This window comes from Falco peregrinus, chromosome 9, assembly GCF_023634155.1.
Source record: "Falco peregrinus isolate bFalPer1 chromosome 9, bFalPer1.pri, whole genome shotgun sequence".
Taxonomy (NCBI): Eukaryota; Metazoa; Chordata; class Aves; order Falconiformes; family Falconidae; genus Falco; species Falco peregrinus.
Window position 1 is genome coordinate 2,313,652 of NC_073729.1, and position 69,521 is coordinate 2,383,172.

The 69,521-nt window shown below is 52.2% G+C and overlaps 2 protein-coding genes across 7 annotated transcripts; one reads left to right on the plus strand and one right to left on the minus strand.

The window, feature by feature from the left end:
• Positions 1 to 4,735: 4,735 nt before the first annotated feature.
• On the minus strand, positions 4,736 to 41,508 carry TSPAN32 (tetraspanin 32). Of its 4 annotated transcripts, XR_008748800.1 has the most exons (11): positions 41,226 to 41,508; positions 38,459 to 38,747; positions 36,295 to 36,409; positions 34,871 to 34,968; positions 27,892 to 27,966; positions 15,715 to 15,816; positions 13,390 to 13,482; positions 11,710 to 11,793; positions 9,330 to 9,453; positions 5,570 to 5,651; positions 4,736 to 4,835 (listed from the first exon to the last, which is right to left on the minus strand). XR_008748800.1 is itself a non-coding variant. In XM_055814249.1 (10 exons), exons 2-9 carry the CDS (start codon positions 38,522 to 38,524, stop codon positions 9,358 to 9,360), a joined length of 729 nt encoding a protein of 242 aa, XP_055670224.1. In that variant the 5' UTR covers positions 38,525 to 38,747; positions 41,226 to 41,504; the 3' UTR covers positions 7,541 to 8,584; positions 9,330 to 9,357. The 4 variants fall into 4 exon arrangements, 3 of the variants coding, with proteins under 3 accessions (XP_055670224.1, XP_013154520.1, XP_055670223.1); XM_055814249.1 differs by lacking the exons at positions 4,736 to 4,835; positions 5,570 to 5,651 and adding an exon at positions 7,541 to 8,584 and having other exon boundaries at positions 41,226 to 41,504; XM_013299066.3 differs by lacking the exons at positions 4,736 to 4,835; positions 5,570 to 5,651 and having other exon boundaries at positions 7,541 to 9,453; positions 41,226 to 41,498.
• A 4,923-nt stretch (positions 41,509 to 46,431) lies between these two features.
• ASCL2 (achaete-scute family bHLH transcription factor 2) lies at positions 46,432 to 47,877 on the plus strand. 3 transcript variants are annotated; one of them, XM_055814083.1, is made up of 2 exons: positions 46,432 to 47,082; positions 47,192 to 47,877. In XM_055814083.1, exon 1 carries the CDS (start codon positions 46,556 to 46,558, stop codon positions 47,069 to 47,071), a length of 516 nt encoding a protein of 171 aa, XP_055670058.1. In that variant the 5' UTR covers positions 46,432 to 46,555; the 3' UTR covers positions 47,072 to 47,082; positions 47,192 to 47,877. The 3 variants fall into 3 exon arrangements, with proteins under 3 accessions (XP_055670058.1, XP_055670057.1, XP_055670059.1); XM_055814082.1 differs by having other exon boundaries at positions 47,202 to 47,877; XM_055814084.1 differs by having other exon boundaries at positions 47,220 to 47,877.
• Positions 47,878 to 69,521: the final 21,644 nt, after the last annotated feature.

Below are 69,521 nucleotides of genomic sequence, written 5' to 3' on the forward strand. Positions count from 1 at the left end.
AAGCTGTGCAACAGAAGCACAATGAAATTTCCCAGTCTTTTTGGCCGAAACCCTCTTTGCCCCACTTGCTCAGCCCTAAAATACAACTTGCTCTCTCCCCATGCTTCCAGCACGCCCGGCCGCTTCTTGCCGGGGTAGGACAGCAAGCCACGGCACCGGTGCGCAGGAGGACTGCTGGTGAAGGATGGGGCCTTGCTGTGCTGCTACGAACGAGGCGCCTGCCTGCAGCGCTGTGTGCGGTGATCGGCCCCGGCACCCCCTCTGGCCACAGCGTTTCGAGGAGCAGCTCCTGTGCCAAACACTGTCACGCTCGATGGCCAGCCCCACCACGCATCCCCTAAGCAGGAAGGTGCTGTTAGCTAAGCACACATTTCCTGCATGCGTACGCTGAAAATGAGTCAACTTGCTCCAAAATCATCCCGGGGTCCTCGGGGATGAGTGGGTCCAGGGCTCCGTTGTGTTCATCCAACGCTCCTTCGCCCCTCGGGAGCAGCCCATGGCTCTGCAGCGGGCGCCAGGCACAAATAGGGCTTGGCCCCGTTCCCCAATTACTTATGCTGAGTATGCCCTCAATTGCAGGCTCGCCATGGATGCATAAGCCCTTTGTCTCTAAGCCACGTTTGCTCACCCAGCCTTACCAAGGAAGCCGGAGGTTCACCAGGCTGCTCATGCCTGTAAGCACTGTCCCAAATTGCCAGTAGGACCCATCTGGTTGCAGCAATAGCTGTAATCCTTGTGGCTCCTGCTCACCAGTCCAGGGGATAACGGCAGGATCACGAAGCTACTCACTTGCTGCATTGTAGCATCCCACATCACCTTTATTTTTGCACCTTCATCCTTTCCAGCAATAAATATTAAAATAAAAATTCTGCTTCCCCCCGCCCACAACCCAATGGAGAGGTTGAAGACAGGAGGGTACATGAAGCAAGGAGCCTCCCGCACGCTTTGGTGGCTGTCTCCAGAAAACCTCTCGGAAAACCTCTCAGGCACCGCTTGGAGAGCCTGCGCGAGGGAGAGGAAGGAACCAGCTGCAAACCTGCGGCAGCAGCAGCCCCGCCGGCTGCGGAAGAAAATGACTCTCAAATCAACTTTTGTGCGCTGCAGAGCAGGCAACCCCAGCTGCAGCCACTGCACAAAGTTGGCATTGAAACTGCTTCTAGTGAGCTCAGGGTCGCTTTTTGGTTTTGTCACTGTCGCTTTTCTTCTCTTGCTTTCTGCCTTTTTTTTTCTTGCATTGGGAAGGGAAGGAAAATGGAAAAAGAGAAATAAACCTTTCCATATCCTCCAAAAATTATATTAGCAAACTATTTAGTTTGGAGCTAACAGAGTCCCGTTTATGGGACGTTCCTTCAGGTTGTGTCAGAGCACATGCTGCCCCGGGCTTGGGTACAGGTGCGGCTCTGGCGGGGGAGCAGGGGCACAGCCCCACCACCTACATCAAGAAGCTTCCAGTTACAGGCTAAAGCCTACTGGGTCTAAGCTGGGTTCACCCATCTGGCCACACCAACAAAGTCCACTTGGAAGTGGACTTGGAAGTGGAAAAGGATTATTTTGTTCCAATATTTTTCTTCAGCATTTGTTTTTGTTTGTTTTGTTGGGTTTTTTTCCCCTTAAGAAGCTCAGCTGAGTACATTTGAAAACTTTGACCTTAACATACAGGAAGAAAAAAGCCCAGCACTGTGGCACAGCGTCAAGATAATAACGTATACAGTTTGCCAAGGTTACGTGTGATTTCAGACGTTGTCTGTTCATTTGCCGTGCTGTACTACTTGCTGTACAGCCCATAAAGTACCAGAACTGCATTTCAAAGACTCTCAGCGGCTTTAGCAGCTCTTTATAAAATGCTGCTGTATAAATAAGTAAAACTAATTTGCAGAAATTCAGTTTGTGTATTGGTGTCACATGCGGGTATCGAGTGTGAGCGCTATGAATAGGGCTGATGATTTCCCTCTCCAGGAGGACGGGCTCAGGCTGAGTGCTCAGCACTTGCCATGCTAATGCGTCGTGGTTTACAGAGCACCGAGCTGCAGGCAGGTCGGTGAAGCAGCTACCTATCTCCCAAGCCTTGCACCACTGGAATAAAAAAGTAAACTCTAAAAAAGTTTTAAAAAGTAGCCTTAAAATCCCAACTAATAAAATCCCTGTTCCCCTGCACGGCTGTTTGAATTTGCGTTTGCAACTGGATTTTGCAGGCGGAGAGCAGAGGTGCTTGCAGTGTTTTCCCTCTCTCTGCTGGGCTTGGGTTGTTGAGGGTTTTTTTTGTGAATCTGTTTATAAAAATCAGTGTCGAGCTTGTGGGTTTTGGCAGAGCTGGCATCTACGGCTATGACTCACCAGGGTCCATCAGGGCAGGTGCGGCTCGGGCTGCCTCCCAGCCCTGGGTTCAGCAGGCAGCCCCTAACCAGCAGGACTCGGCAAACCCAGTCCCCGGGACTTCGAGCTGCTTCTCCCAGGGAGATGCCTGCCAGCCTTCCAGCAGCTCCGGCTTAAAAAACCCTTGTGTTTTATAAAAAGCAATGGAGGGGAATGAGGGGAGAAGACAGACCCATGCCCTCCCCACCTGTATGCACACCTAGAGAGCTGGCACCAAGGTGTGTAACAATTAGCATCAAGGCAGGCATTAAACTCCTAAGACCCAGGGTCTCCAGGAGACTTGGGAGAGCAAGTGGGAGTCCCTGCTCTGCTGGGGACTGCGGGGTGGCTGTGGTGCTCCTGCTGCACGGCTTGGGTCTGTGTACCAGCGCCCCTGCCCTCCCCACAGCCAGTGCAAAACCAGTGGGAAAACCGTGGGAATAAAATGCACATCACTTTGTGGGTAAGGTCCCAGTTAGCTTTTAACTACCACCACCACATCTTACTTTCTCTGGAAAATGGGACAGAAGCAGCCTGGATTTCCAATTTACCTGTGGTGGTAAAAAATAAAACCAAACAACAGCAGCACCACCAAAGAATCTTTAAGTAGGACATTTTGGAGATGCATGAAAAGCTCAGAAAGTCATCCTGTGGGAGGCTGATAGTCCCAGAGCACATAAGAATAACTTCCTAGGCCAGCAACACCTGCAATACTGTTTTTTCAAGGCAGGGACCTGAGCAAGTGCAACCTGCAGGGCATGGACCTGTGGCAGCGGGAAGGTGGAGCTCCATCATCTCATGAGAGGCTCGCTTGCACCCCTGGGAGCCAGCCAAAACCTTCAGTCTGAGTAGAAAAACTAATATTAAGAATCTCATCCATGTATGTAAGGAGGTATCTCCAGAATATCTTTTCTGTGCCCCGGCAGGGGTGGCTGGCGCCTGTTCACCTGAAAATCCCCATGCCCAGCTCTGCAGCCTCAGTGGAAGCAGCGTGGCAGCCGGGGGGTTGTGTTTGCCTTGCAGTCTTTGGGGGTGGGGTGGGGGGTGGGGAGTGGGGGGGGGGGATGCGGCACACTGAGACCTGTAGCTGAGCCTGAAGTTTCTGTTTCTAATAAACTCAACAAATGGTTCTCGTCTGCATGGTCTGTCTCTCTGCCATCTTTAAATATTTATGTCAACGTATCTATGGTGATGGGTCAGGTTGTATAAAGAGGAGGAGGAAGGGGGGGGGTGGGGGGTGGGACAGCATCAGCTCCCGCCAGAGCTACAGCAGAGGAAGAACAAATCCAAGCGGGTTTCCCTATCCTGCGCAGATGCTCCCTCTTCTCAGCTCATGAGCCCAGAAAGTGAATGTTCATTTTTCTCAGGGCATCGGAGGGGGCTGAGCCGCAGCTGGGCTGAGCCGCTGCGAGATGCCATGTGGGAGAGGAAGAGCCCAGCCCACCGATGCAGAGAGCTTCTATTGTATAATCAATGTATAATTCATTAGTAGGTGAATAAAGACTGGAATAGCTTATTGCTGATGTAACAAGGCTAAAAAGAAACCGAGCACATCGATGAGCAAGCTGGTGCACACGGGGGTTAAACAATAGCACTTAGTGATGCTGAGGGGGGAGAGGGAGGATTTTGCCTTGGGATAATGTAAACAACTGGCCAGCGAGAGCAGGCAGGGGTGTGCATCTTCCCAGCAAAAAATGCTGGGAGGGACCTTTCCTTTTTGCTTGCTGGAGTCTAGGGGAACAGCATCTGGTGGAGAGGGGGAGATGAGCTGTGGGTGGGCCCCACCGGCCTCAGGGGAAAGTTTTCTCTCAAGATGTGCCCATCCTCGCCAGCCGAGTGACTGCTTTGTATCTTTCCCAGATAGAGACGTGGAGGTTTTTCCCCCTCATGACCCTCCTGGGAGGGGTAGATATGCAGGCTGCCTGCAGGCACTGATTTCTTTGAGGGACCCCCAAAACGCTGGGTGACCCCAGGTAGGGCTGGGTTTGTGCTGGGGGCGAGCAGGCGGCAGCGGGGAGCGGGGCAGCCTCGTGGGCAGGGGGGTGGCAGCTCCAGCCGAAGGCCATGGAACACGGAACACACGCTGCCTGTGCTTTTCCAGAACAGGCTCCAAGGCTGTGCCGGGGCTCCCCCGCACGCTCCCCGCCCTGGCACCCGGCATCACGGCTCCCAGCAGACAGGGTCGATGCCCACTGCTGGCTACTCAGCCTCCCAGAAAAGCAACTACACAGTTAAGAAAAAAATTCCTTTCTCTCCCCCCCCCCCCCCCCCCCCCCCCCATAGCATTTTACTAAGAGAGACCTGCAATGACACTTCAGATGAAGTTGCAGGGCTCGTGTGACCCAGCCATGTACTCAGAGCAGCTCCTGACCTTACCCACCTTCAGCTGTGCCGGCAGAGCTCTGCATACAGCATCCACCACCTCTGGCTGCTCTTCTACAGAATTACAGCCAGCTCCTTTTGGGAATGCATTGCTTCTGCACCTGGTAAAAAAAGAAAATAAATATGTCTGTCAACTGTTTCTTCAAAAAACATTTTGTGTGTCTGCAGCTCGGAAATGCAGCTTTATCTTGGCAGGAGATGGCTTCCTTACCACTCCAGTGCTACAAAGGTCCACCTAAATTTGCCAACTTATAAGGCTTTGGAAGGACATGCTCAGCAGTATCTCCTTTAGGAGCTTGCTGCAGGCATGAATGAGAGCTGCACAGCAAAGGGGCTGTTGCATGAGGAAGCATTTTGATGGCGGTAGAAATTGGCAGACACACAGTCACCAAGGTAGGAAATAGCAAAATATTTTGGAGCCAAGCCAGCGTGCCACAAAGCTGAAAGATTCCCAGTCCCCTCACCACCAAATCCCCCTAGAGTCAGTAAAATGCTTAACCTGTGCTTTTCACAAGTGCTCTGAGCTCCTCAGTTTTTACTGGGTACTGAAAAACCCGATTTGCAGAAACCCTGAGCATCCTCAGCTGCAGTGCAAAGCTGTGGCCCGCTCACCTGCAATTCTGCAGGAGCAGGACCTTGGAAACGCAGCATCTGCTGCCATCAGAACAGGCACTGGGAAAGCACCCAAGGCTCATAAGCAAGCTGTGGCCGGGCCACCCACAGGCAAGCAGTGAGCCCCATGTAAAGCCTCAGGGGAAAGTAATGCTCATGCAGGCAGAGCAGGACGTGGTGGGTGGGCAGCAGAGGATGGAGTGCAGCACAAAAGGCTTCTTACCGCTGCTCACCGGCCCCGCAGGTGCTGCCTGGCCACAGGCTGCTCCCTCTTCCCGCACCCTCAGGTAGAGCTGGGGGCTTGTCTAAAATAAAAGGAAAATGGTGACTCATGAGCACAAGCGACTGCCTACCCATAGAGAGGCCAAACTGCAATTACTCAGGGAACCTTAGTGGAACTAATTGATCATTGCTGGAGCTTAATTGACAATTAGTTGGAGCCAATTCACAATTAAATATTTAACTTTCCACCTTTGGCTCTTTAACTTTTTTTTTTTTCCCCTTCTGCGTATGCCTACATAAATAGGGATATCTTTCCAACCTGAGCTGGAGTGTTGACATGCTTATAACTACACGGTTCCGCTTGTGCGAGCCCTGGGAAGGCTCTCTGGCTCTGCAGGTGTTTCCCAGCCTGCTGCCAGCTTTGCATCCCTGCTGCTCAGCTCCGTGCTATTATCCCAACAAAATCTCTGTCTTGCCCTTTTCAACACCAGGTAAATCTCAGCGGCACTTACGAATAAGTTCCTGGGGTTTTGCTCTGGTTGCACAAGAGCTGTAATTTACACGTAGCAAGCAGCAAATTAGGGGACCAGTAAGTGCAAGCACATTGACTGCAGGAGAAGGGGTTTTTGTTGGCACAGGTGTAAAAAACCCCTACTTAACATGCGCCTGCCTCGCAGCTTCCATCCAGCCACCCCTGGGTGCTGCCGTTTCTAGGACTGCAAACAAAATGGTTAATGCTGCATTTTTCTGCAACAGGTTTCTAAAAACTGAGGAGTCGAAGGTATCTGCTTTCCTGCTCCTGAAGGTGACAGCGAGATGCCATGGCAGGAGCCCCTGCTGCTGCCCGGGGCACAGCTCTGGGAGAAGAGTCTGTCCAGCTGGGTGCTGCTCTGCCACCCGCTCGCTAAAGGTGCTGCTCCTTGCAGGGGAACTTCAGCAGCAGGTGAAATAGGAATAAAGATCACGAGATTGTCAGCACATACATAGCACTTCTTTAATTTTATTATAGTTTGTTGGAGTATTTTGTACCAAAAAAGATTACCTAAACCTTATGGCTGGCTATCAGAGGAAGAAAGGGAACTTGAGCTCCCTGGGATGAGAAATTGCACGCTGCCAGTCCACTGCTTATTGGGAAGGAGAAACAGCTCTCCAGGTGTGTTATCCCTGTGTGCAATGGTCTGGTGTGGGTCATGGTCTCATCCCTGCCACAAGCAGGAGAAAGCATTACAGAGGTGTGAGAAGAGCAGCTAAGCACACACACACCTACGCGGCCAGTGCTGGAAAGGTGCCTGCTGCTTCTGATGGAGTTACAAGCGATCCAAGGAAACAAGAGCTGGGGGAGGGGGATACAGTAGCCTTTCAGGTTTCTTTACCATATGTATGCTACTTCTGTCCGTAGCTGACCCTTTAACATTAAAAATTTGCCTGGGAAGAACCTAAAGCTTTAGCAGTCCTGGTGGTGAAGCTGTAACAGAGATCTTTTCTATCAGTTCTATTAGCAGGTAATCCACACCGATAACACAGGCTCCACTGATTTGCTCGATCACCAATGTTTTTTGACATTGCAGAACATCACTGGTTGTCCAGCAGAGTGGTGGGCAAGACCCAACTGCCTAGTGTTTGAAAAAAGTGAAACCGTAGCAATTTTTCATATAAATACTGCGGTAGTTATGGCTTCAATGCATCCTTAAGCTTTTTTCCTGCCCCTGCTTGCATTACTCCTCATGAGGTACCTGGCTGCTGCCCCAGCAGCTGGCTGAGGGTGGGATGGGGCCGATGAGCAGCTCCTTTTCCTCTAAAGGCCCAACACCACCCTCCCCTCTGGGGGGTGAAGGCAGGCTGCTGGGGCAGGTGAGCACCGGCTGTGGAGGAACAGCTCTTCCCAGCACGGAGAGAATTACTGAGGGCTCTCCACGACGCAACCCCCCAAACAATGCAGCCAGCCTCATGCACGGCACAAAAAGAGAAGGAATGATGGCTTTTTGCAAGAAATTAATCTTTATTGAAGCAACCATGAGTCACACGAGCTGCCAGCTGGCCTGAGGAATAACAATAGCAGTGGCCTGGACAACAGCAGCTGAAGCTCCCAAGGGAGAGCATCTCTCTCCAGAGAGCGATATACTTAATAGCACGTATATACGTATAAGTGAACCTTTCCTCACCACTAGAAGGTGGGTATGTTGGCAAATGCATATCACCACCCAATCCCTGCTAGATCAAGGCATGCTGGTGACTGCCAGGAGGTAGCTTGATTAATACCCTGGAGCAGTTTGAACTTGATCCTGCTTCCAGTGAAGGCAATGCTGAAGCTCCACTGGTTCCAAGGGAGCAGGATGGGGACAGATAGCCCTTCCCCCCACCCCCTCAAAGCAGTTATTTCCAACACAAGGTATTTGCAGGCATGTTGACATGCTAACCGGGTGCTGGAGTCTGTACTGCTGTCCCTGCACGTGTAGCAGCCCTTGCCTGAGGGCCAGGACCTGTCCTGAAAACGAGCACTGGGGTTACCACCTTTATCTCAATCACCAGTTGCTACTTACTGTATTTCATGGCTAAAAGCCACAACGAAGGAGGTGGGTGAAAGTAGCTGTTGGTTCAACAGACATTTCACACAGCCATGTAGCTTACAGCAGGTTTTCCAGCAAGTGCTAAATCTGGGTTTCAGCTCAGAAGCGGCTCTGCTTCCTTGCAACGAGGGCAAAGCACGCCAGGGAGCCGTTGTTTGAGCTAGACTGAGAGCCAATCGAGGCTTTTAAAATTTCTGTTTATTATTAATAAGGTGATGTAAAGAGGACATGAGCTGGACATTGTATTGTTTGACCTGGCTGGAGATCAGTCCTGTTCCCTTACAAATTTAAACTTCAGTCCCGCGTGTATGTGTAATATCAAAGTCCTTTTGCATTGCACAGCAGTGTGGTGGGCTCATGAAGCTGGATAAACACAGAGCTGAGGCTGGAAGTCGAACAGGGCCCTGTGAAATCAGTGTGGCTTCAAGCTCTAGGAGATTGCTTAAATCCTAAGAATTAAAAAATAATGGCACATTGCATTAGCAAGAAAGAATAATAGAGGGATATGTCCTTATGCTGGTCATTCGTTTCAAAGCTCCTGCACTGCTTTCTGATTCTTTTTCCTGATCTCTACCAAAAGCTCTGTAAGTCTGGCAATAATTGGAAACAGGGAAAAAACAGCTGGTGGCCGTGGGACGCCTACATGCTTGAGCATGATCAGAAACATGCCCAAAGTCAGTCACTGCAAGTGTCCAGGCTAGGAGAGCACATTTCCTATCAGCAAGGACACACTTTGTGTCCATGTATTTGCTGATAGCACAAGACCAGTCCTGGGCTGTGCTCCAAAGCCATCTTCCAAGAAACACTGCATCTTTGGGGGTCACAGGGAGCTGCTCAGAGAGCAGCACGAGAGACGTTTGGTTTTAATGCCGTGATTTTTGCTGGACTTTTCTCTCCATTTTTGTCCTAAGGGGCTCTGTGCATCCTGCTTGCGAAGCTACAGCCCGTACGTCCTCCGGTGAGGCGATCTGCATCTCTGAGCACGGGTGCACGTCTCAGTCCTTGCCCTCTTCCAGCAGAGGTGTGGGCCTGCTCCTCCCCAGAGCATCCTCTGCTCTGACGGGCTCGCAAGTGCGCTAATGGTGCAGGAAGGGGAGACACGTGACATGTCCCCCGCCTGACCCCGCGCGATGCCTTCCCATGGGATATTGTGGGTGTCTCCAAACATCTCCCGGCGCCAAAAGCTGGCTCTACCTGGTAGGGATGCCCGAGTGGTGGGTTTCTACCTCTCCCGCAGGATGTATTTGCCTTTCCGGTCCAGGTTGCTGCTGAAGTGGATGGAGAACCAGAGGAATGAGGTCAGGATCATCCCATAAACCTAGAAGGAAATAGATGAGACAGGCACGTGATTAAATACCAAACTGGTTATGATGCTCCATCTGTGCAAATAAGCAGTTGTAAATGTTGCCTATTAGTCCATTTGGCACTTCTGACTTTGTGTGTCAGGATGTCACATTTTTCTTGAGAATGCTGTTTTCCAGTAAAACGGTGAACCAGTCCGACATGGGAGGAAGAAAACAACCCTAACATGTGGTTAAAGCATCTGACTGGAATCAGCACAGTACGGCTCAAACCAGGTCCTAAAAATACCAAGAAATGAGACGAAACCAGGAAATGCAGATTTCAAATGGCTGCCACAAAACCTTCCTTTATGCTAACAAACATGTCTCTCTCATAATAGCCTTCTGTAAAGATAACGTAGGGAGAAACCCCGCAAGCCTTATATATTGTTTGGAGTAAAAAAACCCCAACAAAACAAACACCACCCACCACCACCCCATGCACATGGACGCTGCATGCAGAGGACAGCATGCTTCCCCTGTATCTGATACTCTGCCCGGTACATCACACGTCAGGATTTACACCGGCAATGGATCACAGGTACGGCTGCTGTGGGAAGGATACCGAGGGCTGTAGCAACCTGCTCTTTCCTAAAAGTCTGCCTTAGTGTGCAAGCAGCTTTGCTCACGGCTTGATCTGGGGACACATGAGCCTTGGTGGCTGGGGGACAGTGACACCAGAGCAGCTATAGCTCTCATCACATGCTTCCTTTGCATCCTGCCATCACAGTAGTGAACTGTGCAGCGAGATTTCCTCTAGCAGACGCTTCAAAGTCAGCCGCCTTCTCTGGCTGTAGCATCAAGCTGTGAAAAAAACCCCACATATATATACTAAAAATAGTCCCAACTTTTGCCTGAATATAGCTACAATGAAACTCATCTTATACCTTAGAAAAATTTAAAAGTGACACCAAATATTCACACATGACTACATTCATAGCTCCGCAGCAATACCTGATGGTTTTCCTATTTTACTACTAGCAGTATAAAAACATGTAAGTGTTTGTTCCTCTGGGTTTTATCTAGATGGAGAAAAAAAGTCTTCTAACCCATGATCTTGCCAAAGCAGACACAAACAGTGCAATAATCTCCAAATACACACTGCGTCAGGAAAGGTCACCCCAGCTGGGGAGGGACATGGAGATATCACAGCAGCCCGAAGCTCCCTTCAGGGGAAGAAAGGAGTCTCCTGGCGTGGATTCTTTTCTGCTGTGCTTCATCACACGCACAGGGCCCTTGTGTAGAGGTAATTACAGTGATACACCTTTGCCAAGCAGTGGGGGAGCATACAAGCAGGTTTGTTTTAATTAGCGGCACCCTCCAGCTCCGAAGGGACCATCCCCACGCAGCCACCAAGCCCCCTCACCGCTGAAGGACACACTCCTCTCACAACATTTCCTTTTTTCTTCTTTTGTCCCTCCCCAAACAAGACTCACAAATTCAGTACAGAGCCTTTCTACCCGAGCCATCCACTGAAGATGATCCTACCCCTCCGCTGCAAGATCCTCCTTCAGAGATGGTGCCTGGGAGCCCCAGCAACATGCTCTGCTCCTCTCCTTTGCAGCCTGCTCCCTGTGAGCCTGTGCTTCACCCACCCACCACCTAACACGTGCTTTATGGGGTTCATTAGTGATCATTAATCTGATGAGACCTTCCCTTTCTGCACAGCTCTCCAGCTCCAAGGCTGGTGCTCAGAAGCTTTCAAGATCTTCCAGCTCCGGCTGCACAAAGCGACATCCCAGGCTGAGCTGGGAGGCAGCCAGCGAGCACTGAGCAAGGAGAAGCAGCAAGTTTCCCAAGATACAGAACTTTTACTGCATCTCCTTTTCCACAATTGCTGCTGGCTTCCTACCTGCTCCGCGAGCCCCGTGCCAGGCAACACGGCCTCTCGCTTGCAGGAGAGGATGTGCTGGAGCCAGAGCAGATGAAATGTAAATGCTGCTACAGCCTGCTCCCGCTGCTCCCCCCGCTCCCAGCTGCCGTGCCTAAGTTTGGGCAGAAAAACTGTGCCGCGAGCCTATTCCTGCAGGAAAACCCCTCCATCCATCAGCCTGGCCGAGACAGATTTTGGCCCTTTCCCAGTTTCCACAGTTGGAGTCCACTGCTGCTTGTTTCTCTGCTGCTGGTCTCCAAAATCACCCAAAACCCTATTTTTGGGGGGACTAATTTAAGATACACCTTCCCCACGGGACTCTGCCTCTGGGGCCAAAATGCAAAGGAACAGACATAGCTACCGTGAAGGCGATGGTGATGGCCAAGAGTGTGGAGACAAAGTCCATATGCTTCTTCAGGAAGTCCTGGATCTCCTGCAGGCAGTCCTGGGAGGAGAGACACACACCTTGCAGCATGGAAACAGCTCAGCAGGGGGCTTCAGCCCGCGCCACCCCCCACCCCCCCCACCCCCCCCCAGCACTCGCCACAGCCCCCGATAAAAAGGGAGGCAAGAGGGGGATGCAGCATTGCACAGTTGGGCTGCTCTGTGGCCAGCTCTCTTTTTTTTCGGCTGCTTGCTGCAACTTGGGAAGGCAAATACGTGCGGTGTATTTTCTATTACTCTGAGCCTATGATTTTCTTAATGTGATGTGTTTTGGACTGGGTGGGAAGTGCATGCACACAGGTAAGCGTGGTCACACAAAAGCTTTTTTCTTTCCACCCACTAGAAAATGGAAAGAGGGAAACGTAAAAACGGAAAAGCAGAGCACACTATAATGCTAAATATGTTCCTTAAAAATGTTAATAAACAGCTCAGTTATGCAAGGTGTTGCGTGCATTAACATACATTGGCCTTATGTGTGCCAGTGGCCCCGTGAAAATCCAGGTGGTGTTAACCGGGAGAGCCATTTCAGCATTGCAAGAGCATGCCCTTGATGAAGTGACTTGCAGAGTGAGGTCAGAGCACTCAAAGCCAGGAGTGAACGTAGTGCAACTACCAAACTGCTGCAAAATGCATCCTCCCACCACCTCCCCTGAACACAACCGGAGGAAACACAAACCACTAGCGAGGGGGAAAGCGGAGTCACGGTGCCCGGCTTTGCTCCGCTCTCCCTTCCTTGCCCTGACCCGAGATCGGAGGCAGCGCTTCGAACCACTGCCCCGTGGGCTGACGCGTGCCTGCGCATCACCGCGTCCCGTCAGCGCTCCACATCTTTGCCTAACAACAATGGTTTTGTACAGCTGTAGCAACACAGCTTTGTTTTGCCTAGGGACAACGTACATATTGGTGCTGGCAGCTTTAGCTGCTTCAGCTGATTTGGCTAATCCAGTGGAAGAAAAATAATCATGCAATAGATTTGCTTAGAGAGTATGAAGTCTGCGCTGCAGCTTCAGAGGCAGTCTGATACCGGTGGCTTCTCTGTCAGCCTCACTGAGATACTACAAAGAGGAGGAACAAAGGGTACTTGATGAAGCTGCTGCTGGGCATTATCATCCTGCTTCATGAGTTTCTCATTTTAATACCCATTTAATGCCCTGGGAAAAGGGAATTGCAGCAGATTCCACATTTGCTGTTAGTGGGATGCTTCTTAAGCCTCAGCAACTAGCATCATGTGGACAAGTCCAACAGGTTTTTTTGAGCTCATACACACGCCTGTGATACCTCGCACTCTCTGCCCACGCCGGAGGTGAGGAGGAAGCTGGAGGGAAGCGACAGACTGCAAACACAAAGATTTTGAAAGCTGTCTAGAGCTGCAAAGGCAACTGCATCCACAGGTCTGAGACCTGCTAACCCACGGGGGCTCCTCCAGCGGGCGAGACACCTCCTTACTGAAACAACACAACCCCAGCAGAACAAACCCCAACCCATAGCAACCCCAAACCACGAAAAAACCACAATTCTCATTAACACTTGAACATCAGTGAGGTTTTAACAGTTAACTAGTAGAGGCACTGTGGAGTGGAAGAAACCTTTCCCTTACCTGCCCCGCAATGTGCACCTGGCCAGGTGGGCACGTCTTGTGCTCGACATTGGTCGTGTCCCCAAACGGAGAGTGCTTCCCACAGCACCGGTACTGGAAGAGAGGGAGAGGTCTGCCAGCCACCCGCCACGGCTCCCCCCGCCACCCGCTGCTGCGGCAGGAGGTGCCGGCAATGGGCCACTGCGCTGGGCTTGCATGGCAAGGTTTTGGTAGCAGCGGGCTACAGTCGTGGCTTCTGTGAGAAGCTGCCAGAAACTTCCCCCGTGTCCAATGGAGCCAATACCAGCCAGATCCAAGACAGACCCACTGCTGGCTGAGCCCATCAGCGATGGCAGTAGCACCTCTGGGATAGCATGTTAAGAAAGGGGGGAAAAAATATCTGTGCCAGCAGAAGAGGAGTGAGACTGTGTGAGAGCAACAGCCCTGCAGAGACCCAGGTCCGTGCAGAAGGAGGGCAGGAGGAGCTCCAGGCACCGGAGCAGAGATTCCTCTGGTGATGAAGACCCTGGTGAGGCAGGCTGTCCCATCAGCACATGGAGGTCCAGGGGGAGCCGATCCCCACCTGCAGCCTGGGCAGGACCCCACGCCGGGGCAGGGGGATGCCTGAAGGAGGCTGTGACCCGTGGGCAGCCCCAGGCGGAGCAGCTCCTGGCCTGTGGCCCTGTGGGGAGAGGGGCCCAGGCTGGGGCAGAGCTTCAGGCAGGGTTTGGGACCCCCAGGGACCCACACTGGGGCAGGCTGTGCCTGAGGGGCTGCACGCTGTGGGAGGGACCCCACGCTGGAACAGCAGAGATAAGGTGTAATGGACTGACCACAGCCCCATCCCCCTCCCCCTGCACCACTCAGGGGCAGGAGAGAAAGAGAAGTTGGGAATTGTTAAGCCCAGGAACAGGGGAGAGGTGAGAGGAGGGTGGGTTTTTTTCTGATTTGAACCCCAGACAGGACTGCAAGGAGCAAAGCACAGAGATACACAATTGCCAACTGCAGCGACGGAGGTTAAATCTGGAGGAGGTGGAGGGATCTAGCCCCAGACTTGCTTGTGCTCCTCCAGGAGTGCTGCCTAGGGCCAGGCCCTCCCTCCGTGGGAGCTTCCACAGCGGCTGCTCTGGAAAACCCAGGGATGCACAGACTGATATTTCCAGTGCTTGCTATGGGCTGCGGGGGATCCCCAGCAACACCCGCTGTGGAGGTGGTTTCCTACAGCCAGGGTGAGCTGGCCAGCTTGGAGCTTTAGCAAAAGGGAGGGGAAAGGAAAAGAAAAAAAGATAGTAGAAGGACTTTCTGTTTCTGCGTCAGTTAAAGAGGCCAAAATAAGCAACTGGTGAAGCTGGGTATTGTGCCTGGTTGTCCTGGCCGAGCAGGACTCTGGGTGTGCTGCTCAACTGTCCTGCAGACAAGCAGCTCTGTGCCCAGTCTCGGCTCTGCGGGCCACCACCACCGCTGCAATGAGAAACGTTTGCTCTTTTCTCGGTTTTGAGAAGCACAGATGAAAGCAGCTTCAGCAAGTACTTGTTAGGATGATTTAAGAAAACACAGAAGGATAACGGGAGTTGTGTGGGAGGTGTGTGAAAACAGGCGAGCAGAGCTGACCTTCCCGTCCAGCCCTGCCGTGTGCCATCAGCTCCCTGGACCCAACCAGGTCCTGCTGCACGAGGAGACAGCGGCATCTCCTTTACTCAGCGGGGACTCAGGAGTTTCTCACCGTGGTGGACATCCTCACTCATCTCTGGTGGCTTTGAGGGCAAGCATCCTCCCTCTGGGCAGCCACCCTTGCCCACTTACTGGGTGACAGAGAAGTGCCCTGTGCCAACAGCATCCCAAGTGGTGGATCTGGGGGGCTTGCCAGCAGTGTCCAGTATTGCCATGGAGCCTCCAGGACTCCTCAGTCATAGCTCAAGGGTAAAGAGAAACAACCAAGTCCAAATACTTCTGCTGGATGATGTGGAATTCCCCCCTCTCTCTGCCTGACCTGGGACTCCAGGGTGTATATCCACTGTCTCGTACTACAGACAGGGAGCACGGCGCAGGGCCTGCTGAGACAGACAATGTATACCAGCTGCAGCGTGGAAGCTTTGAAGACCTTGCACCAGAGCGATGCTCAGGTAGGTGGCCTTTTCCTCCTGCTGATAATATGGCTCGTCAAGCCCAGCAAAGGAAGAGTAGGAAGGAGGAACAGACTTCACAGCAGCTGGAGGACTTGGCTCCCAAGAGAAAAGGGCATCGCAGCACCCAGGAGGCAGAGCACGGGCAGCAGCCCCAGCCTGCAAAACCATCAGGAATATACCCCAGGGCAGGGTTTTCTGCTAAGGCTGAAAGACAACTTACTGCTTCGTGGATGGCGGTCAGCTCATGCCTCCTGAAGCTGGAAGCATTCCTCCTCACCTCCTCGTACACAAGATCGTACACATCCATCATGCTGTCTTCCACCTGTGATGAAAGCAGAGATCTGTACGTGACACTGACCACAGCGAACCTCTCGCACCCCCCCAGAAGCTCTCCCAGGTGGGGCAAGCCAAGTAGTGCAGCTATGAAGCGACCCCCATGCAGCAGCAGGAGCTTGTGTACAACCTGCCACGTCCCACGAGAGAGGCTGCAACATGGCACGTGTACCACCACCTGCTACCACGCACCCTTTGCCATCATTCCTGGGTCTCACCAGCTGGAGCTTTTTGCCACTTTTGGATTTGGCCCAGAGAAGAACTCGGGTGCCCCTGAGACCCTCTGCCAGGCAGGGACGGCACCGTCTCCCCATCCTGACGGGGCCTGCGGGGGCAGGCGCGGGTGGCTATGAGATGCTGAAATACAAAGGTGAAAGGACCTCAGAGGACTGGTGTTCTCCTAGTGGTGGAGCAGTTCCTCTGAGCAGAGCCAAAAAAATAACGGAGTGATTCAGTGGTGAATCAGACCCTAAATATTTACCAAATGTGTGAGAACGCGCAGCCTGACAGATCCCAGCCAACTCCCACTCGGGTTTCGCAGGGAAAAAATATGACAATTGCCTTCAGTGCCTGGAGTCAAAACCTTATTTCTTCCTTTCATTTTCCCTCGCTTCCTCAGCGGCATCAATCCGAGCGGGCCTGCAGGCAGCGCTTGGCTTTCAGGAGGGAAAAAAATCAATTGGTGAGAGAGAGCCTGAGTGGGTGGCCGTGGTGGGGGCAGCACCGCCGGAGCGCAGCATCCCCCGGTGGGGCTTCTTGGCTCTGTCCTGAGGGGACATGCTTGGAAGTTAGGGGAAGAACCACCCCCAACACTGTCTGCTCAGGGGTGAAACCAGGGTTATCTGAGGGGATTACAGCCGTTACTGCAATGTTGTGCCCTGCCCAGCTGTCCAAAATGCAACCAACGGACACTGATAACCAGGGAGGGGAGAGAGGGAGGTTGAGAAGATTACTTGTATCTGACTCGCCTCTGGGCCACCAGGAATAGAGTTTAAAGGCTCACATCTGAAGACTTTCCAGGGCTTTCAACATGGCATAGCGGCAAAGGGACTTGGGGGTCTCTCTGCGTTTATCTGCAGCACAGCTGCTATCACCCCAGGCCCCTCCATCACCCATCCTGGAGCAAGCAGCGGGTGAGGCAGGAGCAACCCAGCTTTAACGAGAGAGGTCTGATGATAGATGGGGCACAGATGCTCCAAGCCAAGGCAAGGCAAAAAAAAAAAAAAAAAAAAATCCTCCATAGCAAGGCATGTGACACTGAGCTGTCCCACACAGGTCAGGAGGGAGGATGCTCATTTTGTCACCCCCGTGTATCAGTGCATCGAACAGGATGGGCACAGCAGTGAGACAAGATCTCCAGCAGACTTGTGCACCGTCCTTCCCCCAGGCAAACCTTAGACCCCAATAAAAAACATCCAAGCTTTTCTAACTTCTTGTGGGCCACGAAATTGCTTTCCAGCAGCAGCAATTAAATACATATATTCGATAAAAAGAGCATTCAATTCCACTGAAGAGCTGTATTAAGAATAACGAAAAAAGAATGATCTCTTGACCTCCTCTTGTGGCCTTGTGTTGCTGCGGAAGGAAGGAAGAGCAGAGCAGCTGACTTCCAAGAGACGACTGCCTTTTGAATGTCCCAACCCCAGCTGAAGATGCAGGCTTAAAAGCTGTTCTGTGTTGTGACAACGTACATATGGGTCTCGCTAAGGTAATGGTGCTGCATGTGCAATTTTTGTTTTTTCATATTTATCATTAGGCTCAGGATGCTGAGCCTTCCTCCAAAAGGTCTAAATTCGGATGACTTAATAAATTAGGAAAGGGCTCCAGAAAGTTACTAGGTTCAAGCAAAGGTGCAAAGGTTCAAAGCAACCCAGAAGTTTAACTGCTTCTGAAGCTCTGCTGACCTCCAGGCTGGGGCATGTTGGGCTGGGTAGTTTTAAGCCCCCTGCCTTGGCTGGGCACATTCCCCCAAACCTCATGAAAACCAGCAAAAATGCTCCTTTGACTGCAGTGGGTTTTGGGTTGGGTCTGGCTGCTTACTGTACAGTTGTGTTCAACTTAAACCCAGGTAAGATGAGACTTTCTCCAGGGATGTTTCACCTGCGAAGGCCACCACAGGCTCCCTAGCAGCAAAGCGGCTCTGGCCGCGCCACCACCACCGAGTCCCTGTGCAGGAAAGTCACCACTCATTAGTGGTTTGTGCTGATAATAAACCTCAGGCCCCAGCTGAGGCTGATGTCCTCCTCAGCATCTTCTCCAGTGGTCGTGCTGCACTAAGCAACCTGTGAGGAGAGCAGATGGGCTGCCCAGATGTTGACAGCTGCTGGCATGAAACCATGAGAGGATCAGTTTGGTCTGGAGAGGTCCTGCCTGATGCAGCGGTGCATGTGTGCACCTTCCTCGTTATTTTAGGTACCATGCAATGACGTGAAACACTGGGATCGAGGCTCTTTGAAGGGTAAGACGGGAAAGAAATGAAGGAACTAGATTCCCATAACAAAGCTATGGCCGAAAAATATTCCAAGCGTTGGAAACAGTAAGGGAAGAAGCCACGAGCAGTCGCTGCTTCACAGCCAGCTCTGCTACAGTGATGGTGATGACGAGAGCCATCTCCAGCTACGTAATGGCTACTAAAGGCTTCAACTGCGCCCTGTTTCTGAGCTTGCTTCTCAGTTATTTACTGATTATTTTTTTCATTTTTTCAAGCAGCCTCTGAGAACTGAGGGCACAAGGGATTAAATGGAAAATGTTTTTTAGCGTTGATTTTGTTTTAGAATGTGTGCCTGGGCAAGCCTAAGGGTACAATTTGCTGATCAGTCATTCTCAGCTTTTCTGTCTAGCAATTATATCTAGCATTCATATCCAGCCATCATCCGAATATGCTATTCAGATCCCAGTAAGGGAATATCAAACTACAAAACCATTGTTTAGGGAGTAAACTGACTGTAGTTTCTCCACATCATCTTTCTGATTGTTGCTAGGATCATTTGATTCCAGAGGAGAAAATTGCTGTCTTCATACAATGTGGCGGTCTGTTTTCAAAGACTGCTACAGAGAGCTTTCTCATTTACATATTTCAGAAGTACTAAATCTCACTATTTATCACTGGCTGTTTTCTTCTGTGCAGGAGACTACCACAGAGCATACAGGTCTGGTTTAATAAGTGGAGACATACAAGAGCAAAAGAGTGCACTAATGAACGATCATCATAGCAACTTTTCAGCCTGGGTTATATTTATACTTGGAGCTGCAGCCGAGCTCTGAAGCATCAGTCACACATGGCAGCATCTATCCAGCCCAAAATGTCATGCTAACTCATGCATGCCTAACGATATAAAAAATAAAATCTGAAAGCACCAGACAGTCACCAGGTGGTTTCATGACCTAACCTTATTTGCAACGTTATTTTACCCAGCAGAGGCAGGTTCATCCCTATATTTTCCTTTGACCTGGGACACAACACAGCGACGAGCTGATACACAGCGACGAGTCCACAACAGTGGACTGCAGCACTGCTTCATACTCAATTGCCACCCTTAACAGATTCCCATCGCCCACTCCACTGATGGACAGCTTTGAGTCTACTGCCTCAAAACAATTATTTTTTTTCAGTTTCTTACACCAGGTGTTGGAGAAGAAAAATATTAACAATAATCAGGGTGCTTTCTCTCACCGTTAAGCAACTGGTTATGCTGGTACTGTTAATAATGTACCTTAAGAAAACCACAGCTGTGCCCATCCCTTAACTCAGACAGTAGTTAGCATGGAAGGAACGTGATACAGCCGGATAAGAAAAAGTCTGTCTGGGCTTCTTTTCAAAAGGTTTTACACTCTTCCCCCCATATAGTCAAGCAGGTTTTCATGATCCCAGTGATGTGCTGTGACTCGCTGCTGGAAGGGCAGCTCTGGATGAAGCTCTTGCGTGGAAGGAGACTGCACCTACGATACTTGTCAGTAAGGAACACCAAGAGCTGAAGATGAAGCATCAGCTGGGTTTTGGCTTAAGAAAAATCTCCAGGTTAAGTGATATGGAGGTCACACCTCACAGAAATTCCTTTCCTGGAAGAAGCTGGGTGAAATGTTCCAGCTCTAAATTAGTCAAATAATTGCTGCCTCCCATTTCTGTCTGCATTCCTTAATGAAAAATTCATTTGGGGATGATATTGATGTTTTGCTGGATACAACAAATGGAAAATCACCACTGAGATTGATGTGGCTGACTCAGTAGAGTAGCCTTTTTCACTTAAAGTAAAAGAAAGAAGGGATTTTGAGATTGTTTATCATCCTCTAAATTCTTTATCCCCCAAGAAGCAGAACTTATGACTGCAGGAAGGCATTTACTCTAAGCCATTCGTGTTCTTGCCCTTGGCTGTTAGAAACTAAAGCAAATTTCAGTCTTACCTCCTTCAAGGGGAAAATTGACATTTTTTACTTTGGTTATTTATCAAGGACAATTTTTATCTGATCTTTCTGTTCCAAATCCAGTCACGGGTAAAGAGGTCAGCCTCCAGTTCCTGATCCCTTTGCAAGCCAGAGGTGTTGATGAATCCCCCTCCTGCCGCCAGTCAATACCTGTGCCTAGGCAACCTGAGCTAGTCGCATAGGTGTACACTGGAAAACTAATGTAGACTTGTACCAAGAACGACGGTCTGGGACTTAGCGAACCATCTTTGCAACAGCTATTCCCCAAAAATCCCTTTGCAAAGCTGGAGCTCAAGGAGAATATAGTGAAAGGAGGTATCAGGATTGTCTCAAAGATGAGCCCAACTTTCTCTTTTCTGCTTAACAGGAATGCTCTTGACATGGCAGAAGAGGAAGAGAAGCATGGCAAGCAGAAGGAGGACCCTCCTCTCCTGTGGCTCTTCATGCCTTCGAGATACGAAGCCGAGCGCATGTGCTGCAGCCTCAGCACTTCATGTTCTTTCAGCGTCGCCAAGAAGGACATACCCAGAGCATCACTCAGAAATATCCCTTCAGCAGCAGCTACCACAGACTCCCTCACTTAGCAATAAACTGCAAGTTGGTCAGGTAAGATGCGAGACTGGAATAACGTGGTCGACTCACTCAAAATCCTTCCTTGTTCCAGTACAAAAAGCACTGTTTCATTTTGCCATCTCCATCTTCTCCCTTTCATCCCCAGCGTGCAGCAATGCACGCGTTTGCAGCATGTCAGAAAGAGTGGGGGCAGATGCAATTGCTTGGTTTTAAATAAAACAATGGTGCAAATGCAGTGAAACAGAGGAGGGAAAACTGCTCCGGGTGCTTTAGCCACATTGCAGATCAACTCCCAACAGGTGGAGGGAGCTACGACAGGCTCCCCCCACCCCCTGCTCAGCCAGACTGTCACCACTGTACCTAACACAGCATCTCCTTCATAGCACATCACCTCCCCTCCTCTCCAGCTTTCCTCAAGCGACTCAGTCCCAGCTGCAGAAACTCAGCCAGGTCTGCAAACCAGAGCGGCCCCTGAGCCCCCCCCCGGGAACACTGCACGAGACAGGGTGCTGCTCCCCCAACTGCCGGTGGTCACTGCAGACCACTGATGCTAGATGATCCAGATGAGGCTTTCAGCTAAATGTTTTCACCTTTTCTTTCCACTATCTATATATAGATACAGATTTGATAGATATTGGAAAAAAAAAAATATATATATGCACTTCTCCCCACTTTCTGGTATTGCAAGAGGACCAGGCAAACCATGACCATCTTTTGGTCTGTCACTGAGAGCACAAAACCCACTGTGGAACAAAAAATTCAGAAAAAGCCAGGCTTACAAAGCTGCCTCTCTCTCTCCAGTCCCAGTGCTTCCACCAGGTCTTTGCACAAAATGTTTAGAACAAGGAGAAAGCGCAGAGCTGTTATACTGTTCACCTCCTCCTCATTTCCCATCTCCACATCTCAAGAACAGCAAAAGCCTTCGCTGCATGGCCATGACACATCCCGCTCAGCCAGCGGGCAGGGGGGCACCAGCGCCCCAGCTCAGCCTAGCCACGGGACCCTGAGGCTGGCTGTGGCTGAGGGCACGGCCAGGAGCATCGCTTTGTGACCCTGGCAGGCACCAGGTGCTTTACAGGGAAGTGCTGAAAACCCTGTTAGGGCAGTTAATCCACATCAACAAGTCTTTTTCCCCTAAATTCTCCAGATCTGGGAGCATCACTGTTGTGAGTGACACCAGCATCAGCATGTCAAGGTCCTCTTGATTTTTTGGGTTGGGTTGGTTTTTTTGTTTGCTTTCTGGTTGCATTTGTTGGTTTTTTTTTTAAACAAATTTAAAGATTTTCACTCCATTTTGTAACAGAACTGCAAAACCAACTTGCTGCCAAGGGCCCACACCGACCCATTGTGACCCCATCACTCCAGACACACAACCCAGCAATTCATGAACCTGCCAGCATCGTGGCTGAGTTACCTCGGTCATCCCTGCTCTCACCCATACTGCTTGAAACCAGTGCCAGGCGAGACTGCCTCCCAACAGAAACCATTGAAAAACATTAAAAATAGTTTTAGCTTAAGAATATCAGTACCAGAGCTAGCCCCGGGGCAGCGCTGACACTTCCGAGCTGGCGGTGGCTGCCCTGCTGTGCTGAGCATCCTACAGCCGCGTGAAGGCTGGATGTGCCCCAGCAACGGTGACCATCTGAGTGGCCTCAGGTATCGCAGCTGACGCTGCTGGAGACAGGAGCTCCAGCTAATGCTGTGCCATGGAGAGCGGCAGAAATGAGGCCGTGCGGGTTCAGCGTCAGGGCAGCAATAAATTATAAACCCCATGAGCATGAATGCCTGCGTGGTGCCCCAGACAAAGGAGAGCAGTGTCTCGCTGGGGGAGCGGGCCGGGCCGTTACTGTGCGATGAGAACATAAACACTGGGGAAGAGTCACCATATTAAGAACACTAAGGAAGGGGGAGGGGTTTTCCCCCTTTTATGTTTTTCCCCATGGACTTCAGAGGCTGGGAAAAGCTCTGTGCACATCTTAAAGTGATTGTGCCTGGTAGAACAACGGCAAGAGCAAGGAGGACATCAAGTTATTCAGTGTCGTCACAACCAAATCACTGCTGTTTGAAAAGGCTCTTGAAAGACCCCTGTGAGTGGCTACAGCCCTGATCCAGCCCCACTGAACCAAAAACCAAAACCCTGTATGCTTCTGGTCTGGTTTCAGAAGGCACCTGAAAACACCTTCAGCCTGTGTTTGAGTCCCATTAAAATCTCTAGGGCTTAAGCCTGCGTGTAAGTAATTACCTTCAGGTGGGGCGGGCAGACCCTGTACGGGTTTGTCCCAACACTCACCAGCAGTGACAAACACACCCTGGGAAACCCAGCGGCTTGGTTTGCCATGGGAAGGAGCCCCACAATCCCACTTCAGGAATTACCTGGGAGCACCAGGTCCCTCCTCACAAACCCGCAGGAACTGGAGAGGCACGTGCTGGCTCTGGGCACGTGAAGGCAGCTTTGCGTCCTGGAGAGCCCGGCAAAGCCGTGCCTGCCTTTGCAAAGGTGCTGGCTGGGAAGAAGACTTACAGGCAAGAGAAGACCCGTGCCCATCCCATAGGCAAGGAAGGGAGCATGGAAGCTGCTCTTTTCAAGAACAGGCCCTAGATGTAGCAATGTTTGTTATTTAACAGCTGCAGCTATTTATTCCATCTTTGCACCCTGTTAGAATATCAGCATCTTAAAAGGTACCACCTTGCTTACTAAAAAAATGTAAAAAACCTCGTTTCCTCTTCCCAGCTGAGGATGGGAGAGCAAACAGGCTCCTCTGAAGAAAGTTTCAAGCAGAGCAAGACTGGAGAGTGGGAGCATGCATGGGTGCCGTGTGTTCCCTGCCTGTAAAAAGCACAGTCTTTACGTTTATTCTCCAAGTACCAGCAGTGCAATGCAAAGAAACTAATGTCATGCCTTCCTACACAGGTGGAGCCGAAAGCTGCTGGTGAAACCTGCTCTTGAAATCACCCAGGGACCTCAGAAACCATTTGATAATTAAGCGATTGCCATATCACTGCAGCCAATGCAAATCCAAGTAAACCCTTCATCCACAGGACATGGGAAATGGGGCATTTATGCCAGAAGTACGGGCAAGTATTTGTACCAGTTTCAAATTTTCCCCTGAGCTGGGAGATAATAATTCAATTTGTTCTAAGTTATGGATTTTTTTTAATGTTATTTTAAGTCTATGTGTGAACAAATCTCTGTAATTAAAAAGCTTGTTCTGTTGCAAAACTCCTTTCGCGTTGCAGCGATTTTATTTTCGTGCATCCTGACTGGCTTTCGGGGCTGGTGTTGCAGGGCTGCTGCAAGGACCTTCTCAGCTGCTGCAGGGAAGGGGAACAGCAGAAGGTGATGTGACTTTGAAACTCCTCCATCCTTTTTCACAGTGGGGTCGAGAATGAAACCCCAAACCTATTTTTGCAGAACTTGTCAGGGAAACACTTTGGGAACGGGTAGGTTATTAGTTCCTCATTAAAAGAACTTTAACACAGACAGGGATGCAAAGCAGCCTGAGAAGACAGTACGGAGGAGGCCTGGACCTCACAGAAGCCATTCACTAGCTCATAGATGGGTCAATAGAGCAGGAGTAATTACGATGCTGAACAAAGGGATCAACCTTTCAGGATAAAGCACAATCAATCTTAGAACCATGACTTTAGCATGGCTGGTATACGTTATGTTAAGAATAAAGACTATAGTAACACCAAGTCTATCTGGCATGCAGGTAACTTGAAATTAAAGTATGTGGCATCTGTCTGATAGGATTCGTTCAGGAGCTACAGAAGGTCACGACAGCAGAACAGAATGGGAAATGAGAAGATTCACATATTGTTTACAATGCCCAGGTCTGGGAATATCAAATTTACAAATAACTCTTCTTTTTTCCCTGTCCTGCGTAGCTTCTTTGTACGAAGGGCTGTAAACAGGGCTCTGAAGGAGTCACGAAGGCAAAAAGGGCACCTTGCTTTCACCATGTTCAAACCACAGTTCTGTCTACTGCCTCTGGAAAATAACCATCAAAACAATTTTTCAACTGAACATTGGACTTTTCCATTTCAGATCATTTTCTGCAAGAGGTGTCTGCTTTATGAAGGAAATGTAGATATTATTATTATTATTGTTATTGTTGTTGTTGTTATTATTATTATTATTATTTTGATCTTGAGGAGCAAACCACTGAGAGCATCTGCTGTGGTTTGTGCAGGAGAGGCCTCGCACTCCCTGGCTTGCAGAGGGAGGGGAGGGCTGTTTCCAGCGCTGTGCGTTCAGCACCTCACCCGTAGGGAGGGAGAGGATGGGATCTACGGAATTTCCAAACTGAACAACCTGATTTTCTGTCTGGCATTGGAAGGTCAATGTATTTTGCATAGGAAAAATAGAAATTTTTGGTTTAGCCATGCACGTGGGACAGTAGCCCCTTGCTGCTGTCAGGGGCACTGATTCAGGCATGTGTAATGGGCATATTCATCTGTACCCAGTTTTACGTCCCCAGGTTCTCTTCCTTTCTTGATAGCTGGTGTACATCCCATCAGGCTTATGAGACACCCGTCAGATAGGCTGAGTTTGATTTTCCCCCTGTATTATGACAATTAACTATTCCTGACGGTCCTGACGCAGCAGGCTGGGGGAGGACACCTGCCTTGCTTTTGCTCCATACTTTGGGCAAGTCAGAAAAATAAAGGGCTCTATAATGGGAATTCAGGAGTCTTCCCTGGCTCCACTCAGTCTTCTGTACCACTGCACTACCCGTCTTTCTGTCTGGGATGGGAGGGGCGCTCACATCTGCATTTCTCCACTGGTGAGATGGGACCTTTCAAGCAAAACTGAATTTCCATATGTTTTGTAAGTGACACTCCTAATTAAATCTTTCCTCATTTACATTCCCTGTTTCTTTTTGCATTTTAGGAAGCAGAGAAAACCAAGATGATCTAATGGTATTCTAACTTTTCTCCCATCAGAAACACTGCTGGTTTTCTTTACCCAAGAAGTAAACATTTTACAAAAAAACCCACATTCTGCCTAGTGGAAGCTCTTTTGCTTGAAGAAACCGTAACACATGGGTGCATGTATGGGGGTGGGTGGGGTGGGGGTGGCACTCAAAACCAAAAAAACAGGAAAATAATTTGAAGTAAAAACAGATCTAGACATTAAGATATACAGATAAAGTAATTCTTTAAATATTCTCAGCAAAATGTTTTTTTGAATGGCACATCACCCAATATACAACATTTTCTTGCAGCCTTTTCACACCCCACTCCATGTGTGAAGATTAAAAAGTGTAACTAAATTATCTATTTGGATAATGCAATTTCATAAGACCAACTAGACCCAGCTTCTGGTGCCATTACTCCTTTACTTTCTCACCATAAACTTCTGCGGAAGGAGGAGGAAATCGTGCTCACAGCCTCCCTGCCATGTTGGTCATGAAAACAAAACTATTTCCATATTAAGTTGTTAGTGGGAATACAATAGATTTTGATAGTTTTGCCTGAAATCAGGGAAAATATATACAGAGGCTGTGGAAAGACCCTTTCACGGATGTCTCAGCTCTGATTGACTCCGCTTCAGCCAGGTAAGCGTAGGGACAAAAGATGCCGCTGTGCCGCCAGCACTGGCCCTAACGTTTCCAAAGCAGCTGGACAAATCCACAGAGGAAAAGTCCACTGAGCATTAATGGCAAAGGCACCAGCGGGTGCCACCCGCAGGCACCCGAGCCACAGGCTGTTTGGCGTCTGGAAAAGCATCGCTTTGGGCTCGTGGCTGTTGGTGCTCCTAGCGTGGCCGGCAGCGGGTGCCTGTCTGAGAGCAGGTGCCTCAGCCCGATCCAGTGGAGCCATCGGCACGCGCCAGAGGATTTTCAGCTGCTGTGGCCACTGGTCAGCTCTGGACAAACTCTCTAGGGAAGCGGGACCTTACCCCTTACCTTAACCTGGACTTTGCCTTTTGACTTCTGCTTCCAGAAGGACTGGGTTTTAATTTTTGTACAAGATACTGAACCATGATGGGACAGGGCTTCTTGTCCCTGAGAAGTGCAGTTGCCACAGTGCCAGCATGGCATGAGCCTCCGGGGTTTTGATGGAGTTGTGCTCCTCCAGCACAGAGCAAAATCTGGCCAGCCTTCTGACACACTGCTCTTTGATCCCCCACAACATCTGTAACCTTAAAGAGGTGAGATGGCAGCATCAACGTGTCCCTAATCCACCGGGATGATGTTTCACGTTGTTCACATCCCCATTGCTGGGCAGAGCATCGCAGGCTGTGGCAGATGCCTGGGGCTGGGGAGGAACGAAACGGAGATGGGGACCAACCCACTGCATGAAACATCCATCAAAGTCTCAAATGCTTATCTGAATTACTGTTAGATAATTTGGACACTTGCCTAAAATATCAGTGTTCTGCTTTCAAAACAAAGAAGTCTGGATTCCTTTGCACTCCTAAGTCTCTTAGATTTTTTTTTTTTTTTTTTTTGGAGTGCAGGGATGCAGGAAGGGGAATTAAGACCAAGCAGCAGCAAATTCCTCTGAACGGGAAGAGGAATAAATATATGAAATGCAAATTATATTAGATTAGGAATGGGTTAAAAAAAATGTCTAAACTTCTTTATCTCCTGGGTGTTTCTCCTGGCCATCGCCAGGGAAAACCTGCACAGTCCCAACCTGCCACGGCCTCTGAATAGAGGCTCTGAACTGACGTTAACAGGAATTAGAGCTGGCTGGAAATAACTTTTCGAAAGTCAAGCATCTCATTTAAAACAAAACAAAACAACACAACACCCCCTGCAAAAAAATCCCAAAGCTATTTAAAACAAGACTTGCATTTTGTTTAGCCTTCAGGACAAAGCGTTTGCCCTGCATGAGGGTTTCCATGGCTTCTCCCTCCAGATGACCTCATCAGGGAGGCAGCAGAGGAAGGCAGCCCCGTTCTTGCAAAGAGTGGACTCGACAGAGCATGCATCTGATAGACCTCAGCACGGATGGCTTAATTACCACCAGATGTCCCTTTTAGGGGGGAAATAGTTGCTACAGGAAAGATCCCTATCTGACGAGATGCTGGTGGTATTTCCTAGCAGCCACCGCTTACCTCCGTGCTGTGCGTGTATCTCCAGCAGGCAGCTGGGATCAATCCGCAGAAGGCCAGAGCAAAACAGAAAAATCCCTGAGGATAAAGAGAAAAAAGGGCATCAGTTACAGTATGGGGAGAAAAATAACCATTTGACAACATCGTTGAGATGTATTTAATATGCTCGTTTGTGCAAGTTTAGTTGAAGTTAGGGCTAAATATCACCTTCTTTTAATATCCTTCATAATGCTGGTTACTTAAAAGAAATTAGATGGATAACAATGTGATTCTCCACTGGGAGCCCTCTGATTACACTGTGGCTATTCGAAGAGGTTGACCAAAAAAGCACCTAGCTTCCTGCAGAACAGTTAACCTGTTCTGCCCAAATTCCCCTTGGGGGGGAGGTGGGAGGGGAAGGTGAGAAAACCATTATATTTACAGTATGCTCCTCTTCTGCAGCAGGACCGTGCCCCAGATAGCACATCCTTACTCACAGGATTCCATCCCCTGCATGTAAAACTTGGCTATCGGCTTCAAAGAGGGGAAAACCCACACGAACAGCCCATGAAGAAGTGAGTAACCAGGAGTCAGAGCAACCTGCTGTGGAACGGGAGCTGGACCCCACTCTGTTAGAAGGGTGGCAGCTGCACGCCAAGCCCTCCTGCCATCAGCTCCAGCGAGTTAAGACAAAAGGACGACAGAAATACAGTCAAGGCCAACAACTGACCCTGAAGTGTCTAAACAATAACGGCAACGATGCAGGAGGTGGCTTGACTCTTCTTTTCTTCCCTAGGCTAGCAGAGCTGGAAGTTACATGCATTGTCTCTTTATTTGAATAAATCTGGTCAAAAAAAAAAAAAGAACAAAACCTGATGTAAACAGCCTTGCCTGTTGTGACAGCTGGACCAAAGGATCTTGTTTGCATTAAAAAAAAAAAATTAAAAAAGGAAAAAAAAAGTGCCTGTAAAGCGTTTGAAGGCCAAATGGGCTCATCAAATATGAATTCACAGCTTAGTCCTGGAATGGCGAAAGATGATGAATAAGCACCAGTCGAAAATTATTGCCCTTTTTCCGTGAAACTGTCCCTCTTCCAACACGAAGTTATGCAGCAGGGGAAAATTACCCAACTGACTGCAGCTTATTTTGGTTTCTAATTTTTTTCTGTGAGTGTTTTAATAGTACGATGTAGCTGAAATCACTTCAAAAAGATTAAATCTTTCATGAAAGTTTACTAAATTCAAGCTTAAGGAGAGGAAGAAGAGTTTTGCTGCTACCGATTCTGCTTCACCAAAAAACTTTTGCTTAAAAGGTATGGTTTAAAAAAAAAAAAAGAAAAGAAAAGAAAAAAGCCCCAGACTTCTCCATATGCAGCAAGAAAGGAAAATGTGTTACTTCAAATCCTGGAAATGAAAGTGAACATGCCAATAAACTGCCTTTTGCTGGTTCTTGTCCGTCTGCTGCCTGCTGTGTTTCTCTGCGCGTGGCATGACGATGCCCTGCCTGGGGGATCTGCTCCAGGAACAATCCTGCCGTTGGCATTGTACCACTTTTTTGGGGCTGCCTTCTTTTAGGCTCTGCATCAGACGCTGGGGAAAATCCTGGTACAGCTCTTACGAAAAACCTTAAATTATGTATGTCCAGTCTCTCCTCTTTTATTTTTCTGGCAGCTGCCTGGCTGTATAGGTGGTGAGATCACTCACTGCCTTGCCAGGAGCTGAAACGAGATAACAGAAGACCCTAAAGGAGATGAGAGGAAAGTCTGATCAAACGCTGACATGACAAGGGGGATACAAGCAGCAAAGATGGGGAAGGGCGCGCAGGGCGAGATGCTGCGGACCAAAGTACAGCGTAGCCAAGCCTGGATGTGGCTGGAACGGCACAAACTGGAGGAGGATGAGGTGAGGTTACATGGGCGTTTCAGGTTGCTCCTCACTAGGACCGGACCCTGCATTTTGCACCTCTTCCAACAACTTCCCCCCCAAACAAACAGCGTAACAAAGTCAACATTTTCACAAAAAACCAAGCTCAAAGTCAAGAAAAAAAAAAAAAAAAAGAGAAAACTATGGCAGATGAAAACCCCAGCGCTGATAGCAATGTGAAAGCTCTTCTGCACACTGTTGCAGTAGTTTAATTGGGAGGACCTACCACAGACCTGGAGAGTGAGAACAACAGCATGCCGGTGGCACCACCCCGGCTTCTCCCTCTGCACTCTCCCTTCCCCCACCCGCTCCAGCACTTCCAACATCTCTCTGGGGCCAGAAACCCCAGCAGATTAAAATCCTCTTTCTCATCTTCCCTTCCTCAGCCTCAACCCACACCTCAGTCCTTCACCTCCAGCATCAGCTCCCCCTTTATTTCTGCCTAGCTTCTCGGGGAATACTGAGACACGGCCCCTCGGGAAGCTCCCCCTCCATCCAGCCGGTGCAGAGCAATTACATGGCTCCAAGAACATCTTATAAATCAATTATAGGCTGCTTTTCCCCTTCCCAGCCAAAAGGCTCTTGGAAGAGCAACTTTCTAATTACATTAGAAGACATTTGGAGGAAAAAAGGAAAAGGCAACGTGGATTTTGCATACAAAATGTGGAAGGGTCGAGGCTGCTTCACCATGTCCTGGACCTTTGGAGCTACTCGGAGCTGGCTGCTGGCTACTGCCTGCTCCCTTTGCAAGACGCAGGTCCACCAGCCCCGCGGAGGGCTGTCACCGGCCAGACATCAATTACTCTTTTATGAATGACCTTGTTTCCATCCTTGCTGCAAGGAACCATTTGTCTTCAAGAAGCTTGGCAGAACCCGCAGAAACTGCATCTTTTCTGTTGCCCTGTGTCTTTTAATTCACGTTTCTGATATTTCCCCTTTAGTTAAGGTGGTCTGCTTCGGACAGGGAGGGGTCCTTTAGCTCAGACTGGGTTCGGTAGCTCTGCCAAACCCCTGCATTCCCAGGGAGGAAGCCGACTTTGCCCTGCTCGGCTCTGGCTGCCTTTGGGTGCTGCCCTGGCCATGGCAAGGCCAGCTCCCTGCGAGACTTTGCAGCCCAGGGGCGGGGAAGGGGGAAGCTGATTTCAGATTGAATCCATCAGGTTGCATCCTTCCCTCCCTGACCCAGTTCATCTAAAAGCACACGATGCTTCTGCATTTCCACATAGCAAACATGAGCCAGTGTTCTCAGCCCAGAAGAGGAATCCATCCCCCGCTCCAGCTGCGCACATTGGCCCTGCCCGCCTGCTCCTCGGGAACCACTGGATGCCTCGCTCAGGAGTGCTACCAGAGACGGATTCATTGCAAAAGCAGGATGCTGAAGTGCGCTGCCATGTTATTAAGGTCCCTCTACACACCTGCCTACCATGACACACCTGGGAACAGTAAAGCAAACAGCCTGTGCTGTGTGCTGGCCCCACTGGCACACCACTTGGTGAAAAACTGGGTTATATCAGGCATTCACTAAGACTTTTTTACCACAGAAATTGTTTGCAAGCAGTGCTTGGAACAGCTGCTCCATCCTGAATATAAATTTTGCCCTACATGAGTGTTTTTTAGTCTGGAGCGTTCAAGTGTAAGAATTTCAGCTGTGATATTCTGGTCGACATGTTGCTCCTCACTTTTTCCCCCCTCCCCTCCCTCCATCTGACCCAATAACAGTACACGGTACCTTAAACCCCACCAGAGCCAGTCCTTCCTTTGCACAAGCAGTACCAGCAACTGCAGTTTTCCTTCCTTCTCCTCCCCTTCAACAGCAACACGGCCTTCTGCAGCTGCGAGAGCTGCAGGATGTTTACATTCAGGACTGACTGCGTGACAGACTGCGGATTACCAAAAAGCAGCGTGTGCCAGGACTGGAGGACAGTCAATAAACCTGCCACTACTCTCCCTGTTTAAGAGGAGCTTTGGGGATAATAGTCGAGGATTTTAGAACATATTTTTTTTATCCTTAAGGTCTCAGTTACTCTCTAGAAAACAGCCTCCTCGCAAGCATCAGTGGATGCACAGCGGCGTCTGTCTCGTTGGTAATGCTGGTAACAAGTGCAGCAACGCGACAGGCTCCTGAGATACAAGTGCTTTAACCAATCTGACCTGTTCTGGTTTCTAACCACTGTGCACCCACTATCATTATCAGGACAGCACCAGTAAGGCCTGCAAAGACTGAGATCGCTCCTCTGTATACGCAAAACTCCAGATAGCCAGGCAGGGTGAGCATTTACAATTTCAATAGACCAAAAAACCCAACAACAACCCAACCAAAAAAAAAAGCCACTAGGGAAACCAAGAGACAAGAAGGAGATGGGATCCACCAAACAGGTCAGTGACCAGGGCAATGCTTCTCTAAGCCTGTCTGCATCCCGGCTAGCTTCTCCCCAGGGTAGCTGGTTTACCAAGGGTCATTGCGGTGGATTAGCCACATCAATGCAGACATCCCTCGAGCGTGGCCTGGTTTCCTATACAGCCACAGATGTCAGGCACCAATACTCTGGTGTGTTCCCTCTTTGATTAAATAGTGAATTAAATGATCTTCTAAACAAGACACATGCTTTGCAGGAGAGGAAAAGTCCTTTAAAATCAATAGTGGGAGAAAGTGAAAAATCCTCTCTATTAACGAGTAGAAAAAAAGCCACAAGCTGGGGGGGGCGGTTGCTGCAAGCTACAGCCCAGTGAGGATCAGCAGGGTGGGATGCGACAGCCACAAGTTCCAGAGCCCCACAGGGCTGAGCCCCACTCCTGCAACTACATCGCAACTACACTGCAACTACAGCCATCAGGGGCTGGCTCTCCCTGCCTGGACCTCTTGCTTGCAGATCAGAAATTAAATAAAAGCCTTGGGAGGGGGTAGGAACTGGTGGGACAACAAGCAGCGGGCTGGCCCTTGCTGTAAGATACTGACGGTTATAAAGCAGGGACAACTTACAGGAGCAAGCAAAGCTCCCCTGTGCCACTAAAGATGATGAGCTGCTTGAACGAAGAGGAGCAGAGAAGGTGGTTGCTGGTGACCAGCTCCTGGGTATTTCCCAGGGCTTCCCCGTTAATTTCTGAAGGCCGCCAGCCCCGCAGCGGTTACGGTGGCAGCTGCCTTACCCAGCACATTTCCCCTGGACCTCCTGGGGCAGAGTGCCACGGCCTGGTGGGGCACGCAGTGGGCAGAGGTCAGCGAGCAGGCAGCAGGCAGGGGACAGGCAGCAGGCAGTGGAAAGCAGCAGGCAGTGGAAAGCAGTCAGAGGGCAGCAGCAGGCAGGGAGCAGGCAGCAGCAGACAGCAGTAGGCAGAGGGCAGCAGTAGGCGGAGGGCAGCAGAGGGCAGCAGCAGGCAGCGCAGGCAGCACGGCGCCCCCCAGCGGCGGAGCGCTGCCGGGCCGGCCGCGGGCGGGGAAGGGCGGAGGAGGAGCCGCCCCTGGCACGGGTAGAGCTGCCGCGGCCCCGCCCCCCGGCCCTGCCCCCGGCCCCCGGCCCCGCCCAGCAGGGGGCGCCCCGTTATCCCCCGCCGCCGCGCAGCGCGCGGGAGCCGCCCCGCCCCCGGTGCCGGGGCAGCGCCTCCGCCAGCGCCCCCGGGGTCCCGCGCCGTGGCTGGCGAGCGCGCAGGGCAGGCTGGCAGCCACGGCGCGGGGGCAGCCCGCCTGGCGTTTCTGCCGGCCGGAGGGTCCTTTGGTGGGCAGAGCCGGGCTGTGCCAGCCGACCCCCAAGGGGCTGGGGGCGCCGATGGGGGCTGGGGGAGCCCCCGGCAGGGGGAGGGAGGGAGGGCAGCAGCGGGGGCCCCTCGGAGGAGAACGGCAGCTCTGCAGCCCGCTGGGATGTTCTTCAACCATCCCTTCAGGAAGCGGCTGGAACGTTACCAGCCTCTGTCGCCCAGCGGCACGGCCCGCGCCCGGGCAGCGCAGGGGTTCCCGCGGGGTCCGGCCCTGAGTGCCGGCAGCCGGGCCGGGCCGCTCCGCACCAGCCCCCTCGTCCCGTCTGCCGCGGGTGCAGAAGCTGCAGGCAGACGTTAAAGGATCCTTCAGGAAACGAGGGGGGAATTCCCGGTTCTCTGCTAGTGGTACCCAGGCGAACCATCTCACTCGGGCCCCTCGGAGCATCTCAGAAAGAGGAAGACTGTACCGACAAGGTGAAGACGTTAACTTCAGTTGCTGCCTTGCACTAAGTGTTAAGGTGTCAGCTTCTCATTTCTGCCATCATAACATTTTCTCTAATCGTATAGATTAATCTCTTTAAAGCTAGTTTATGTACAACAGCAATGCAATTATCTTCTGCTAAGCACAGCAGCACCCTACCTGTGAACTCCTGCCCCTCGCACAGTGGGGGTGACCCCCCAGGGAGCGGTGCTTTCCACCTGTCCCTCCAGCACAGCACCATCCGGACCCTGGGTGCAGGCAGCGGTTTTAAATGGAGCTGAGCTCACGGTCCAGTTTGCTGATGCTGGCATGGCCTGGGCCCAAGCAGGTGCTGCATTGCAGGGGACGGGTCGGAGGCAGGTGGCATCTCAGCTCTTGTGGCTCCCCTCCACCTCCTTCTTGGAGGGTGACGGCCAAAGCCCCTGTGCCTGCTGCCGTGCTTTGTATGCCTCGCACCACCACCATGGTGCACGTTTGCAGTGAGACAGGAAGGAGGGGAGCTAACTTTACTGTCACAAGTCAGAGGAACAATGTGGGACTCAACCTCACACTGCTAAGGTTTCCCCACACAAACTGCATGTTGACTTGGTAAGAAAAAAAAATACGCTGGGAGTTATCACTGCAATTGCTCTGGCAGATAAGTACCTATCTCCCCCTGACCCTGCTCCAAAAGCTGCATACACAGCACCTTGGCAAAAGAAACAAGGTACAGGAGGATGCAATCCTCAGCTGGAGGAACTCTGTAAGGTCATGCCTCTTACAAAAATGTCCCCTTGCAGCACCGGGTGGAGCAACAGGATGTCCTTCCCCAGGCATGCATGCTCCTGGGCTCCCCAGCACCACATTTTCAGGGTGCCAGCCCAAGGCTACAAAAAGCCCCTCCGGGCCAGTCCCTCCCGATACGCACCATGGCGGTGAGGCACTGCGACTCCCGCACCGTGGCGGCTGAGCTCAGCAGGGCGGCGAGGATCAGGGTCATGCTGAGGCAGATCCCAACGTAGAAAGCTGGAAGGAAGTTGGACATGGGAGCTGTGGTCAGACACCAAGACTTCAGGGCTAACAGAGGCCTGGTCTGATGTTTTCACCCAGACTGGGACCAAAAAGTGCATTTTGGGGAGCTGGTCCAAGAAGGCCAGGTTGCAGAACTGAAATTGGTTTATAATTTATTCATTACTCCCCCTCTGTGTATGCTTGGCTGTAAACCTCTGAGTGGTTCCCACGGCTCCAGCAGAGCAAAGCACTCAAAAAGGGTGACAGTCCACCTGGCAGCCGTAAGCTGTCAATTATTGCAGCAGTCTGATAAGGATCTCCCAGCGTTGGGGTGTGTGTGGGGGGAGCTGATGCGCGGCAGCTGTCCCACGGCCCCTATCGCGACTTTGTGCGCTGCTAATCTGGTGCAACACTTGCCCTCTGGTTTCCTCCTGGCTGAGGCAGGGCCACAGCCAGCACCCTGGGGCAGGGCTCAGGGACCACAGCACTGCCAAGGGCCTTGCAGCCCTCGCTCGGGGCCAGCTGTGCAGGGTAAACGCTGGCGAGCAAACAAAGTGGGAGCATTGCTGGAGGGGCAGCTGCCACCGGAGAGCCTGCAGGGCTTCACAAAGGGCCAGTCTATAGAACCCCTGGGGTGTGCAGGAAAGGGGCAGGGCTGCACCCGAGCTTTGGACTAACGTGGCTTTTACATCTGCCTTGTTCAATTGAAATTCAGAACCAGGATTTAGACAGGGGTATGAGAGTGTTTAAGTCCAGAGAATACTCAGGAGAAGCAGCAGGGGCATGTGCAGCAGAGGCAAGCAGAGTATTTTAGTAGCTGGGCTGTTCTCATCTCTTTGCTCTAGCTTTGTACCTGAAACTCAGTTTATATTTCTTCCTTGTGTAGGGAAAAAACCCCTACATTTCCTCCAGACCCAGGTATTTCCACACATTTTTCCCCCCAGCCTCAATTTTTGTGCTCTTCTTCAACTCCTGTAAATGTCCCTCTCCCCACGCTCCCAGGGCCCAGCCAGCCCCACGGTACTGTTAGGTCTGTCTGCGGCTGCGCCCCCCTGAGCTGTCACCACAGCGCAGGGAAAGGATGGAGAGACAGCGAACAGAGGGACAGGAATGAACACAGCAGTGCCTGAGCACCCAGTGCTCCCACAGCACCCTTCGGTGCCAGGCGCGTGGATCTGATACAGAAATAAAGTGCCCGTGGGACTGTTAGTCCTAATCCATCCTCCAAAAACCAGACCCTGCCTCCTCCTGCATTACCTCTGCATTTTTTTCAGTTGCTTTAGGGGATTGTGCAGCTCCTGGGTTCACCAAAGGTCTCACTGGGCTGTGCCCATGACGTACCTGCATGGTGGATGGCCCTGTAGGAGTTACTGTCCAGGGAGATGTCGCTGATGATGGTGAAATGGAGCCCGTAGTGGGTGACTGTGCTCAGCGTGGCGACGGACAACCCCAGCAGCTGGAAAAGAAGCGTTTTAGGAAGGGATTTACCAGGCAGCAGCTCCTGCAGAGCACACACAGAGCTTTGAGGTGTGTGTGGGTACTCCTGAGCCCCACACACATGCACAGAGCATGATCATCTGAAGACCACTGCATGCACCCCAAAACACAAATGAAGGGACAAACCCCATACACTTAACTATACTAAGGATCTTTTTCTCCCTTCCATAATGAGCGCACGTGACACCACGCAGCCCATGGTCTCTTGGCCGATGTCCGTGGATGAAATTCCTACCATGTGAAGGAAACATGATGCAGCACACCCATGCAGCCCCACCCCCACTCTGCAGAGTACACACGTGCAGTTACGAGTGCAGCCCACTTCAGTAGTGGTTTTGGGCAGGGATGATGTTGTCTGCTTTGCGCTTTGCAAGGCTAATCCCATTGCTGCCTGTTGGCTGTGTTTCCTATTGTGGAGTGCAAAGAGCTGAGTCTTGTACTACCCTTAAGTAATTCGTGCTGGCTTCTGTCTCCGCAACATGCTGCTGGGCCACCCGTGTTTCTGCCCCATCCCTGAGAGCACTGGTATGCCTAAGGCATGGGATGACTACCGACACGCCACCCTCCGTGCTGCCCAGAGCTAGTCCAGGCGGTGGAGTGGGAACATTCCCGAGGGCACCTGGCTCTAGGGCAGGGCTCCCTGCAGCATGGCCGGTGGCAGAGCTGGGACGGAGGCACCAACAGCGAGCGGGACAGTTAAAAACAGCTGCAGCTCCAGTGTAATGAACCCAGAAAATACAAGATGTGAGGCCACTCCTAGCTCCTAAGGTAAGGTTTCATTATTTTATGCCTTTACAATATGGAAACACAAGGCAGCTATCCCTGTGTTAAATGTGACAGTCTGGTGTCAACATAATCCCCACTTCATGACATTTTCTAATAACTTTTGCTGGAGACTTACAGTTTTGGAGGCTAAATACATCCAAACTGGAGCATTTTCTCCTTATAAGTAACCTAATTTGTGGCAACTACTGATCCTTCATGCTGCCCATTACTGCGTATCTCGACCCACACCCAGCAAAATGCTGTGTAACACCAGTTAGCTCTGATTTCTGAGAAACATCAGTCTAAAATCCTCCCAACAGCAATAACGTGATTCTAGCCACCCACAGCAGCTGTGCCTTAACACCTCCTCTAAAGATATTTGGTACCAATCCTCCTTTGATTTCCTCCAAACAACGTATATTTTTATTTGGAAGAGAGAACAACCGACAGCCACTACAGCCAATGGTCTTGAAATGTTGAAATTTGGACAAACTGTAAGTTTCACCTGCAGCTCAGAATAAGGGGTTACCTTTTAATTACACTCTTTCCAAGCCACCAACCCTCTTTGAACTAAATACAGATTATTATTATTTTTTAAGCTTGCAAGTTTTGGTAAAGTCAAAAGGCAACAAGCGCGTACAACTTGAAACCATCCAGGAGAAGCATTCCCCAGTTTCCACCATTTCACCTTGGCTCAACCATCAGGTGCCAAGAAGCTCCCCTTGAATTTGCTTCAAAAGCCAGCAAAAAGGATCCCTAGCATTGCTTTCACTTTGCAGTGCAGATCCACAGGCTCTGCTGTATGCTTCTGTCGAAGCCGTGTGGTTTCACGTCCTCACTGATCCCACCTGCCGCCGACCACCCCCGCAGCAACAAGCGTGGCTGCAGCAGGTCCCTCCTCCCTCTTTTGCTCCAGTAGATGGGAGCAACCATCTTTTTGCTGAAAACCACCCGCTCTGCCGCCGCAGCCTTTCTTTTCTCCTTTCAGGCGGCCACTGGGTTGTGAAAGAGCTGCATCAGCGTGAGAGCCCTGAGAAACCAGAAGTCTATCAGCAGCAGGGGGGCGATGCTGGCAGCCAGCGATAACCGCCCAGCATGCAATGATATCTCGGGCAGTTGGCTTTGCTTGCCCTCCACCCGCGAAAAACAACGTGGGAAAACCTGACCCTCTGCAAGCGGGGCTGGGAAAGGCAGCAGTTCACCACGATTCTGCAGAGATCCCCCCCCAAACCTGCCTGCTCACCATGACGCAGAGGCTGGTCACCAGCAGCTGGCACTTGGTGCTCCTCATCCCGCACCTCAGTCCCATGGCTGCTTGTCCCCAGAGAGAGCCGGCAGCTGGTCCTTCCAGCTCTTGATAAAGCCTGGGTTTCCACCAAAGGGAGGCATGGCCACAGCGGGGCCTCTCGGGAAGCCGAGTTCCCACCACGTGCCGTTGCACCTCCTCCTGCCCCGTTATTAAATCCTGTTTAGAGCAGCCGCCTTCTGCCCTGGCTCTTGGTGCGCTGCCGTCGGCTCCGACACACAGCCGGCTGGGGAAGGGGGAAAGGCAGACAGAAAAACCAGCCTGTCACAGAGTTTGGAGCAAAGCTTTTTTTAAAAAAGAATTTTCAAACTATTCAGTCAAGAGTCAGTATCAAAATACTCTGGTTTTCACTTTCACTGGGATGCAGTTTTGCTTGATGAACATTGTCACTAACCATATTTTTTTTTTAAGAACTGCATAAATAGTATCTTGGGGAAAAGTTTAGGAAAATGTGATTTAGAAAAAAATAACCTGTTGTTTAAAAGAGACACCAACCCCCCAAAAAAACTCTGCATGAGTCTTCCCTCCCCATTTAAAAACCACCCCATGGCAATAACCTTTGGCTGAGACTCTATGAAAACTTTCGTTTGCAGAACAGGGAAAAAAAATCCCTTTGGCAATATTTTATTCAGGGAAAAGGTTATATGTAAATATAACCCCCTGCTCAGGAGACCCTCACTGTCCATGGACATTTTGACTCCATCCTTTCCCCTCCCCTAGCACTGAAGACCCCACAGACCCAAGGCTACAGAAGACTCAGGTGACTTCTGGTCTTCAAAACCAGCTGCCTGCTGGATGCATATTTCCCCAAAGTAAATCGCAAAGAAGCCTCAAGAAAAACCTGGCCAAAGGGAGACTGAGCGAGTGCCTTAATCATCCTTAGTTTCGGAGCTAGAGCAGTGGAAAAGAGGTGAAACAGAAGAATGGAAAATGGTTGCACTCCCCCCAGGTGGCAAAGAAAGGAGGGGAAAGTTGACACCATCCCATGTCAGTAACCAGCTACAGGAAAATGACAAAGGAGGAGGAGGAGGGGAGTGAAAAAAGGAAGGAAGATGCATTTTAGAGAGCAAAGAGAAGCAAGAGAAAGTGAGTTGCACAAAGCCATGTGCACGTGAAAAAGCATGTCATGATTTTCTGGCTACATCACTAGCTGTCTTGCAAGCTTTCTTGCAAAACGACTTGGTTGCAATCTCCCGAGGCACTAGTGGGAGCTGCCACAGCCATTTCTGGGAACAGGCATCCCCTGTGGCTGGTGGGTCCCTGATGCCCAGTGGAAGACACTGGTGTACCCACACAGACCTTCCTGCTCCAGCCGCCAGCTGGAAACCACCCAAGGAAAACCAACGAGTGGGCAGCAGGGGAGGAGAGCCGTGAGGACTGCGCAGAGGGCAGCAGGCTGGCCAGGCCGCTGATGCCCAGCCCCCCCAGTCCAGCAGCTGGGCACCTGGGGACGGGCCAGGAGGGGAGAGTGCCCTGTAGACACGGCGCTGGGGCTCGGACAGCCCCAGGACGCGGAGCTGTTGGCTCCCATCATTTCTTCTGGTGCTGTGGGACGGACGGACAGTTGTGTCCACTCCATTCCTGCGGGTTCAAGGTGGGTGCCCGCTGGTGTAAGGGCTGCAGGGCTGGTGCACAGGCGGAGTTACGGGCCACCTCTGCAAGGGTTGCAGGAGGGTCTGGGGCACGGCTCAGTGTGTAAACCGGCGGGGGGAGCCCGGCCGAGAGCGGCGGAGCGTTAGCAGCCGGGACACAGCCGTGTCACCTGCCTGGGGCACGCCTGGAGCCCGTTTCACAGCGGGGGCAAGAGAAGAGCCACGCAGCCCTTTCCCCTAGACCCCAGGTCGCCCCCAGCCCTACAGACGTGCCACCGAAGCGACCTGTGCGAAGGCAGAGCTCACGCTAGGGGTCCCCACAGGCCAGCGGAACCCCTTCCCCACGGGCCGCCCGGCGCCAGGGGCTTTCCGAAGGGAAGAGCTGGGCAGTGCCCTCCCAGCTCCACAAAGGTCTCCTCGGTCCCCGCAGGAGTCTCGCACCTTCCCACAGGACCACCTGAGAGGTCATCAGATCATCAGCTACACCCCTTGAAAGGCTTCCGAGCCGCTCCACAAAAGATGCTCTACCTCCTGGTGTCTCCTGCCCACCTTCGCCGCCCCGCCGAGCTCCCACAGCAGCTCGGTAGCTTTGAACACCTGCACTTAATCCCGGGATTCCCCTGTCTGGCTGCGGGATGCCTGTTCCTGGGTAGTTTGCCCACGTCCTCTGATGCTTCTCCCGCCTCCAGTGCTCAGCACCCTGCGCCTGCACCAGCTCCCTCTGTGCTCGGGCACTGTGCCGGGTTTGCAGGTGGAAGGGGTTTTTGCTGTTTCCCTTTCCTCTGTCTTACTCTTTATCCCACACAGGTATGGCTTGAAAGATTTCTGTCTGGGGCAGAACATACACGAATTTCTAACATCAAAAAATAAGAGCAAAAGAAGTTACTCCACCCCCCAAAAAAGAGTCAATAGTAGGAGCATTGGTAGAATTTCTAATGTCAAAAAGTAATAAGAGCAAAATAAGTTACTCCACCCCGCAAAAAAAGTCTCTACTAGGAGCGTTAGTAGAGCTGGGACATGAAGAGGTTGGGCTTTGTTCGAGGGAGGCACATCTGGCACATCCAAGGGCGCTACGGAAGCGAGCGCAGGGGGAGCACGCACACCCATCTCACCTGTGGCCATCAGAAGGGAGGCTTCACAGCACCTCACCTCCTACGGGATTCAACCTCCTCTGGGCGCCCTGTCGCTGGCACACACCCGCCTCAGCAGCTCTCTGCCCAGGGAGCCCTGGCGAGCAGTAGGGTGTCTCCCCAGCCCCATCCCAGCGGGAAGAGAGGCAAGGCTGGTGGTGGGCTGGGCAGCAGCATGGCATTTCTGGTGTGACTCGGCCTCCTGCCCGCCCTGCCAGGTTTTATCAGTTGGTCCCCTTTGCAAGAGCACAACTTATCGCTCGCAAACGTGGTGCAAAAACCACAGGTGACCACAGCTGCTGCCTGTGGCTTCCTCCCTTATCTCTGGTTATCAGCCAGAGCATGGAAAGAGGGTAGGGAGGCTGAAAATAACCCGGGGAGCCCGGGTCCCCTCTTCCTCTAGCCTTGTGGCAGCTTGCAGCCTTCTATTAGGCTGCGAAAATACATACCAGCATCCCCAGCTGCATGGGTGTCGGAAGGATGTGCCACCTCATCCAGAAGGAAAAGATTGGTTTGAAAAAGGGAACAAAGCCAGATCATGTGTTTTTGCAGAGCTAAAAACCTCCAGCCCTCTTCCGATCTGGAGGGAAATGCTGCCCATACTGCCAGATGGGTGTCCTAAAAGCTGGGGGATTTGATGTGTTAATGCAGCATGGGGGGAACTCGGGAGGCTAAATATAAATGGAGGAGAAGATGCTGAATTCATGCAAGTGTTTTCTTGCTGACCACTTTTCTGGCTCTTGCTCCATCGGTGCAGCTTCCAACGATGCCACAGCAGCACCCCAGCCCCAGTGGCTTCAGCTCTGGCCAGGCAGCAGGTAAGAGAGACCTCCTCCTCGGCTTTGCTGCGCTGCTACTCACACTCCCCTGAAAGGATGGGCTGGAGGCCAGGAAAGATGACATTGCCCTGGGAGGCAAAACTACACCCACCATCCAGGCAGGACACATCCGTGCCAGGTGCCTGCCACCTCTCGGGAGCCTCCTCCTTTGCCAGCCCACACCATGGTTAGGGAAAATACCTCTCCTCCACAGTAGAAAATAGCTCCAAATGTGTCAGATTTACAAGTGTCACTGGCTGAGCCCACTCGGTCCCTCAGCCCGTAACACGGCTATATTCCCTCCAGAGCTTGCTCGTAAATAAAACATGCCCGTATCAAACTGCACTGAAGCTGTAGGAATGACGGGAAGCCAGGGAAACCTCACAGCCCGCGCCTGCCTTCCGGGGCGCATCACTAGGATGCATTGTAAAGGCTGCTTAGCATTCATATAGCACATACGCACCATCAAAGCTAAAAATCAACTTTTAAACCCAGGGCTGTCTCTTTTCAAGAAGGGAAGGAGAGGAGAAAAGGGGGAGGTGCTGGGCTTTGCCAGGCTTCAGATGCTCCATGCAGCTCCACTGTGAATGGAAACAAGGCTGGCCGGAGGCTGCCTTGGAAGAAACAAAACTGGAGAGAAATCATAAGGTCTCCAAAGGACTCTGTTATTTACTATTATTTCCAAAGTGTGTCTCAGAAATCCTCCAGTGATTCCCACACATTTTGAAATTAATTATAGGTGAGCAAATAAAAGTCAGAAGAGTCATTAAAAAAGGTTCATCAAGCTCAAGGAAGACTACATTTGAAAAGAGCGTAAGCTGAAGACAGGGAGTTTCCTTCAAAGAATAAACTCAAGTAAACATCTTTCCCCCCAGAAAGCGAAACAACTGTACTCCTAGCTCTAAAGCATGCGCACACACAGACACCCCCTTAAATTCTTTTTTCTTTTCCCCATGGTATCTAATGGCAAACCATAACTCCCTGGGCGCTAGCTGTGCAAGCAAGGGACCTAAGCCACAGCTCCAGCCCTGCTCCCTCTTGCCCGCTCCACACAAAAGCTGTGCAAGCAGAGCCCAGCCCGGCAAATGGGGATTCACAAGCTCGCCAGGAACGGGGCTGCTCAACTGCCCATCGCTGTTTGTTTCTGCATTCGCCCTCCTGAGCCTTATTGCAACGGGACCTCTATTGCTTTCCACTGAGCTCCAGAAAGTTTTGGCAAAAAATTTTAAAGAGCTCCCGTCGGCCCCCTGTGACACATGGGTGATGGTGGGACTGACCCAGCACCTCGCCTGCCACGTTCCCGCTGACACACGTGCCGGAGCAGGTGGCACCGTTTTGCTCTCACCTTTGGCAGATGCAAGAAATAACATATAGCGTCGGGGCTGGGGGCCCTTCAGCGTAGAGCTCCCCTCTCTCCGAGCAGAGTTTGCCCACCTTGCACCACACTGGCCAAAGCCAGGCAGGGCTGTGAGGTGCCCACGCCAACCAAGCACTTACGGCTTTTGCCTTACCTGTGCCAGGAGAGAAGAATTTCTCTTCCCCACCCCCTGGGGACGGGTAGCACATCGCTGGATGCTCTCTCTCCCCAGATTACGATCAGGAAGTTGGTTGTGAACACAGAATGTGTTTAATGATGTCTTGTTCTACTGGATCTTACATAGGCATGAACTTTACAAAGAGATTTCAAATAAGATTACATTTCTCAGAGTACGAGGTATACCTGCCTTCCTTCAGACCATCGGGAAGCCAGCTGCGTGGTTAAGGAAGCGTAAGTAGTTGCTTTGTGCCGTGCTCAGGCCTGGCCTGGACGGTCACATCTGGCTGGAAACACGCGTCGCGACCAGCAGCCCGGCAGCCAACCTGGGCAAGTCAAGCTGGTCCCCGAGCTGAGTGTGCAACCACTGGGTCTGGAGGCTGCACGCTCTCCCTCGAGACTGGATTTACTGGTGTTTGAACTGTGGGTTACTAATGACAAAAAAATCCCTGTCGTTATTTTTGTACAATAAGAATCCAGTTATTACTCTTGAGCATGGCTCTTCGATATGGGAGGTTTTCTCTTGAAAAGCTTCAAAGACGGCAGCTTCCTCTTTCCTGTGAGAAAGGCTTGCACCAGAAATTAAAGATGGGGTAATAAAAGAACATCGGTATTACTCTGTTGCAGTCATGCCCTTTCTGCCTAAGCCACTGTGAGGGTGATGGTGAGGGAAGCCCCCCGTGCCAGCCTCGCCGGTGCTGGACAGGTGCCAGCATTGCATGGCTTGTGCCGAGCGAGCCGCCTGTGCCAGCCAGCACACGCCAGTGTGTGGTACATGCCAGCAGCTCCCTGCACTTCCCAGGAACCCACCGGGAATGCCACGCGCCTCGAGCCGCTCCTCTTGGGCCCAACCCTTCAGGGGCGGCTACTCACTGTTTACACCCCAGGCCTACGCCACAGTCAAGAGAGTCTCCAAACTGCTGAATTTGGGCACTGAGCCTGATGCATGCCTGAGTGGGATTGCCAGACCTGCAGAGTGCTCGCAGGCTCCTTCCCATCACTTCCAGGAATTCCAGCCTGGCTGCCTGTGATGTTGCGGTGGGCTTGCTCCTTCAACCTGCTGCTGTTGCAACACATTGCTGGGAAAAACATTTCTCTTCTGAAGCCTTGCTGCTCCCTAAAGACCCTGTGCGAGTAGAAAAAAGCCTCTGCCATGTCACATCTAGAACTGGCGGACGGCTCTTTGTGTCATTACTTTTGGCTTAGGTAACACCCTGGGAGCAGCACCAGAGCAGCTCAGGGGAGCCAAGGGGATGCAGATCCTTACTGAGAGACCCAAACCGTGCCACAGAGCCTTGCTGGCACCCGTGCGGTGCCGGCTCTGCCGAACACGTCCCCGCCATTGAGTTGCTGCCAGAGGCACCAGCTTTGAGCATCCTCCTAAGAAGGGGTTGTGTTCCCTGCCCACAAATGGGGCTCCGTAACTGAGCTGCCTCAAACCCCTCTGCCCGCGCACCTCTGGGTGAGGGCAGAGCCCGCAGAAGGCAATTAGCACTTCTGTAATTAACAGCTGCTGCAAACCTTCAGGTGGGCGAGCGGCCTCCACCACCTTCTGACAGTGACACCGAGGGGCCACACGGGCACCAGCTGGGAAGGTGGCACCAGGGGGAAGGCGGCAAGGACCTGAGCCGACCGAGGCAGTGAAAGGGCCTGGCAGAGACGTTTTAGTATCACACTGGGGGTTTGGAGGGGTTGTTGTTTTGCTGGGGTTTTTATTGGCTGGGCAGGAGCAAAGCCCCAGGGACAGCACACCTTGCAAGCCGTGCTGAAGCCAAGAGGGCACCACAGCCCTGGGCGGTGGGTGCATGTCGCACCCCCCCGCATCCCCCCCTGTTTAATTAGCAAAACACGGCGGGAGCTGTTTCTCATCCCAAGCGCCCGAGGTACCGAGCAGCAGCTCCTGAAAGCACCTTCCCGCGCCGCTGCCCCCGCCCAACGGGATGCCAGGCCTGCCGAGGGGACCCCGAGAGGCGCGGCTGGGACCCCCGAGAGGCACGGCTGGGACCCCCGAGAGGCACGGCTGGGACCCCCGAGAGGCACGGCTGGCGACGGCGCAGGCGACCCCGGGTGCAGCCCGCAGCCACACACATTTTGCATTCTTCTCTCGGCGCCGTTACCCTCGGCAGTCGCCTTTATACCCGCAGCCGCCCTGACAGCGTGGACCCCGCCGCCGTGCACTTTGGGTACCAGGGGGTTTGCGCACCCCGCACCGCACCGCTTCGCTCAGGTCCGCCCCGCACCCCGCACCGCGCCTCGCACCACTCCGGCCCGCACCGCCCCGCACCGCCCCGCCACGGGCCGGGGCTGCCCCCCCGCCGGCAAAGCCCGCGGGCCCGCGCCGCTCCTGCCGGCCGCCCCCACGGGGTGCCCGGGCCGGGCCGGGGGCTGGCACAGCGCCGCTGGGCGGGGGCGGGGCCGGAGGGCGGCCCCTCCCCCCGCTAATAATGAAAATTAAATTAAAATTAAAAATTAAGCCCAGAGAAGGAGAAGCGGGGGTTTCAGGACAAAAGTTGCGAGGGGCGGCCGGGCAGCGGGGCCGCTCCCGGGGAGGGGGGAGGGGGGGGGGGGGGGCTGGAAAAGGGGGGCGCGAGGGGGGGGTGTTTGGCTGCGCCACGCGCCGGGCGCGCGCGGGGGCGGGGGCGCGCGCGGGGGCGGGGGGGTTTGCGCGCGTGGCGCGGCGTGCGCGGCGCGTGCTGCCGGCGGGGGCTCGCGCGCGGCGCGTTGATAAGGGCCGGGCGGCGACGGCGGGCGCAGAGCGGCGGCGGGCGGGAGGGCGAGCGACCGACCGGCTGACCGAGCGCCCCCGCGCTGCTCGCCCCCCCTCCCCCCCCCCCCCCTTTTTTTTACTCTCCCCGCGTTAAGTTCAGTTTTCCTAAAATTGTTTTAAATTCTTTTTGGGTTTAGAAAAGCCTTACTGTTTTTCGCGCGCGCTCTCCACCCGCCGCCGTGGCCGCCCGGCGATGAACGGCGGGGCCCTGCCGCCGCTGCCCCCCGCCGCCCCCCGCGGCCGCCGGCGGCCCGCCTCCCCCGAGCTGCTGCGCTGCAAGCGCCGCCTGGCCCTGGCCGCCCTGCCCGGCACCGGCGCGGCGGCGGCGGCCGTGGCCCGGCGGAACGAGCGGGAGCGCAACCGCGTGCGGCTGGTGAACCTGGGCTTCGCGGCGCTGCGGCAGCACGTCCCGCACGGCGCCGCCAGCAAGAAGCTGAGCAAGGTGGAGACCCTCCGCTCCGCCGTCGAGTACATCCGCGCCCTGCAACGGCTCCTCGACGAGCACGACGCCGCCTTCCCCGACGGCCGCGGGCGGGCTGCCGGCGGGGAAGGCGGCGGCGGCGGCGGCGGCTACTCCTCGGCGTCGCCCTCCTTCGCCTCCTCCGTGCCCGGCTCGCCGTGCTCCTCCGAGGAGAGCGGCTACGACGCGGCGCTCAGCCCCGAGGAGCGGGAGCTGCTGGACTTCACCAGCTGGCTCGGGAGCATCTGACCCGGCGGGAGGTGAGGGGGCTGCGGGGGTGGGGGCGGGGGGTGGGCACCGTTCCCCCCCGTGCCCCTGCGCTGGGGGAGCGGGCACGGACCCACCGGCGCTCTCCGCATCTCTCCGCAGCCGCGCTCAGCCCGCAGTCCCTCCGCAGCCGTCACCATCCCCCCGCAAAAAGAAACCCGAACACCCTCCTGCCCCCCCGCTGGCCACTTGGCTCGCCGGGCTCGCCCGCCGGCGGGGAGGCGATGGGTGCCCGGTGGGCGATGGGTGCCCGAGCGGAGGGGACCCGGCCCGGGCGCCTGGGGGAAGAAGAGAAAGTCCAACCACCTGATGCTTCCTTGTTTCTGGAGGGGGAGGGGCTTTTTTATCGTGCCGGATTCTATTTTATATGTAACTTGAACTGACTACAGGAACACTGGTGTATGAAGACTTATTTTTGTACAAGAAACCTTAGAGAAAGGGGTGAGGAGATGGTTCTATTTTTAGCAAGCCCGGTTCCCCCGCTCCCCGACGCTGCCAGCACGTTTGGGGAACATACTCTGTTTAGATAAACAGGTGGGGTTTTATCCTCTCCAAACACTTTAGTAAAAGACTGTAAAGTTCTGTTGTGTCTTAACGTGGTGTCTGAGTTTGTCTGGTGTGAAGGTCCACTTCTCTGAAAACTGAAGTTTTCTTTTTTAAAAAAATTGTATTGAAGGCATTTTTGTATGCACTTGCTAAGATTTCTTAAGTTGTACATATGCAGTTTTTAAAAGAGTATCATATTTTATGTAAATTGACTTTATAAATAAAAATCTATTTATAAATGGCTTCAGAGCTGTAAGACACATGTGTTTGCCAGAAGCGCCCAAGGTAACTTCTGCCTGAGGGAGTGGGAAAGGGGAGCAAGGAGTGAAATGAGCCGAGAGGCAGCTCTCCTGCAGCAGGTTTTATATGTGGAGGGGAATAAGGAACAGCACGGCGTAACCTCCAGGCTTGCTTTTTCTTCTCCCCATTCAAGTTCTGTGAACTCAAGCACTTGGTGCAAAGACTGCAGAGATGATGTATGGAGAAATGCAGATGTGTATAGGAGAGGAGGCAGGTTCAGTGCCGATAACTCCTTTCCTGGCCATGCAGAAGGTGCTGCAGGCTGTGCCACCCCTGCCTGCAGCGATGGGAGAGCCATGGAAAGGTAAGGAGGGAGTGGGTATCTGAAGTTTGTTTGTCCTGGCAGCTACTCTCAGGAGTTAGGTTGGGGTGCCTTTATTCAGCAGAGCAGCATCTCTGAGAACAGTGTTGTCATTCAAAAACCACACGTGACCAGCAGCATCCCACTCTGACCTACTCTAACTTCAGCTGCACATACATACACTTTACCTAAAGGCAATAAGCAAAGGTGAATTGCACCTTAGAAACTGTTGCCACTGCTACAGACTCCTAAGCTCCGTCCGTTACCTTTGGGCTCACGCTGAAAGACCTGCTTCAGTGGAGGTGAGCCAGAGGTAAGCAGATCACTGTGAAACAAAACACAGTGATGATGGCCTGGGGAGAGTACAGCAGAGGCTGTTAGCTTCCCTTACACAGCGCTAGTTACTGTTAGCAGTTAACAGAGCAAAATGGGCTGGCCTATAGAATATGCTGAGTGAACACAAAGCAGAAAGGGTTATTAAAATTGACCTACTTTACAAGGGCTGTGTGTATAATCTCTCTGCTGCGTTAGTACAGGAGATGTAGAAGTCTTCAGGAGTATGATCACTCAGCAGTCCCAAATTCAGTAATTGCAGTTGGTGCTCTGTCATCCAGATCTATAGGAGTATTCCACATAGGTGGCTCCGTGTGAAGAGCAAAAAAATTGACCCATGGGAAAATGCAAGCTCTAACAGCAAGCAGCAATGAGGAGCCTGCAAGAAAGAACAATAGTTACTGTGCTTCAAGTTCATTCCCTAATCAAAGTTGCTCTAATAAACAGTCCCTTTGAGAGGCCCTGGGAATTCAAGTGCTTAATAAATTGTTTGCAAAGGTTTTGTCCTGTATGGCTCTTCAGCAGCCCCACAGGTATGAGTGCGAGTTGTGGGCTGACCTGGCTGTCAAGTGACCTGCTTGGCAGCAGCAGACAGGGCTGGGGGGTGTGTGTGCATGTATGACACGGTACTTTTCCCCAGTGGGGGTTTAGGGTCTTCATCCTCACAGATGACCTCCAAAAATTTAGTTGGGCATAAACCCATGCTGACTCCCACATACTTATCCTCAGCCTGAAACAGCGTGCCACCTTTTCCAAGCAATTTAGAAATCAGGACTGCCACGTTTATCTGTGCAAGTGTCCCATTATGGCAGAATGCATTTGTTTAGAGAGTTTTACTACTGCTTGGCAGGGTGTTTGTTTTCCTTCCTTAGGAGTGCTGATCATTTTTGTATTTCCAAAAACAGTATCTGGCTCTCAGTCAAGTAACTCCCGGTATTGTTACTAGGTTCATCAGATCACCCAAGATACTGTTGCAGCAACATCAAAGCAGCATCAACTGTAACTGTATTGGCAAGAAGTGAGCTGTGAACAGTTTTCACTTAAGCAATATTAATATTAGGAAGAAAAAAAAAAAAGAGCTTAGCATCACAAGTTATATTAGTGCTGTCAGCCAGTGTTTCAGGAGAAACTAAAAAGGGGGAAATCAGGAATGTACAATTTACTTAAACCCCCCCCCCCCCCCCCCCCCAAGGTGGTCATGACCCTTGCAAACACTTGAGGGGAAAGAAGGTGCAGGGAGAAGGAAATATGCTTGGTTTAGAAACACAAGATGGACAGAGGGACTTCTTTCCCCAACCATGATGACCACAAGTCATTAGCAGATTCTCAGATCAAGATGCTAAAGAGGCTACACCAGAGAGAAGGGTATTGAATTGTTCTGCCCTTTTAAGCAAGCGTTAAGAAGGACGCAAGGTAGGTTCTTTGGCAGTTGTAGAGGCAGCAGGTACCTTCAGGCAGCCACTTTGGAGACTGCTTGGACTGTGTTGAGAAGACTCCCAACTCTCAGTGCTCACACCTAGACCTCTTTGCTCCATTTGTGCAAAATAGTGCCAGGGCAAAGACTTGGAGATGAAAGCCCTGAGACCGTGAGTGTCACTTGTAAGCAGCAGGAGTAACAACAGCTCTGCCTTCTCACCCACATGCTTACCCTGCCTGGAGGGGGTACCTCCACGTGATGGTGAGACTGTGAATGTCTGGGTTAGCTATCACCAGCCAAGGGCTACCACAGGGGCTTCCAGGAAGCCCAGGTACCTGCCTAAACTGCTGCCCAAAATACTTGTGGCAGGGCTGGGGAAAGTCTGACGAGCCCATCGTTTCTCTTTAGATGTGTAAGTGGAAATGCAGTGCCTAAAATGGAAACCCCAGCTCTCCAGGAGGACACAAACCCAGCCCCAAGGTACAGGGCTGCAGGGCAGTCAGATTCAGGCAGAAGAAATATGCCAAGGAATTCTGAGAATTCAGGACAAAAAAGAAAAAGAAAAGAAGAAAAAAAGAGGCAGTAGCAAGCTGAGGGTACCAGGAGGCACAGGCCTGTCAACATGCTGCTATGAAACACACTTCTGTAAACCTCTCATATCTGCATCCACCGACAGGTTCCCATTTTCCTGAGCAGCATTTTAGAGGTCACAGACATCTCTAATGAAGCAGAAACAAGTTGCAGGGTGGCGTCAGGATTAGCTGACCCCCTCCGTGGGCTGAAAGAACCCGAGAGTTTTCAACTGTGGTCCCTTTCTTTGGCGTGTTGAATGGCTCAGGCTGAAACTTTTCTTGTTACCCAAAGCACACAAAGCCCAGCACACGGTAAAAATAGTTCCTTGCAATGAACCACGCGTTATTGCACTGGAGTGTCTAAATGATGCTGTCACCCCTCATGGGCAACCTCAGGTTCAGCTCCATGGCTACACTCATTCCAAATTTCTTCACATTATTATTAAAACAGAGTAATTTTGTAGGAAGGGGCTACGCAGCCTGCCTGAAGGCTTGCACACCGTGAGAAGCGCTAGGAAGCGGGCACACGGGTGCCCTGCAGCATCTCCAGGGCAGGACAGCATCGCTGGTCCTTCTTGCAGGGTCAGCGGCTGCAGCAGAGCCCCAGCACTGCAGGGATCCTCAGGAGAGCACCGCCTCGGAGCACAGCAAGAGTCCGAGGGAAGAGGGCTTTCTTCCGTTCCTACCGCCACACGGTATCACCAGCAAACATCAGCTTTACCACAGATCCTCCTGCAGAGAACAGCCAGCGGTTGGTTTTAATTTATAACAACTCACTTTTACGTTAACACCTCGTAAAGATCTTGTTACAGACTGGGCGCAGCAGGCGGCAAGGTGAGCGTCTGCGTATCAGCTTCCTGCTGCCTCCCCTTCCATCCCTGGGGAGCAGCCGCCAGGAAGATGCTTGTCCTGCCAGGCTTTGCTGGGCGTAGCAAGGCTCTGCACTGCCACGGGTTGTGGGCAGACGGCTGTGTGCTAAGACTAGTCCTGAGGTCATTTCGCTCTTCTCATGCAGGGCGCAGAAGAGCCGGCTAACAGTAACAATTTTCAGTCATTTCTTATCTGGATTGGATGCGGGCCAGGAGCCCAGGAGCCTGCGTAGTTCAGAGAGAGGCAGCCCTTGCGCTGTCAGCAGCAGCAGAGCTGGCCTGGCTTTGCCCAGCTTGGGCATCGGCCAGCCAGGGTTCGGCTTTCGTCCCAGAAACTACCATCAACAGGGCGTTACCCGTGATATATACCTGGGAGTAGTGGGGCTAGCTGTATTAAAGCAGCACCAGCCGTAATGACGAGTTAGTGTTGCACCCTTAAGAGGTTATCAGGCAGCCTAGTGAATGACTTAAAAACCTGGGGACACCATGAAGCCCTGGCTCCTTCTGAGCTCTGTGCATGCCCTGGCAGACACGAGCAGAGAGAGCTCTGCCAGGTGCTTTCAGAGCATCCCTTGGAGCCTCACCACAGGTCTTCTCAAGCCGGTCCCTGGGGCTTGCTCTTTGGAGAAAGGAGCAGATGCTCCTGTAGCTGAGTGAGGACACAGAGAGGTTTTACACTTACTAGTACTCAGTCTTTTTACTATATCCAAGTAATTTCTTTCATCTGTTTTTTTCCCGTAATAAAATCAACCAAGAAAGAGGCTAAAGCTAGCACAGGAATGGGAGAAGTAGCGTAGCCAAGGCACTTGCCAGGGAGAGTGGCTGTTTTGCACCTCTGCCATCACCATCATCAAGAGGGGAATATCAGCACCTTCAGCTTAGGGAAAGCATGGCAAAACCATCAGAGACTGGGATTTCTGCTGTATTTTAAATGGAGATTCTCCCCTGTTCTTGAGAGCCTACAATTGGACAGACATCACTGTTCAGATTGATTAAGTTCTCATTTTCTGCAGAGTGCTGCCTGCCCCCTCACTCCTGCTGACACCTTTTTTTTTTTTGTCCCAGGGCACAACAAGGTGAAAAGAATAAGTGAAGTGACCCACAGAAGTCCTAACGTGGCTGTGCTACATACAGGTGAGGCCAGAGAGATGCTCCGAGAAACCCCAGCCAGCCAGCAGACTTCAACACCAGCAGCCACACACGATGAGCAGGAAAAACCCAAGACAAGACAGACGTTTAGTATCTGCCCAAGCTATCGGTGTTGTTTTACAATAGAGGAGAAATAAACAGTCATGTAGGGCAACACGGAAATGAAAAGTGCAAGAAAGTGGTCAGCAGTGGAAGGCATAGTGCATTAACTCAGAGCAAGCAGCACAGACAAATGACTTCAATTATTGGGCTGTGACACCCTCCCTCACCTCAACTGTATACATGGTTCCGTTTATGGGTAGATGTTAGTGAGATCAGAGGTATAAACAGCAGAAGGGGAGAAACTTCTGGTAAGGGAGACTGTTTGGCTGCAGGAACTAGGGCAGCTCTTCAAGCTTTGACCTACAAGCATCCACCTTGCTCCTGGAGAAGACTCAGTTCTCTTGCCTCTTGATCTTCTTTCATCTCCTGGCCTCAGCCCCACCATTTAAAGCCTGCAGTACACTCACAATCGAGTCACCAGACCCAGTAAATTGTGCTTGCTTTTTAAGTTGTTTGTTTTTGTTTTTTTTAAAAGGGGAAGAAAAGCCAACAGAGAGTGGCATGGTAGCCCCAAGGGGATTTTTCTGTTAAAGTCACTGCCAAAAGAATGACCAATTTGTAAGTGAAATGTTGACACTTCTATAACATAGCAAATATCTTTCCCTTGAGTGAAGCACTTCAAGATATATAAAGAAAAGATGGATTTTGACAGGATATTAAATACTAGGAGGAAGTGTTGCAATACTGTAACACATTTTCCCTTTCTCTGTGTTTCCCACTTTCACACACACAATTCCTTCAAGGCTCCACAGAAGAGCCACAGTCCCTCAAGCAGAACCATACAGAGAGAGAAGCAGGTGAAACCCACTGGGTAAACTAAATTCTAGTTTAGAATATTAGTAAATACCATCACCCTCTTACCAGAGCAGTACCTGCAAAAAAACCCCAAACCCTCACAGACTGCCAGCCAGCCCTCAGCACGGGTTTACTTATAGCGAGGGGGAGCCAGTTGGTGTCAGTGGAAGCAGCTGCTCGCCTTGGTGAAGCACCTGCACGCAATTCCCTGCCGAGGGGGCTCTGTGCCAGCCGGCCCCCACCACTGCTTCTCCTAACCCAGGAGGCACCTGGCACCAGAGCAAACTGGGCAACAAAGAGGGTGAAACGTGCTTTAAGCAGCTTGAAGTCTGCGGTGCGCACTGTATTGGGTCTGGTTTAACGGCAGTGAGGATGGGGAGCAGGGCTGGGTGCACCCCGGCACAGCTCGGCACCGTCTCCTTGACTGACTCCCCCCAGTCCCCCTCCAGCAGCACGTGTGACTGTCCCACAGGCTGTGTCCCGTGGGCTGCACAGACCTGGGATGCTGCTGAGATAGTTTATACCCTTCGGTCTTTGGTCAGTAAAGAGGGGTGAGAGCAGAGAGGCTTTTGAAGTGGGGAGACCACAGAGCTCATTTAGGATGCACACACCACCAAAAAACCCCAACCACCAGACAGTAATAACTTCAAACCAGTGATGACTAGAGTTGAAAACAGCGATGTACTGGCAGAAGCACTAGTGCCTAAGCCAAGTTCAAATGTGGTGTGAGCTGAATTTAACTCTGTTTATGACGCTGAAGAGAGCTAATAGTTGCCAGCAGGCAAGTCTTGCCATTAAAGAGAAGCACACAAGTTGTTCAAGGGACCTCTGAGCACTCTGTCAGGCCCAGCAGAAATCTTAAACAAGGCCCTCCCTGCCGTGAAACCTGCTGGAGAAAGCAAAGGCAGTGTCTGTGTCTTGCACATGCCATGGCAGGCTGGGCCTGAGCTACATGGACAGGACCCTTGGTGGGAGCTGTTGTTTAGGACAGGGGCTGTGCTTGGTGTGTGCGTGGCAGAAATCCCCCAGGGAAGGAGCAGAGCGCTGGACGGGGAGCTGCAGAAGGGGGCTTGTCGGGCTGCTGGGGACACAGACTGGGGCGGGAGGTGTCTGCAAGCTGTTTGCTTCTGCTGCGTTTGGAGGGACAGGACTGGACACCACTCCTTGTGGGTGAACCGAACAGCCACCTACATTGTGCTGCCACCTCCCCATCCCAGCTTCTCACCAGCGTCAGCCTTGGCATCACCATCGCATCACCATCGCATCGGTGCGCCATGCACCACTGCATCCCTGTACAGGCTACTGTAACCAGGCCTGGCGGCTGCTCTCTCCAGCCACCGCGGAGGGCACTCGGTACGGAGGCAGCGAGGAGCAGCTCAGGTGTCACGGAGGGAGCTCAACGTAGCCTACTTCATCCTGCTAGAAAGCCACATGGCACGGCTGGATTAGCCCTGGCCCCAGAGCGAGCTTCCCTGCAGCTGAGCAGGGGTCACAATGCACGCCTGCTTGAACGCAAGCAATCTGAACAGCTGTGTAGCTCCTTTCTAGCAAATTGTCCTAAGCCAGAAGAGTTGAGATAAGGGCAAAGTAAATTTCTTGTGCTAATTTATTTGCACCCGTTTGGATTTGTTTTGTTCGATTTTAATAAGTGAGTTGAGACTTCCGTTAGAGAGTTAAAATAATTCACTTCAAGCATTGCTTGTTAGCGTGCAACAAAGCAAGTAATGAACTTCCAGCTAAGTTCTGAGCTGAGCATTATGGAAGCTGTTATTTTGCCACAGCAAAGATATTTATTGAAAATAAACTAAGTGGAGAATTTGTTGCTGCTTTCTTTCCCCTGATAATGTATTGTCTGAGTGGAGACTTTTTCCATATAGCTTTTTTTCTTCAGTAAAAAAGCAGATGCAGTGAGTAAGAAGGATTTTAGAAGTGCAGCAGTTGGGTTACAAAATGGTTCATTTCAGGAGCTGTTTAACGGGATGACTTTAAATTTCAAGATGTTAAATGCTTGATTGAAATCCCCAAAGTTCTGCATGGTCAAAATGTGCAACAGATCATTTACTGAAGCAAGGACTTTGCTTTGGGTCATGTCAAAATGTCAAAATTTCAGTTTTCTGGAGACTGTGAAGCACCTCTGTGTTACAGCATCAAAGTACAGCAATGACACTTGAGCTATCTGAAAAATCCTGGGCTGTGTCTCGGTCTTAAAGTGCCAGCAAAAGTGTTAGAAAAAGTCAGGCGGCCAGCTGAAAAATAGCACATGATGGGGTTTTGATTTTGTTTGCTCCCCTTGTGTCTTGACTTGAGGCAGTAGGATTTTGGATCTCCTTCCTTGCTGAGGGGCTGGAAACACAGAGGAGATTCAAGCGAGGCGTGAGCCCAGGCAGGTGGGGGGCAATGCCCAGGCTGCAGCCACCCCAGTGGCAAGAAATTATCCCCAGCAAACCCTGTAAGAGCAGCTGGGGGCATTTGTAGAGGTGTGGATGTGTGGGACAGCTTGTCCCCAGACTCCTCCAGCCACGGGGGAAGACTTGATGCTCCAGCTTTATGCTCCTAAAGCACCCCAGAGGGCAGGGGTCTGCATGGCGTAACAGCCCCCAGCGCTCTCTGCCCAGGAGTCAGCCCTCCATAGGATCTGCAGCGCACAGCTTGCACTGGGGACAAAAAACCCCACCCCATGCTGAAACGCAGATGTCATGGCTTGTGTGTATGGAGGGGATGTCCCCGAGCCCGTTTTTCTCCACCTCTACTTAAAATTAACGTTGCGTCATATATCACCCCTCTTTCTCAGCACCTTCACTGCAGGAGAAAGCTGGAAGCGGGAGGTGGAGTAGGGAGAGTGAAAGAAAAAAAGAAAATGGGAAAAATGGAAGAAAGTGAGAGGCTGAGGATGGAGGGGAGGAGGGGGAAGGAAGGGCTTGAAAGGGCTGGTGGGGGACAGTGTCAGGCTGGCCTGGCCGCCCTGCATTGTGCCCAGCTCTATCCATCTAAATAAAGGGACCATCCTGACTTGTGTCCCAGCTGGGAGAGGTTTTGTTGCCTTTCACGTTTTGGTGTCATCCCCTCCCACTGTTTACTCCCCCTCACCATGCTTTCATCCAGACTGCATCAAAGTGCCCCTGTCTCCACGGGCCTTTCCGTCCCCTCCCTGGAGGCACAATGTCCCCTTTTGTGGCCACCACCCAGGTGACCTTTTCTACCTCCTTACTCCCATTTATTCCTGCACCCCCAGTAAATAAACCCTGGAGCAAGGGGAGGGTGGAAGCTGGGAAGGAGAGTGCTGGCCCTGGGGCAGATCCTCCCTTTTGCACCCCCACTAACCCCCAGAGGCAGGGCCAGGAGCATGGGCTGGGTACTGGGGGGTGGCATGTGCCCAGGGGTGGATCGACCTGCCCAGCACCCCGCAGTGAGGTAAGCGCTGCAGAGAGCTTTTGCAGATTTACCCCCACAAGACGTCCCCTTTTCCACCTTACACAAATGCCCATGGGAGGGGGCAGAGCCGCGTTTGGTGAGGGTGGCTGAGGGGACTCACTCGTGGGCATTTTGGCATTTGAGGAGCGAATATCCAGCTACAGCCTGCACCAGGGGTGTTGGCTGGGGAAGGAAAAAATTTGTCCAGCCCATTTGCTGGACTGGGCATAGCAAAAGCCTGCCCACAGCTCAGCCTGTTGTGCCTGTGGGCTGCACGTTTCCCTCCTGGCTTTTCTCCCCCTGGCATTTGTTTCCCTTTGGTTCCTGGTGGTTTATCAATCTTTATTAGTCTCTGCTTGCTTTGGGAGAGCTCAGACACGTCCCAGGGCTGTGGCCCTGTGTGGGGTCTTCGCTACTGCTGGTGCAATGGGGGTCCCTTCAGCAAGCACCACAAACAGCCCCACCACTCCTCTTTTTCTTCCTCAGGTCACCTGAGAAGAACCTCCATGTCCTTCCAGCCCCTTGCTTCCCCACGGGCAGGCAGGCAGTGAGGCACTGCGGGGCACCTTGCCCTCCCACTTACCAGGCTGGGATGCATCTGCCCACGGGAGGCTGAACCCACCGGTGGGACCGGTGGCATGGCATTGGACGTGGTGAGGAAGGTGGTCTTGTTCACGAGTGTTTGCCATGTTTGCTTATTTTTCTCCCTGAAAGCAAGCATCTCTCATGCTGCGCTCTCCTTGCATGTCATTTTTAAAGCTAGTGAAGGTATTTAGGAATGATGCCCTGTGCCTGGTGTAGCTGTGCTGGAGGAGCGAGGCACATGGCTCTGATCAGCCAGAGGCAGGGCCATGCCAAAGCTCTGCCTTAAATGCAGTCAGCCTTCTTCTCCAGGGTACTTAGCAGACACCAGGTCCTCTAAGAGATGGCTAAACACCTGTACCCTGAAATTTTTACACTGAGTATTTTCTCTTAGAAAACCATGAGCAGCTTTCTGCTGTGAATCCTGTATTTCCCAGCCCCCCCTGCCCCACGCCCGGCATGTGTCCCTGAGCAATCACAAACAGGTGGAGGCATGACACAGTGCTCCAGCTATGAGATCCCAGTCACAGCCCTTATTCTGCATATTTGATGCTTTCAGGCCTTGACATTCGAGTAGCTGCACCTCTGCTGAGCTCTGCTCCAGCTCTGCACACGGGCTGCCTTGGAGAGGCAGGGCTGGGGTGGGCGCAAGGACACCCCCCGTAGATGAGGACACCAGAGTGGGCTCGGGGCAGCTCACTCCAGCTACACATCTGGCCTGTGTTCCTTCACTGTCTTTATTTGTAAAAGGCAGAGCTCAGACCCTCACGGTGCTCCAGGTTGTCCGAAACAGAGAACTCTCCACCCCAAAGTCCTTGTCTCTGTGTGTTTCAGATCCTATTTTGGCTGCCCAAGGTGATACAGTCAGATCCTAAATTAGCCTCTTATAATCTAAATTGAATTTAGACGCAGAAAATCCCCAGCTTTCAGATGTTTCTGGTTACACAATAACCCTGGCTCTCCTTCTCAGAGGAGTGAAATGGCAGGATTTTGAAATTCCTTGTTGGTTCATGTTTGCATATAAATGCTGATTTTATCTTTTCTGTACACAAAGTAAACACAAAGCTGTTTTACAATAATGTTGCCGTTGAAACATGCACCCAGGATGGCAAAACAACCCTGACTTAGAGATGTTTCCAGGCCCAAGGACCATGCCTCCCTTCACACAAAGAAGCCGCCCGCCCCAAGATGCCCAGCCCACCTTCATCCCTGTTGATGCAGTTCAACAGGCAGATTTCGTAAGGCAGGAGTAAGATCCAGAAGCAAAAGTGAGGGGGTGATGGTATATCAATTCACCCAGGCTGCCCAAGCCAGTGAGCAAGCCTAAGCGCAGGTTCCCAATGAAGCTGAATTTTCCCGTAGACCCCCAAGAGCCGTGGAGCACGCTGGAAGTGCCCAGGCCCCCCATTACCCAACTGGGCAATGATGGCACTCACTTTAACAAGGGCTTGTAGCTCTTGCCCCTTTTTAATGCTGGTCTACACAGGGAATGTAATTCAGTTTAAAACAGGGGGTTAAAGTAAGGTAGCTATTGATGATTAACTCTCTGGGGGAAAAGTGTTACGCTAAAAGATGCTCTTTGTGGAAGAACTAAATGCAGTTATGGCCAGGAGCCAACAGAAAGGAAGAAGTACTGCTGGGAGGAGATAACTGATGTAAAGTAAGTTAATTCAGCATAATTCCTGAATTACGGAGCCTTACCTGGGGATCAGAGATGGCTATACTTAAAAAAGGACTATGTCCACAAGCCTGACAGCCTTAGTTGTGGAAAGAGTATCGTAAAATCAAAGAAAACCACATATTCTGACGATTTCTTCTCTGTCAATGGATGTTGCAGAAACTCCATTTGAAAGTCAACAGCCTCTAGTGCAAGAGGTGCTCTTGGGTGCTGCAATGGGAGAGGATAAAAATCCAGCCTAAATATCTCCCTTCGGCCATCTCAGAGCGTGGTGTCTAAGTTAGTCATTTGACTAGTCATCTACTTTAATAGCTGACGAAGACAGAGGCATTTTCTGAGAGCAATTAATTCTGCTCGCTGTAGGATGACTATTTGACATGGGACCAACCGCCTCTGGGGGATGCCTGTCCCTCCTGATGCCTGTAGGTGGGTTCTACAGCTGGTGAGTGGATGCATCAGTCGCGTGGTCATGGGTAGATGAGTTGCCTCCTGCCCTATGTGCCTGAGTGCTCATGGAGGCTGAAGAACTTCCCCCATCCAAATAGTCATCTTTAAAATAACACGTCTTTACCGCAAAGTTCACTGAAGTCCAGGTTCTGGCGTTTCAGTCCCGCAGCTTCCAGTGGCCTTTCCATCACGTCTGTACTATCTGAGGCAGTATCAGAAACGGACCCTGCTTTATTGCTGGTGGTCTCCATACACAATCTACAACACGGGTCCGATTGAAAAAGCCCCCAGCCTCATCCGCTGGCCATCAAGCCTTCATCTTTAAATGACACTAAATGCATCCAGCAGAAGCTGGGTAATATGTTTTTCATGTCCTAGCAGGCACCTGGGATTCAAATGCTACTGCCTTTGACATTGCAAGAACAAAATCTGAAAATGTCACACAGCTGTTTAATGCGAAACAATTTAAAAAAGTGAACGTGCAAGATGTTTCGATTAGAAACCACATTTTCCTTCTTGTTGCTTTGGACAAGAGGCTTAGAAGAAGGCCGGGTGTGCGCACATGTTCCTGAGGCACCAACTCCTGTGGCCAGCACAAGGGACATCAAGGGGTGGGATGAAGAAGACAACTGCGAAATGTCAGATCATTTAGCGACATGAGTTGCTCTGCAGCCTCTGTCAGAAGCAATTGCAGGAGGGCAAGCAGATCACCCCAAGTCCCCCGGCACAGCTGCCTGAGCGTGGCTTATACCTCTGCAGTGGAAAGCACGGCTCGCTTCCGTAGGGCAGCAGGTTCCGCTGCAGCGTGGTGAGCCCTGCTGCAAGTATCATCTGCAGCGAGTAGTGAACACTGATGCAGATTTCGTTAGAGGCAGAGCCTCGGCGTGACTAGAAACATGAGCATCAGCTAGGACCAGTATGAAAGAAAAAGTATATTAAATTGTCAGGAGTGGTAGAATATGCACATGCAGCTACCCTGTTTCTAAATGGAGTCATTTGCCCACATGAGCTCCTCATCCAACCTCACTTGGGTGGCTTTTAGTGCCTTCATTTTTCCTATGAAAACTTCACATGGATTTCAGTCCATAAAGAAGATGGAAACTCTATTAATTGTCTTACGGCTGCGAGACAAGCCCACCCCTGCCTTGCCCTGAGCCCTCCTCCTTGCCAGAATCTCAAATCCTTATGCCCCACTGGAAGCCACAGGCAATTTCAAAGGGCTGGAGAGACCTTCTCTGCTCTGCCTCCACTTCTGCGCTTTGCATTGCAGGAGGGCACACGTGTGCAACGCAGCAAGCGAAGGGACAGATACACTTCTCTGCCTTTAAGGAAGCCCTGCCGTATATATTTTCTGTAGGCGAGCAGATGTGGCAGCTGTATGTCCCCTAACCTACAGGAGCTGGGTGTCACTGCTCCCGGCCTGGCACCCTTCCCCTGTCCTCGCAGCCCCCCCGGTGCTCCTGCCTTACCTCCAGCCTCTCCGGGCAGTGATTAATGGTGCCCATCAATCAGGCACCGCTGCGATGAATGCGGCAGGCAGTTTGCGATTAACCTTGGGGAACCTTGTCCCCTGCTCCCCCTGGCCATCCCCCTCTGGAGCCCCCCGCTGAGGTTATCGGGTGAAATGAGGCGGGATGTGTATGTAGGGGCAGCTCTGTGTGTGTGTGCTGGAGAACAGGTCTCCTCGTCTTTTCGTATTGAAATGGCAAGGTCTCAGTCGCTCCTTTGAATTTTTTTCTGCAGGGGTGACAAAACCCCCAAACCCCAGTGTTTTCCTTCAATAATGCAGGAGGGAACCAGGATCGGGACAGCTGGGGTTAGCAGCATCAGCGGTGCTGACAGGAGTTGGCTTGCCTGCCTTGTGCAAGAAGAGAAAGTGTAAAACCATGGGGTGATTGTCTCAGGCACGGAGTGTCACTTGGCCTCTCCCTCCTGTCTGGGTAGCACCAGGCAGCCCCGGCTCTGCTAGTGTGGTACCAACACTGCACGAAATACAGCCCTCGCTTTCAAGAAGTGATAGCCTTGAGTTCATAGTGTGTTACAACATCATTTCATGGCTTCAGCCGGAGTTGTTCAGCCCTGCCACTGGAGCGGTATGGAAAGGGAAGGTGCTCCTGTTTCTGCCTATGCCAAGTGCTTATATTCAGGGTTTCTCAGCTGAACCCAGACCGATGTCCTTGCCGGCATCAGCGCAGCTTGCCCCGGTGGGGCACGGTGCACTGTGCGTGCCACTGGGAAAGAAGTGCTGTACCTACATGAAACCAAGTCTCCTGTGATGTTTTTCGGGTTTCTGGTTAACATGGAGCCGCTGCCCTGCGCCCGGCCCAGCCTCGGCAGGGTGCGTGGGGCTCCCAGGCGCTGCGGTTTGGCACGCTGAGGCAGGCTGAGGAGGAAAAGCCGACGAGACCGTTTGAACTACACCGGCACTTCACACCCGGCATTTTGCTGCCACGCTCTGTGCTAATGCAGGGTATTTTCTACCTGAAGGTGTTCAAGGCCAAAGTTTATACCCCTGGGTGAGAGGGCTTGCTCGCCTGCCTGCCTGCGTGGCGGTGGCTCATTGCTGGGGTTGGCGTTTCTCAGGCAGGCAAGGCTGTTGGTCTGGGCGAGCATCCGATGGGTCACACACTGGCTGTGGCACCAGGGGAGCGTGTGAGACAGCCAGCACCCTTGGTAGGGACCAGCCCAGGGCTTGTCACCCCAGAAGGGAAGCTCTGGTGGGACAGATCATGCTCCAGCAGGTGGGATGCGCTTGTCCTTTCCCTCCTCCAACAGTCCTTAAGCGCTGCCTCATTTGCTTATAATCACTAAGAGGCTTTGTTGGTAAGAAATAAAGCTGCACATGCTCCCATTAGAGGCCCATGGAGCCCTTTTTGGTCTTGTCCTTTGCTGATAAGTATGCAAATTAACAAACGAACTGCAATTAATAGCCAAATCCCTTTCAAGAAACAGCCTTACACTCGAGCATTTCTGAATGGGGTTTTACCCAATATTTGTCTCTTATTTGAATGGGCATTATGAACATTTTGAACTGTGTTGTTCATACGTGTATATACACACGCAGACACATGCAGTCCTGCGTGCATGCAAATGTTTGTGTGTCCAGTCGGTGTTTTCAAGCTCAGGAGGAGGAAAGCTCGCTTTGCTCATCGATTTTGGGGTAGCCCCTTGGCTTAGCATCAGTTCGGGGGTCGGCCTCCAGCGTTAGCCTGTTCCATCATCTTCTCTGGCTACCCCATCCCTCCTCGCCCTGGATGGTGGGTGGGTGCTTGAAGGGTGCACGGGGCACCCCCTTACAGGTGAGTGCTGGGGGGGAGTGGGCTGACTTGCTGCCCAAGGAGCCTGCCAAAGAGGCTGCAAAAACGAGGCCGAGCTTTGCCAAGGCACCCGGGGAGGTGGGGCGAGGCGGGGAGGGTGCACGGCTATTAAGATCTCTCTTCAAATGTTATTAAATAATATTTTGCTGCTGCAGCACGACAGGTGTGGAGGCGCAGGCAGGTAAACACAGCCTGGAGCAGGGCAGCTCGCCAAGTCTGTTTCCTTACATAAATCTCTCCACTTCAAGGTATGCAATTAATCCCGGCTCCAGCCTCCGTTCGCCACAGACCTTCTTTGTACACATGATGTATTAATCACCAGAAAGGACTTTTGCACCTCTGCGATCATTCCCGCTTTGCAGGCTGCTGCAAGGAACTTTGAGGACTCGCAGAGACCTAGGGATGTGGTGGCAGAGGTGGGCTGGTGATGGCATCTCACCCCAGACAGCCAGAGGACAAACGTGTGCGTGGGTACACACACGTGTGGGTGTGTGTACTTCTCTGCCATACTATGGCGTGCTGCAGCCCATATGACACTGATTTTGCTAGCAGATCCCCTGTTCCACTTTCCCTGGAGACAAGAGACGTTAATAAGTAACAGCTCCCCACCCTGAGTTTTACAGGGGAGATTACAAGAAGTTCTCATTAAAAAACCCAGGAGGACAGCAGATCCCCATCAGGAAGCCTGAGCCTGCAAGAGCCTGCATGTACATCTGCATCCCTGGTGTACCCAGGCAGCCGGGCAAGCCACAGCCCTATCGGCTGCATCTCAGTGGAGTGAGACGGCACGGCTGGCGGACCGGTGGAGCCTGCCCACACCACACTGGTCCACAGCACCCCCAGCCCGGACCCATTTTGGCAAGCCCAAACCCTTCATGTTGCCCAGGGTGAGCTCTGGAGCCAACACAGTGTCCAGCTTGGACTGAGAGCCCATCGCAGCCAGGCAGCTCAGCTGTCAAGACCCCTCTGTTTTCCCTTACATTCCCCATGTTGCCCTCTACAACGCAAACAACTGCCCATGTTTTACAGCCCTTTTTGAACAGGCAGCAGCACGACCCTGGGAGCTGCACCCTGGCCCAGAGCCTGGTGCCAGCTCTGATGGTCCCTCCGGTCCCTGCTTCCCCAACAGCCCCACGGCAGAGCAGGGCATTTCTTGGAGGTGCAGAGCACCAGGGTGACGGCAGACTGAGGCCAAGCAGGAGACACCCGAGCGGTGGCCTCCCTCACCCGTTTCTCCCGCCACCCTTTCAGCCATGGATGCTGCCTGGGCTCCCAGCACGGCTGTCCCTCTGCTCTCCTCCCCTTTGTTGCTTCCTTCCTAATCGCCTTTGGAAGGAGCCTGGGACCTTGAATTTACCTGGCTCTCTGTCGGCAGGTACAGCCCTATAAATCTTCACTGTGACGGTGATGGCTGCAGCTTGGATTGGGTCAGCGGGGAGGGATTTGGGGGGAAAGCAGAGGGAGAGGGGAGCAGATGGCTGGCGAGGTTTTGCATGTACCCAGGCTGCTCCTATCTCCAAGGCCTCGTAAAGATTACAGATGCCCTTCTTCAAAGCGGCAGAGATTGGAGTGCGGGGCAGGCGAACGCCTGGCTTGCTCATGCCGGGGCCATGCAAGCCCACGGGAATGCCTTCCCACCCCATCTGCCTGTGAGGGGTCAAGGGCTGAGCCTTCAGCCCCCCGATAAGTGGGGTGGGAGGGAGCCACGAGCAAGGCTGGAGCTCGCTGCCTGCTTCCAGCTGCCTTAGCTTGGCGCTCAGTGTGGCCAGTGCCATGTCCCTGGCTGGGAACACATTTGCACAGGGTGACAGGGTGGCAGGTCTTGCTCCAGAGACTTTAGCTGAGTGCTGCTCAGCACCCCTCAGAAAACGGGCTGCCGCCTCAGGGTGAGGGGTGAGGACTCAACACCTATTGCCTGTGGCTCCCCACCTACACCTGAAGTTTTTTTGGACTCCCTGGTTTATGCTGGGGACATTCTGCAGCCCACAGGTAACCACCCCAGTTCCTGAACCTGCAGTGCCCCCCTGCAGCAGCCCCCCACAGCGCCGTGCTCCTTAGGGGAATTACATTTGGCATAGAAACATGTCCCTTGCTCCAGGGGACTGCCAGCTTCTGACTTTAAACCATGCGTTAGTCTATGACCCTCTTTTGAAGCCTGCTCACCCAAAAGCTTTCCACTTCTTGTTTTTCTTTGGCTCTAATGTTTGTCCCTGGATGTACTCAGCCTCTATTCCCAGCAAGGGCAAGATAGCTACCAGGTTGCTATTTCCCTTGCTGCAGCCTTTCTCCCAGGTGGGAGGCAGCCTGCAAAATGCTGGTTCAAAGTCATTCGGTAGGAGCTGGAGCGCAAAGGACCCGTTCCCGTTTGCACGGTGAAGCCTTGCCCGCCCCAGCCACAGAGGGCAAGGCAGGGCGCAAAGGCAGAGCACCAACAAAGTAGCCACTCATCCCAAGATAAAGCTGCTGAAGAATGACGTTAATTAAATGAGGAGAATGTTTTTGTTTCGGCATGCTTATTAATTATTATTATGACTTTTCACAGTTTATATTGCAGTAATGCCTCCAGGGCTGAATCGGCAGCGTGGAGTCACTGCGCTGCCCGGTGAGCAAGCACCCAGGCAGGCAGGGTCCCTGCCCTGAGGAGCTTACCCACAAAAACACTGTGAGCTCGGCTCAGCTTCTCAGCCCAGATCCTGACAAAACACTTCTTTGCACGTTGGGGTGCACCCAAACCGCCCTGATTTAAGCAGCGGGGACAGAAGTATGTCGGTGGATCTCATCCTGAGGACCACACTGGACCACTTCTGCCACGGGCCACCAGTGGGGACCCAGGGCGGGGGAGACCTGCAGAGCTCATGGGTTGGCTGGGAACCAGGTCCAGAAAGGACACTGAGTTACCACTTTGCCTATTTTTGCCAGAGTAATTCGTAGCGAAGGCTGGTCTCCTCAATGCAATGTTTTCTCCCCTTAGGCGATTTTTCACTGAGTTGTGATGCAGAGGCCATAGAGAGGGAGAAGCAGGAAGAAAACAAAAGAAGAAAAAGGAAAAACTAAAGAGGCATAACCTTCTAGGTCCTGCAAGCACTGCAAAGTTTGGGACCCATTTCTCTCACACCAAGGGAGCCTTTTCTCTTTCCAAACAGGATCGAGATGGGAGCAGAAAGTGGGAGCAAGATGCGAGCGCATCATGGCAGTGTGGGCACGGTCCTCTGCAGCACCCCAGCACCGCTGGTCCCCGTGCAGTCGGGGTGACAGGGGCACCTTATGGCTGAGGGAGTGGCAACGTGTCTCCCTTGCAGGGCAGGAGGCAGAGCAGCCCCACAGCCTCTGGCTTGTAGCCCTGGGCAGTGGCAATGAGTGATGGCTCCTGCAGCCTCTGGGGCTTGAAACAGTGATCCCAGAGCTTGGGAGATGGCAGAGGCCACAGAGCGCCTGCTGCCCTCTGATTTTCTGGGCATCACTAATTAAATAGGGGGTGCTTCCTCCAGCTACCACCCATCACCGCTGCAGAGGAAGGCAAGCCCTTGCCTGGCACCCTTGAGCAGCGATGGAGAATTGCTGCTGGATTGCAAAGCTGCATTTCTGACCACCTCTTCCCCTGACTCCCAGCTTTCCAGTGAGCTGCCACTACTTAAACAGCAGGCGACAGCCTTTGAGGTGTGCCCAGGACAGCAGAGGGACCTGGAGGGTGCCGGCCATTCTCAGCACTGGGGCTGTGCAGGCACCTGCAAGTCCTGCCACTGCCCTCCCCGGGGGGGTGCCCGGATGCTCCCCACCTTCTCCCTCTCTCCCAGGGCGAGCCCTCCTGTGTCAGGACCTCTCTGTCCCATAAAGTCCCTCCACCCACTTCGGCTGACTCTTCAAATCAGAGCAGGGAGGAGAATGTTACCAGCCTGTACCTTGAGTCCCTCCAGAAAAAATAGCCGGCAAGCCTCAAGCAACTGTCTAGTGAGGCTATCTTGAAAAAAAAGCTTGAAAATGGGAATTTTCCTGGGTCTTGGTGTTTTTTATTCCATTTAAGACTAGGAAGGAGAACACAGCCGTCCCTGTGCCCTGGCTTTTGGACGACATCCTTTCAACTGGGGCACTGCTGAGGAAGGATGGGGAGCGGATGCTGTGGAGGATGAGGTAAGGGAGGACCCCCCCAGGTCCCCTGGGCACAGAGCTGCCAGGCAGCTCTGTCCTCATTCATCACACATCTCTGCATCCCCAGGTGCTCCAGTGGGACAGAACTGATCTCAGCGAGGGGGGCACCCACCGGGTCCTAGGCGATGGCTAGGGACCTCAGCAGCAAGTGGAGGAGAAGTATGCCTGCCCTCTCATCTGCCTCCCTTTGTCATGCTAATGAAGAATTTCGATTTTTCTTTTGAAGTCTCTCTCCTCCAGCCTCAAACAATCTGCCTCCTCATCTTGTCCCCCCTCTCCCACCACCTGAGCTTTTCAAGCTTGGCTTCTTGAACCATGCCCAGCTCTGCACCACCAGCCGGGAGCTGGCAGATCCCTCCTGCTGCCTCCTTTGCACTGCTATCAGGATCAACCTGTTCAATTAGTGGTGCCCCAGGCACTGCGGGTTCCAGCTTTCTCTTTCTGCTTCATTTAATTTGAACACACGCACCTCTCCTCCCTCCTCCTCCCTGCTCGCTCTGAGGCCCCGGGCTCTGCACTGTGAAAGGTGCAAGGCAGGGCATCACTTACACACCTGGAATATGTTACAACAAGCCCAACAGCCTTTTACAAGGAAGTCTCAGGCCCAGCCGATGAGTTAGAAAGTCCTTTGCAAAGCCGCCTTTCTTGGGTAAAGAAAATGCACAGCTACAACCCAGCCACTGCTTTCCATTGCTCCTTGGGGGATTGGTTTTCTGCCCTGCTTTCTTCTTTTTTTGGTGGGGTTTAACATTCCCCCGTGCACACGTGGCGAGCCAGCCAGCCGTGCATGTACACAAACAACATATGCGCCGAAGGACGGATTAACCGAAACTGCTCACTGGCTTTTTTCCTGGTTTCCAAAGGAAGCTGCTATTGAAACACCAGTTGCTTGCCTGGTTGTGGAGAACCTTCTAGTGGGCACCTCTCTTGCCCCATCCTGGCACTGGCATGGAGATGCCTGAAGAAGATGCAGGATGGCTACTCAAAAGTGTGAGTCCAGCTTGGCCAACTGTCCTACCGCAGGGTTAAAGCCTCTGCCTGTGGGGTGCAGCCCGGGGGATCCCTATGGTCCTGCTGAAGGTGGAGGGAGCTCCCTGAAAAGCTGCACAACATCAACAGCTTCTCCTCACAGAAAACACCTGCCCCTGACAGCCGTGCAAAGACACAAACAGGCAGACACACGCACTGTGTATATGTAATGTACCTCCCCTGGCATCGCTGGGCAGAGCAGCAGACCCCATGCTGTAGGCATGGTCCCTGTCCCTGTCGCACAAGGCTACAGCAGCGGCTGGGTCTCGCCGTTTCCCCCTGTGTGTTTGTATGGGCAGCACTACCAGGGCTGACACAGCTTCTCCTCTCCCCTGCTGTGACCAGCCGAGGATGTGGGAGCTGTGACATGGCAGCTGCCTGCCTTGTTGCTCTCTCCTCCAGGTGTTACAGCTGCCTTCCTCAATGAGAACCAACATCTTGGTCTGAAAATGAACCTATCTGCTGAGCAGAAAATATTTCTGCATTGCAACTGGCCTGTTTCGAAGCTCAGCTCTCTGCAAAAAGAGGGCGAGGATTGCAGGAGTAAGGCTACATAAACGACGGGCAGGCACCGCTAGCTCTGGCGCGAGGAGGGATGCTGCGGCTGCACGCAGTGTGCTGGAGCCGTGCTGCTCTCACTGGGGGCGATCTGGTGGTAGCGGGGGAAGCACCGTGTGCTTTGCAGGAGCAATGCGACCTGACAAGCAGCACGCTGCTGCCAGGGGCTCCGCTCTGCCATGGGGTGTTCAGAGGCACCGGGCTGAAGCGGGTGACTGAGCATCTGAGCCGGGCGGTAATTCCCCAGAAAGGCACAGCCCGCGGTGGTTTGGGACAAGTACGAAATGGAACTCAGAGCTAAAAATAAAAACAGTCCGATCCATGAAATTGCACGTCCAGGCGCTGCCCGGTGTTGGCGGGCGGAACGGCGGCTCCAGGGAGCTGCTGGTGGCCGGGGAGCCCCTTCCCTGCCTGCAAGCCCAGCCAGCGCCTCGGCCGAGCGGAGCAGCCTCTCGCAGCTTGCCGGGGCTCTGCCGCCTGCCTTACCTGCTGGCCGGCTGCCCAGGGGCTCGTGGGCGTTTGCCCTCATGGCCTGGCTGGTTGGAATATTTCTGCCATGATAAACCTGCCAGAGATGTTGAACCCAGTTCAGCCGGGTAAATGGGACAAAACACTACCAAAATCAACACGGCTAGACCTATTTTCACGTCAGCTGCTGGGCCAGGACCAACAGCAGCAGCGACAACAACGTGACCATAACAAAGTGACAGAAAGTCACTGGGCCTGTCATTTCCAGGTGAAGATTTAAACATCTCTCTTGCTAAAGACCTGGCTGGAAATACTATACCAGTCTGTGTAAATCTCTTCTTCACTGCCGCTACACCCAGCTATTCTGCTCACGTGAGGGCTATACGTTGCAAAGCATAAAAGCTTGCGTGTC

Excerpts from the sequence above, each read along its gene's own strand:
- ASCL2 (XM_055814083.1), top strand. The coding sequence starts at position 46,556 with ATGAACGGCGGGGCCCTGCCGCCGCTGCCCCCCGCCGCCCCCCGCGGC.
- TSPAN32 (XM_055814249.1), bottom strand. The coding sequence starts at position 38,524 with ATGGGACTGAGGTGCGGGATGAGGAGCACCAAGTGCCAGCTGCTGGTG. Across the intron at positions 34,969-36,294 it reads CAGGGCCATCCACCATGCAG|CTTTCTACGTTGGGATCTGC; the intron begins GTACGTCATGGG and ends ACTTCCTTCCAG. Across the intron at positions 13,483-15,714 it reads TGACCGCCATCCACGAAGCA|TACCGGTGCTGTGGGAAGCA; the intron begins GTAAGTTGTCTT and ends CCTCTCTTCCAG.